Below are 72,089 nucleotides of genomic sequence, written 5' to 3'. Positions count from 1 at the left end.
ATTTTGTTCCATAAAGCTAATTTTGGCAAATACAAGAAGATAGAGATGCTATCTTGTATTCTATCTGATCATAATGGATTGAAATTAGAAATAAATGATACATAAAAAAACAGAAACTACCCCAAAACCTGGAGATTATATAATATGCTATTATATGATGAATGGATAACAGAATATATCAGGAGGAAAATAAAAAATTCTTAGAAGTAAACGAGCACAAAGACACATCATATCAAAATCTCTGAGACACTATGAAAGCAGTACTTAGAGGAAGATTTATTTCATAAAGCATTTTCAATAAAAGAAGAAAAAAATAACAAATCAATGATTTACCACTACAGCTTAAAGCCCTAGAAAAAGAAGAACAGACCAACACCAAAAGTAGTAGAACACAGGAAATAGATAAAATCAGAGCCGAAATCAATGAAATTGAAACAAAAGAAACAATAGAAAAAACTAACCAAAGAAATGGTTGGTTCTTTGAAAAAAGAAACAAAATTGATAAACACTTAACCACACTAACAAAGAGAAGGAGAGAGAAAACAAAAATTACTAAAATTTGGAAAAACAAGGGAATATCACAACAGACATGATTGAAATACAGAATATAATTAGAAGCTATTTTGAAAATCTATACTCCAAAAAATGAGAAAATCTTGAAGACATCAACAGGATTCTAGAGACATATGAATTACCTAAACTGAACCAGGAGGACATACACAACTTAAATAGTTCAATTTCAAGTATTGAAATAGAAGAAGTCATCAAAAGCCTACCAACAAAGAAAAGTCTGGGACCAGATGGGTTCTCAGCTGAGTTCTACAAAACCTTTAAAGAAGAACTCATTTCAATACTCCTCAAAGTATTCCATGAAACAGAAGAGGAGGGAACCCTTCCAAAGTCATTATATGAAGCCAATATCACCCTGATACCTAAACCAGAGAGAGACACATTGAAGAAAGAAAATTTCAGACCAATATCCTTAATGAACATGATGCGGAAATTCTCAACAAAATTTTAGCAAATCGTATACGAAAATATATTTAAAATATAGAGCACAATCAAGTGGGTTTTATCCCAGGGATGCAAGTTTGGTTCAACATTTGGAAATCAATATGCATAATTCATCATATCAACAGACTTAAAGTTAAGAATCACATGATTATTTCGATAGAAGCAGAAAAAGCATTTGATAAAATACAGCATCCCTTCATGCTCAAAACACTAGAAAAAATAGGGATAGTGGGAACATTCCTTACTGTTGTAAAGGCCATCTATACTAAGCCCATGGCTAATATCATCCTAAATGCTGAAAAATTGAAAGCATTCATTCTAAAAACTGGAACAAGGCAGGGATGCCCTCTTTCACCACTTCTATTCAACATTGTCCTTGAAACTCTAGCCAGAGCAATTAGACAGACCAAAGAAATTAAAGGGATATGAATAGAAAAAGAAGAACTCAAACTATCCCTTTTTGCTGATGACATAATTATATGTTTAGAGAAAACAGGAAATTCCACCAGAAAACTTTTAGAACTCATAAGTGAATTAAGTAAAGTAGCAGGATATAAGATCAATGCTCATAAATCCAATTCATTTTTAGACATAAGTGATGAATCTTCAGAAATAGAAGTCAGGAAAACTACCACATTCACAATAACCTTGAAAAAAATAAAATACTTTGGAATCATCTAACAAAAGAGATGAAAGACATCTACAATGAGAACTACAGAACACTAAAGAAAGAAATTATAGAAAATCTTAGAAGATGGAAAGATCTTCCATGTTCTTGGATAGGAAGAATAAATATTGTCAAAATGGCCATACTACCAAAAGTGCTATACAGATTCAATGCAATTCCAAGTAAAATCCCAATGATGTACCTTACAAAAATAGAGAAAGCAATCATGAAATTCATCTGGAAGAATAAGAAACCCAGAATAGCTAAAGCAATCCTTAGCAGGAAGAGTGAAGTGGAGGGTATAGCAATACCAGATCTTCAACTACACTACAAAGAAATAGTAACAAAAACAGAATGATATTGGTACCAAAATAGACAGGTAGATCAATGGTACAGAATAGAGGACATGGACACAAACCCAAATAAATACAATTTTCTCATTCTAGACAAAGGTGCCAAAATATGCAATGGAGAAAAGATAGCCTCTTCAACAAATGGTGCTGGGAAATCTGAAAATCCATATGCAGCTGAATAAAACTAAACCCCTATCTCTCACCCTGCACAAATATCAACTCAAAATGGATCAAGGACCTTGGAATCAGACCAGAGACACTTTGTCTTATAGAAGAGAAAGTAGGTCCAAATCTTCAACATGTCAGCCCAGGATTAGACTTTTTTATCAGAAATCAAATAGCACAAGAAATAAAATCAAGAATCAATAAGTGGGAAGGATTCAAACTAAAAAGCTTTCTCTCAGCAAAGAAAACTATCAGCAATGTGAAGAGAAAACCTACAGAGTGGGAGAAAATCTTTGCCACTCACACTTCAGATACAGCACTAATCTCCAGAATCTATAAAGATCTCAAAAAACCTCTACACCAAGAGACTAAGAATCCAATCAACAAATGGGCTAAAAAATGAACAGACACTTCACAGAAGATCTACAAGCAATCAAAAATGAAAAAATGTTCAGCTTCTCTAGTAATAAGAGAAATGCAAATCAAAACTACCCTAAGATTTCATCTCACTCCAATTAGAATGGTGATTATCAAGAATACAAGCAATACTAGGTGTTGGCAAGGATGTGGGGGAAAAGGTACACTCATATATTGCTGGTGGGGTTGCAAATTAGTGCAGCCAATCTTGAAAGCAGTGTGGAGATTCCTCAGAACGTTTGGAATGGAACCACAATTTGACCCAACTATCCCACTCCTTGGCCTATACCAAAAGGACTTAAAATCAGCATACTACATAGATGCAGCCACATCAATGTTCATAGCTGCTCAATTTACAATAGCCAGATTGTGGAACCAATCTAGATGCCCTTCAATTGATGAATGGATAAAGAAACTGTTGTATATTTATACAATGGAATAATTCTCAGCCATAAAGAATAATAAAATTATGGCATTTGCAAGCAAATGGATGAAATTGGAGAATATCATTATAAGTGAGATAAGCCAATCTCAAAAACCAAAGGAAGAATGATCTTGCTGAAAGTGGCTGATAACACATAATGGGGGGGAGGGTGAAAGAATGGAGGAAGGAGGGACTGTATAGAAGAAAAAGAGGGGTGGGGTGGGGGGGGAAGGGAAAAAAAAACAATGAATCGAACAATATTATCCTATGTAAATGTATGATTACACCAATGGTATGCCTTTACTCCATGTACAGACAGAGAAACAACATATATCCCATTTGTTTACAATAAAAATAAATTTAAAAAATAATAATCCAAATGTTATGGAGATTAAAAATCTCAGTATTACATTTTGCAATTTTGAAGGAAAAATAAAAAGTGTAAACTAGAGAAAATAATGTTGGAACCAGTCTTTAAGTTTCCAGAACCTATTACAGAATTTTTGCAAGGTTTATGCCAAATGTCATGCTGGTAGCATTCACATTGCATGATTTACCATTTTTCTTTCTTTTTCTTTGTTTTTTTTTTTTTTTTTTTGCTTGGTAGTGGACCCAGTGCTGCATGCATGCTAGGTAAACTACCGTAGGCTATACCTCAGCTCTTAATATTGACATTTAAAAGATTCTGTACATTTCAGCTAATGTTGTTTTATACATCACTGGTAGTTTCCAATTTCCTGTTTTAAATCTTTAAGTTATAGCACTTCAACAAAATGTGTGTTTACTTAGCATATGCACCAACAGTACAAATTATACAACTTTAACTCATGAAGCAAAAACAGAAGAAATGGAGATTACAATGGCAGATTTGAAGAATTTATTATTAAATCAGCTTTAGTATTAATTGTATATAATAAGATCATTTGCTTAATGCTCTAATTAAAATGTTAGACAAAGTGGTTTTGAGAGACATCTAGATTAACAGTATGCACACAGTGTTCTTGCTTTTTTCGACTTTCTTGAGCTTGTCGCTAGTTTAATTCTGGGGGTGAGTGAGCTGTCACTGAACACAACAGGGACCCCTTTATACCACTCAGCTCAGAACATGCCTCACATCTGAGGGCCTAGACTTGCTGGTAGGAAATGATGTTTTTTTCACTTCAGGTGTTTGTCAAACTCTGGTCCCTGGGGTCAGAATGCTGTGGCCCTGACTGTGATGTCACCTTTGCTGTGCACCCAAAGTTGGATTGCTGGGCCTCTCCAGGCCTTCTATTCTTCACCTGTACAACTGAGAACCATGCTTTGTTGGGATGGTCTAAAGGAGTCAAGGTGGGTTTGGGGGCCTGATCCCTCAGTGGCAAAACTGAGGTGCTTGGTACAGCTTGAGAACTGCCTGCTTTGCAAGGTCACTGTTTACAGCCTAGTTGGCAGTGTAGCCACTGCCCTGCTTCAACACACTGCAGATTTGCTGATAATTTGGTTCAAACCCACACCTTATCCCTCCCCACAGTCCTTACTACCTACATCAAGGTTGTTTTGGGGGGATAACATCTGGTATTTCTGGGGCAGCCAGGTCTCAGCATGTTCATCTTCCAGAGTTGCCAGTTGTCAGGAAGAAGCAAGGAACTGGTGCAGTTCTGGAATGACATCCACTACTGCGTGACTATGAGGAGGCTGATTTTGGAGGTGCTAACCAGCCTGCAGAGATTGCCCTGTAGGAAGAGATACTGAAGCCATGTGTCTCTACATGTTCCACCAGGGTGCTGGAGGGTTGGATTTACCACCAAGGGCCTCTGAGGTGCTGGTGGTGGGATAGAAGGTCACAGCCAGGACACCATCAGCAGTATGGCATCAGTGTTTCTTGCTGACTGTGAGGCAGGCCCCAGAACTGCCAGGAGGCATCAGGCCTGGTGTCAGAGGGAATGGTGTGAGCTGAGGCGTGGCCTGAGTGGCCCCCAGAGAGTGGGAGCTGGGCAGGAACACAAGACCACCAGGTTGCCTCTCACCCTCCAGACACAACACACACAACTCACACCACACACAGCATGAAAAATGCAAAACTCATACCATTCACACTACATGAATATGACATGCCACAGGCATACCACACAAATAATATAGCACATACCACATACAAGAAAATAGACATTGTACATACTACCCACACACAATACACCACACACCACATACATACCACACATACTCACATACTACACATGTAATATACCACATGCAACACAAATAATACAAACACACCCACCATGCACACTGCAACTATACAACACATCGTACACATACTACGTGTATATACATGCAATGCACCACAAACACACTATGCACATCACATATGACAAACAACACACAAGTCACACCACTCATACTACACATATGCAACATACTGTCTACCAAATATATAGAACACATGCTACACAAATGACATGCCACACACATGCCAAATATGACACAAAAACACACGACACACCATAAACACTACACATATGCGGCACACTACATGCAAACTGTGCACTACACACATACCACATGCATACAATACATGCCAAGCACACTACACATGTATATTACACCACATACGTACTACACATACAACACATATCACAGCACATTTGCATAATGCATACCATAAATAATCAAATTGTACATGCCATACACACACTAAACACATATCACCACGTACATACCACACATCACACACAACACATAGAATATACTATGTACACATCACGCCCATGCACACATAAGCACACAACACACATATCACAAAATGCACACAGCATACACATTTTTCACACACCACATTCATGCACATCACACACAGTACACAACACATTCATGTTCCTTGCACATACTCGGCACACACATACACACACATATACATGTGAAGCAACCACAGGCAGCTCTCTCAAGGTGGTGAGCTTTCATCAACACCATGCCTATTAAACTTCAGGGGCAGCTGCCTCTGTTCCTTTTCCTGTGTCTTCCTTCATGGGCCAGGAGATGAGCTCCATGCTAGAGTTCTGGCTGTAAGCCCTGCACACCATCGGGCTGTGACCCTGCAAACCAAACACAGAAGGAGCACTGGCAGGAGAAGCCGCACCCTGGGAAATGCACCAAAATACTGTGTAAGGTAGAACAGGGACAAACACATGGCAGGGAGAGCAGAGGAGGCTCAGAAAAGGAAGAGGTGAGGGAGAGCCAGGGGTAGGTGGTGGGGTCCATGGTGGACCAAGCAAAGAAGACTCCTGTTAGACACAGGTGGACTCAACTGTCTTGTCCCTACCTCACCACAGTGTCAGGATGTTCCCCACAGGAGACAGACACAAACCAGGAATCTCAGTGTAAAGGATTATGAACCATTGGAGGAATAACTGACTCACCTCCCAATATCCCACCACCATGGCAGACTTGACAGTAGGGATCTAAATACCTGAGGAAGTAATTAAGGTTCAGTGCAACCATGGGGGCAGGTCTCTGATGCAGCAGGGGCTAAGGGCATTTCTAGATTCTTCCAGATCTCAAGGACAGCATGAGGAGAGTGAATCAAGTCTTTAATAACTACGTGTACAGACCAGATGGGTAATGGCCAAGCTGAAGATGAGTGACTGGGTCAGGGGAGCTGTGTTTGGTATGTGGCACATAATTCAAAACTCCTGTAAAAACTGGATTGAGGAGAGGGAGAATGTAAGGAGACACTGTGTCTCATGGCCAGGTGTGGCCGTGAGATTGCAGTCTTTATAATTTGACCTCTGTCTCTCTTACTGCAGAGACTGGCAGGCCAGGTGAGCCTGCAGCATGTGCCAATGAGTAGAATCAGGAGAGCTCATGCTTACAGAGACAACCTGTGCCTTTCAGAAACCTGTGTTCAGTGGGATGGGGACATTCTGCTGCTGGTAAGAACTGAGAGCCATTGTGTACTTAAAATTTTCCATTCCCATAAAATCCACTCACACTAATCTATGAATATCACCAACATGTCCTTGCCCACGGTGCTGGGGTAGAAAGTGCCTACCCCTCTGGTCCAGCTGGGCTTTGGATCCAGGGCTTGGCTGCACAAGTCCTGCATGACAACAGCCTACAGCAGAATCATGGTCCCAGGGTCTGGCAGTTTCAAGTGGTCCTCGTGAACAACTAGCTCTTTCTCAACCTTAGGCAGAAAAGAAGACCAACTTGACACATGTCACTGTGCCTGAACAGGATGCCCAAGGAATCCTGGACTTCAGGTGGCTGCATTAATTGTAGAGAAGGGGACAGGGCCCCAGGCTGTAAAGGAACAGGGAAGCAAAAGGAGGCTGCCACCATTAACCCAGAAAGCCTGAAACCACTCTCTCCACTCCTCAGCATCCTTGTTCTGAGCCTCACTTTCTGTCCTCAGAGAAGACCTGTAGGTCCCACCCACAGTGATTTTCTTCTGTGTGCAATGATGAACAATATTGGCGTACATGACATTTGGACACCCTCTGATACCTAAAGCATATGCTTCTAAAGGAGACAGCATCTCAAGAGATAAGGGCTGTGGAGCCATGCTTTGTCCCGTGGAGACCATGTTTTCATAAACCTTCTGGATTCCTCCCAACTAAATAACTATTTTCTTTTTGTTTTGATTTCCAGGACTGTTTCACCAGGCTGCCCATGGTGATCTCTCCATGTCCATTGCTCTTCTCCTATCCAAGAAACTCAAAGGCATTCTCCAAGACCCAGTTGTTGCAGCCATAAAGACAAACAGACAAACAGAATGCAAACGTCACCGTGGGCACTCAATAAATCTTGACTGATCAGTGGGCGAGTGGGCAAATGTGTGGATGGATGAATAAGTTAATGGAAAAAAGTGGCTCTACTGCCATGGAGGAAACAGAAAAAAAGATGCCTCCTGTATACTAGGAAGGGAGTTCTCACCAGACACTAAACCTGCCCTTGCCTTGAACTTGGGCTTTCACCTCCAGAACTGTGAGAAATTAGTTTGTTGTTTATAAGCCACCAGTCTAGGCGTGTTGTGGTGGCATCCTGAAAGGAGCAAGATGTTTCTGCTTGGCCTCTTCCTTCCTCCTTGTTTTCCACTTCAAGCCCCCTAGGAATCCCCAGAAGGATCAGACTCCCTATATCAAGCATGTCCTCATGCATCAGTGGCTAAGGGACTCATCCTGGACACTAGAGCTGAACATGCTAGGGATCCAGTTGGACTACTTGGGAACTGGACTCTATTCATGTTCTGCCAAAGACTCCAGATCAGACACATCCATGGCCATGGACACCCACCAGCACCATCCTGAGAGGAGCAAAACTTGTAAGTGGACACCTGGACGTGCCCTGTACTGCACCAGGTACCCAGCCTGTCCCTGTGGCCTCCTTGGTACATCTAGGCTAAAAATGGTATGGGCTCATGCCCAAAGGTGAAATTTTGGAGCAATCAGCCTGTTTCTGAGCATTCTTGTCTTGTTTTTGCCATTCTGGGGATTGAACCCTGGGATGCTCTATCAATAAGCTAAATCCCCACCCCTTTTTATTTTTGACTTTGAGACAGGGTCTACCTAAGTTGTCCAGGCTAGATTGGAATCTAGGATCCTCCTGCTTCCATATCCTGAGTATTGGGGACTACAGGCATCCACCACTGCACCTGGGTTACTATGCACTGTTATGTAAGAAATAGAAAGTAGACATCAAAGTCATGTCCTGTGAGCTATGGTCATTTGCACAATTAACCACTGGCTTTCTGACTGCACCAGGGGCTAGGAACCAGCCTGGTCCTAGTGAAATGGATTTGGGATCAAGTCTAGAATAAATAGCCAGGAAAGGCATTCATTGGCCACACAGCTAGGGTACTGATGATTTTTCACTGACACTTCAGGATCTGCATGAAATTCAAATTCTCATTATAGTGCGGCACATAACACAACCAATATTTAAACCAAAACACACAGAGTGGGATGGTGGGGAGAAGTGATCATGTCATAGGGCCCTGCTAAAGGGAATAAAAAGATGGGCCTCAAAAGCTTTTTCTGTGAAAAGTTGAGAAGAATCCAGCCCTGCATGGCTTGCTGTAGCCAGTCCTTTCAATCAACACTGCCACCACAAGATATGTCTTCTGCCCACCACACAGTGTGTTGCTGTGCCAACATACATTCTGAGTCATCCAAGCAGATTTAATGTTATCACCATGAAGACTTTCTCTTTGCCTTTTCTTGTGAAATTGTTAAAAGGAAGATTCTGTTTCAGGAGAAATCCCAAGTCTTCCCTAGCAGCTGTGAATGTCCTGTGAGGGTAAGCACAGGACCCCTCTCTTCCCCTTTCTTCCCTGTTCTTCCTAATTGTCCTAATCCCCAAGAAAAGACACACACCACCACTGGTTCAAGTTACCAGCCCCGCCAGAGGTCCTACCTTCCACTTTGGTTCTCCTGGCGAATTCACATAAGGGATTGATCCCTCCGAATTTGGAACCAGGTCTCCCTCTGTGGAGATTTTTACCAGAGACACTGTGCAGGACACAAGGCTGTGACATAATGACTCACAGAATTTCTCCCGTGAAGCACCAAAATATTTTGGATCCTAAACACACTTCTCTGTATGTCTGAAGATAGGCTCCCTTTGTCTTCCCACTGGGCCCCTATCTTAGGTTTAGGGATACTCATTGCAGGTTGCCTCACAGTTATTCTCTTTGTTCTGGAGAGATTTGTTTATACTAATCCACAACTCAACACCACCCTTTCAGGGAACTCCACTCCATAACAATGAGAAACCTCCCCCCTATGCAGAGAGCTCCACAGCTCACTGCTTTAAAGGGGCTTCTCACACAGCATGGGCTTAAGGTGAAACCAAAAGATCTAAACTGTTTTGGGGATGAACCGGTAATCACCGCACCATGGATTAGCCCCAAGAACATTTGGAACCCCCAAATTTGGATGAGGGTTCTATACCTAGCTAGAAAAATAGAAGTTCATGAGGGCTACTTCCCACCAGCAACTTTCATTCTGATTCTCATCATGATTATTGCCAGCCTTCAGGGCTCCTCAGCAAAAGATATCATTAAAAATCACAATGATTCTCTAGATGACAAGAACATGACTTTGTAAACCTCTACTTCAAGCATTGTGACTTCTGAGGAGGAGGAGACAGACATGGATACTGACAAAGGCCACCCCCAGAGTAATAAAGTCCTCCTGCCATCTTCCCCTCCCCCTCTGTACCTTGGAGTGAATTGCCCTCTCCCACTCCCTCCGGAGTTCTCTCTGGAGTTCCCTCGTCCAAGCAGGAGACTTAAAAAGGATCTTCTTTTTCTCCCAAGAATCCATTTGCAGTGTACCCCATCAATTTGGGTCTGGATGGGGGTGAAAGGCCTTGAATCCCCACCCCACTTCCAGACCTTGCCCTTCTTAGGAAGGCATCTCAGGATTATGGTTCAGACTCCCCCTACTTTGAAGAAATACTTAATCAATGGTCAGCTAATCTTCAAACTCCTTTAGATTGGCTTACTGTCCTCAAAGCTTATTTAACTCACCCACAATTCTTGCAATGCAAAGCCTCCTATGAGGAGGAAGCAGAACAAACAGCACAGGATAATTTGGCTTATAATATCCCCTTAACTTTGGACATGCTTACTGAATATGGGAATTATATTGGTCCACAAGCCCAGTCGCAAATTGGTAACCATGTGTTTTTCGACAAAGGTAAAAGCTTGACCATAAAAGCCTTAAAAAACATTACACCACCAAAAGCAGAGGAACTATTTAGAAATTTAATGCAATCCCCTAATGAATGATTTCCTGACTTCTTGTCAAGGGTTACAGAGGCTGTAGTAAAGAGAGTTCCATCTGACCATGCTCAGGATTCCTTGATAAAACAATTGGCTTGGGAAGGGGCAAATACTAAAAAAAAAAAAAAAAAAATGCCCTAGTCCCTGTCAGAAATGAGTCAATCTCAAAATGGGTTTCAGCTACAAAGGAGGTTACTCCTAAAGCAGGCCCCATACTTGCACTAGTAGCTGTAATCAATAAATTGGCCCTTCAGCATGGAGAAAAATTCTTGCATGACGAGCTGGGGCCTATATGCTGGGATTGTAATAAAAAAGGACATGTAGTGAAAAATTGTCCACAAGATAATAAGCCTACAAAACCAAAACTCTTTGCCTAAAATATAAACAAGGATATCACTGGGTAAAGGATTGCAAAAGGAACAATTTAAACTTAAAAGGGGGCAACCCTCAGCCCCGCAAGTAAGAGGGACCACTGCACATTCCCAGGTGCGCTGGACATTGCCAATCCTGGACACAATACCTTGAATGACCATCCACTTAGACAGAGTTCCCATTAAGGATCTAGTGGATATGGGAACAGATATTACCATCATTGACTCTGCTATCGCCTCAAAAATGCAATGGAAAACAATAGCTGGTCCTAACATTCAAGGAGTGGGTGGTCTCCAACCCACTCATCAAGTGTCATCCTCTGTGATTTGTCAAGACCTCGTTGGCAAAAAGTGCACTTTTCACCCCCTGATCTCTGATGTTCCCAATGAGGTATATTAGGAATGATGGATTCTGTTTTGACAACAGATGATAAGGCCTTTTGTGATAAGATAATAGTACATGACAAAATAGGTCTTTTGGGTACACAACCCCCCCAATTCTAAAGGTCACTGTTCCACCCCTCCTAAAGCCTGAACCCATTCCCATACAGTGGGACACCCAAGATGACATATGGGTAGAACAGTGGCCCATTCTAGAGTCTAAACTTACCATCCTAAAAATGCTGGTGGAAGAACAGTTAAAACTCAGGCACATAGAGCCTTCCACTAGCCCCCACAATGCTCCTGTCTTTGTCATTCCAAAAAGAAATGGTAAACATAGACTCCTGCAAGACCTTAGGCCTATTAATAAACACATGAAAAAGATGGGATCCTTTCAGCCAGAACTCCCCCACCCTGCTAGTATTGCAAACAATGATCATATAATTGCCATTGACATAAAAGTTTGTTTTTTCTCAATTCCTATTGCACAAGAGGACAAACCATATTTCACTTTCATGGTTTGGGAACCTAATACTGGAATCCCAGCACAAAAGTAACAATGGACAGTGCTGCCCAAAGGAATGAAGAATAGCCCCCCTATGTTTCAACACTTTGTTTCACATGCAACCAGGCCTCTCATTAAACAATGTTTAATAATGCACAATATGGATGATATCTTACTTGCCCACAGAGATAATGCCACATTATTAACTTGCCTTAAGCAACATTTGGCCAACCTCACTACATTGGGGTTACATGTGGCAACTGACAAGGTTCAGTACCAAACACCCTTTGAGATTTTAGGATATAAAATTTCATCAAAAATTAGGCCACTCAAACCAACAATACCTATAAAATCTAAATATACCCTAAATGAATTACAACAGCTTTGTGAACATGTTAATTGGCTCAAACACTTTCTGCCTATCTCTCTAAAGGACTTGACCCCTTGTTCGACTTGGTTAGGCAAGACTCCTGCCCTTCAAAGAAAATTACCCTAACTCCACAAGCCCTGCTAACAGTTAATCACATCAATAACTGTCTTGCTGACCTCCAAACACAATGTTATGATGAAAGTCATCCCCTGCTAGGGATTGTCTTGTAGTCCCCAGGGGCACCCCTTGGTGTCATTTGGCAGCAGGATGGCCCTCTGTTCTGGGTACATCTTGCGAGGAGTCACTGCCATAAAATCACCAGCAGACTGGAGAGCATTATTCTTACAGTGCTTAAGATAAGATATTATTGTAATAAGGTCTTCAATGCTGAGCCAGATACTCTGTCACTTCCATTAACACAAATTGAAATCTTACATCTCATACAGAATAACACTCAATTCCAAACCTTAATCTCTGACTTTCCAGGACAATTACATAATTGCCTTCCTCCTAACAAGATGCTTCAGACGCTACAATCCCTAGATATTTCTCCTTCCTCACAAAAATGCCCTCCCTTCCTCACAACCCATACCCAATGCCCCATGTGCATTTACCAATGCCAATAAATAAATGTTGGGGTACTTATAAAAACAGTAAATGAACCAGACATCACACATCTAGAAAACCATACAGGGTCTGTTCAACTAGGTGAATTGAGGGCTGTAATTCAAGTATTTCTTCTATGCCCAGAAAGCCCCATTAATATATTTTCTGACAGCAAATACACTGTAGAAGTGGCAAAAACACTCCCCTTTTCTGTGTTCAGACTAACCAATAAACCAATTGATCAAGCCCTCCACACCTTAAAGGAACTTACTGAAAGCAGGCAGTTTTCATGGTATATTACCCATGTATGATCCAACACAAATCTACCAGGGATCATTGCTCAGGGTAATGATAAAATAGACAAACTTTTCTCATGTTGCTCCATTTCATTGAGTGCCTTAGAGCAAGCACTCATACTACATACTAAGTTTCACATGTTAACTAGCAATTTGAAGGTTTTGTTTCCTGAACTCTTTTTGGAACAAGGTAAACTATGGTGCAAGCTTGTAAATATTGTGCCCCTAGGGCACCACTTGGTCCCTTACAACCTCAAGGAGTTAATTCTAGAGGCCTATCCCCTAACAAGCTCTGGCAAGTGGATGTTACCCATATTCCTTCTTCGGCAAATTAAAATATGTACATGTCATTGTGGACACCTATTCCAAGCTCACTTTTGCTATTGCACAGTCTGGAGAAAAAAACCTCAAATGTAATAAAGGCTATAAAAATGGCTATGTTAATGATGGGAGTTCCTTGGGCCATAAAAACTGATAATGGGCCTTCCTACACCTCTTCCAGCTTCCGGCAGTTCTTAAAATCATGGGTTATCTACCACACAACTGGCATTCCATATAGCCCACAAGGATAAGGAATAATTGAAAGGACCAATCTCACATTAAAGGAAACATTGCAAAAACAAAATGATATTCATATATGCCTGGACCCTAACCTCGCACTCACACATGTTCTATTTACACTTAATTTTTGCACATTTGATAGCAATGGTGTGAGCCCCTCATATAAACATTGGAGCTCCTTTCCTTCACTGACCCCCTTACCCCTGGTATACTGGAAAGACCCACTCACAGGCACATGGCAAGGACCACACCCTCTTATCACCCAGGGATGAGGGTTTGCTTGTGTTTTTCCAGAGTCCACTCCTAACCCCATTTGGATACCAGCCAGAAATGTCAAGCCAGCCAACACTAGCCAAATTCCAAAGATTAAGCCTATTGGACAAGAAACAATACTGATGGCCCCCGCATCAGACAGCCCACAAGATAACATGGGGTGACATAAAGGCATTAGCCACCCAAGCCATGGAGATATCGCCATCTGGGGACCATAGCCCAGGCACTCTATTCTTAATCATGTGTGCTATTATAACTGCTAACTCTCAGGTATGTACCACACAGGTAAGTTCTCCCCCCCCCCACCTTTGGACACTTGTTCAGCAACCCCCTGTACTTCAGATTGTCCATAATCAGGTTCCTTCATTCCCTAGGTTTTCCACTGTGCCAAATGCCCCAACAAAGTCACCCATTAACATCAGCATTGATATAAAGAATTCTCTAAGTTTCTTGCTTATAAACACAACTTTTACAAATACATCACTTCATATTGATTATCACATCCAATTCAATTATCCAAGTAATGGAGTTGACTTTCTACAGTATTGCTGGACTAATAACATCCTTTATCTCCTGAATGATATAGAATCCCTAGAAAGATGCAAGGTGAGTGACTTAAGTCACCAAAAGGCCAACAAATCAGGCCTTGGTGGTCCTACATTGGCTAATCCCATTTACTTTCAGGGACCACTAGACAATATTGAGGAGACAGATCTCTATCCAGATGCCCACAAAGACACAATGAATCCCCCCAATCCCCAATGTACCCTTCCTGATTTCTCCAAACCTAACACATTTAATTACCCTCCGCCTCATGTTCTATGCCATGGACCCTACTTGACTGGAATTAAGGGAACACTGACTTATCATGATGCTGTCATTCCTGTGGTCTTCACTGATCTATCACTCAATGATTCTTCTGCAGCCACAGTATTTCACTTTGAGGCTGATAGTGCTAGTAACCTTTTTGGCAAAAAATCCTATGCAACAAGTACACTTGTGCAGCCTTTCTCCTCTGAAATTCCTGAATGCCACTGTAGATGGAGATAAAGGCCATTACCGCTGGCAAGATAAATTGTACATCCTCCACTTTCTGTTATTCAAGTTTCAAACTTCAATTTGACCACCCTCACAGGCAGCATGATTAAGTGTGCACAATTAAGCTGTGCTCTTGCTAACCATTTGGATATTAACATCCCACTTCATATCATGGTTCATACCCCCTCATTTTTGTATACCATGTTTACTGACATGGATCTAGTGTTTCCTATCACATTAACAGAATCACTCTCATCACAACCATCGACTGAATCCCCCAGACAGTGAGACTTCGGAATCTCTGCTGCCATAGCTGCCACCTTGATTGCCTCCACTGCTGCTACAGCTGCCTATGCTGCTGCCTTAATCCAGTCTGGATCCACTGCTACTGCCCTTCAACAAACTATATACACCTTCTCTGATTTGTTCTGTGGCCTTACATCATTAACCACACTTACCTTTGATGGCATACACAATTTACAAGCTCAAATAGACATACAACAACAGCAAATAGATTATTCAATGGCAACAAAAGATTTTCAGTGAGCCATTATTGCTCAGCCTTCATCTGTTTGTATAACAGATGTTACAGTTCATAACCTTACACATGCCAGAGATTTACTTGCGCAACAACTGAAGGCTGAATGGTCACAAAAATTTCTCAGTGTAACACATCTCATTGAACAGGAAATCACAAACATGAGAAAAATCAGGGTTAATCAATTTGATACAACTACAATACAACAAATATGGTCAAAGATAAAAAACATGCTAAATCCTACCAACCTGAAAATATTAGGACTAGTCTGCATACTCTTCCTTGTAATTCTTGCAGTTCTTAAATGTTTGTGTTCCATTTTCAACAAGAGACTCACGAGGGTTCAGGTCAATCAGGTCCTCCTGAAGGAATCCCTTGTCCAAATTAATAAAAATGGGGGAAATGTTGGGAGAAATCCTAAGTCTTGGCTAGCAGCTGTAAATGTCTCAAGTGTGTTAGGAAAACCTTCACACATTCACACCTTTCAGGAATACCTACGGAAAGGAGCATTCCACTCTAGTCACTTAGGAAAGTAAACAACTGTCCCCAAATTTACCTAGTGTTACCAAGGGAACCTGTATAGGGGCCTGGTGGTCTGATCCCCTGTGGCACATTGTGACTGGGTTAAATATCTATAAAATGTATGGTTTCTCCTGCAATAAACGAGTTTGCAGGTTGTTCACCATGAACCTGCATTTACCCAACTCCCGGGGTCTGGGTTATGACTCTGTTGGCTCTTACTTGTGCCTGAGCTAGCCTGGCACACACCTACAAATCTGACCTACCTAGGAAAATATTTTAATCAGTTAATTCCAGAAATAACTATGGGAATTCAGATGTTCCCACTCTGCTGTTTCTGGAGGTTGTGACAAATGTCTAACGAAGCCTCCAATTTGACCCAATCCACAGGGTGAAATTCTGTGACTGGCAGCCATTTCAAAACCCACATGGAAGGGCCCACATGCATAAGCATATTAAAAGCTCACAGAAACTAAGTTATGAAAATAAGAAGACCCCAAATTTGGGCCTCACTCCTCATATTCTATAGAGATAACCTATCCTCCTTCATTCAGCATCCTGCTCTGTGGCCATGACTCTTGGAGTTGGAGAAGAATGCCCCTGGGAAACACAGGCCAGTGTCCTGTGCACAGTGATACAGCAATAACCAGGTAGGCAAGCCCTGCTCAGAGACAAGGACCAGCTGGGGCATGAGCACATGGAAGAATGAGATGCCTCAACACTGACAACCTAGTCAGACAGCATGTGAGTGAAGCATTGGAAGAGCAGAGGAATATCCAAGTAAAGCTGGAACAAGTTTTAAGAATACCTGTGTGACCCTGTGCCAGCTTCCATGCACATTCCTTTATTCATTTGACTATGTTGCTTGGTAGGAATGCTGTCTTGATCTCTACAATAACCTCTTATGAGGTGAAGAAGTGATCTTAAGGGCAAGTAGGCTGAGATTCATGGGGGAAGTGTTGCCAACATCACTGAGCTAAGAAGAATCAAATTTAATCTTCCTCCCTGGCTGGGTGCCATCCTGTCAGCCACTCTATCCACTATCCCTGTTCTTTCTGGGGCCTCTTGAACTAAATATTTTCAATATTAAATGAAATTTGAAATTTCCCAAATACACTTTAAAGTTTGACTAAGCACATGTATATGCTTTCCATGAGCACATCTTTTTTTTTTTTATTGTAAACAAATGGGATACATGTTGTTTCTCTATTTGTACATGGAGTCAAGGCATACCATTTGTGTAATCATAAATTTACATAGGGTAATGTCGTTTGATTCATTCTGTTATTTTTTCCCTTCCCTCCACCCCTCTTTTCCCTCTATGAAGTCCTTCCTTCCTCCATTCTTACCACCCTCCTTATCCCTAACCCTAAACCTAACCCTAACCCTAATGCTAACCCCTCCCACCCCCCCATTATATGTCCTCATGCACTTATCAGCGAGATCATTCGTCCTTTAGTTTTTGAGATTGGCTTATCTCACTTAGCATGATATTCTCCAATTTCATCCATTTGCCTGCAAATGCCATAATTTTATCATTCTTTATGGCTGAGTAATATTCCATTGTATATATATGCCACAGTTTCTTTATCCATTCATCAACTGAAGGGCATCTAGGTTGGTTCCACAATCTGGCTATGGTTAATTGAGCAGCAATGAACATTGATGTGGCTGTATCTCTGTAGTATGCTGATTTTAAGTCCTTTGGGTATAGGCCAAGGAGTGGGATAGCTGGGTCAAATGGTGGTTCCATTCCAAGCTTTCTGAAAAATCTCCATACTGCTTTCCAGAGTGGCTGCACTAATTTGCAACCCCACCAGCAATGTATGAGTGTACCTTTTTCCCCACATCCTCGCCAACACCTATTGTTGCTTGTGTTCTTGATAATTGCCATTCTAATTGGGGTGAGATGGAATCTTAGGGTAGTTTTGATTTGCATTTCTCTTATTACTAGAGATGTTGAACATTTTTTTAATATATCTGTTGATCCATGAGCACATCTTTTATATACACTTTAATGCATGGAATTTATGTCATCAAGGTCCACTTGGACACAATGAAAACACTGGCCTGAGACCCACACACCTGTGTCTGCCTTACCTCTTAGCTGGATTCCAACAGCATGAAGGACAGGAAGGAAGAAGAATAGGCTCCAAGGACAATCCTGAGTACATTCTTTGGGCGCCCAGGGGTTGTTGAAGTCCTTGCCCAAACAATGAACTTATTGACTAATGGTAGTTTTTTTCCTGGGTCAGGGTCTCTCCACCCCAGCCCTATTAATGTCTGGGTCTGGTCTCTGTGTCTTGGGGTGCTCCTGAGCACCCTGGAGTGTGAAAGAGCACTCTTGGCCTCAACCCCTGATGGTCAGTCCATGCCCTGCCCAAGTTATGAAAACCAAAATGTCTGTAGATACTGCCACCTGACTCTTGAGGGACAAAGCAGCAGTTTGAGGTAGATGGCCTCACATTTTTAGTCACTTCCCACAGGTGGACACTTCTGCCTGTGGCTCTGGAATGCACTGCTGTGAAGGAAAATGCAGACAATGCCCAGAGAATGTAGACAGAGCCTGCTTCCTGAGTATGGATGGTGTATGCCCCAGGCACACTGAAAAGCACTTTGCAGGTACTGAGCCACAACCCGATGAAGCAAGACCATCTTCATCTGACTCCACAGCAAGGAAATTAAGATTTAGCAAAGTAAAACTTTCCCCTTCCCTCAGGACAGTAGGCAGTGGTGACTTTGGGCTGTACCTCTGACTGCCCTGACTGTGGAAGAGTCCCAAGACTTACAGAAGGTGGAACTCTACCAGACCCCTGAGCTGCTGTCTTCTGGAGACCAAAAAAGCCTCCAGGTACAGTGACAATAGCTCAATGCTCTGCCAGAAATAAATCCATGTGTCCAAGGGGTCTCATCCCTGGTTCCTGGGATGAGCACTCATGGGAGACCTCAAGGGATCTAGAGCTCTGGAACAGACAAGAACAGGTTCCTTGGTGTCCAAGGAGTTTTACATCCAGCAATCTCAGTGTCTCACTTTCCTTCTTCATTGAGAAATCCTAGGGTATGATCAAAGCAAGTAACTTATGCATGGATCTAGATGGAAAGCATTTGACACTAACTCCCAAGAACCAGCCACAATGGGGACATCTGATGCTTCACCCTATAAGGAGGGAATGGTGAGTGTGAAGACTTTCCCTCTCTTTAGGTCAGTGGTGGCTCCAGCAAGCTCCCAGGCAAACAAGGCAGCTTTCCTCCAAGCTCTGAGGTCCACCCACACCTGGGGTTCCAGAGGTCATCAGTGGCTGAGGTGATAATAGATTTCTTGCCACCTCTGGACACTGGTGTTTTTAAAGACCTGGCCACCAAAAGGATGAACCTACAATAGAAGAATTTCAGATCCTCTGGTCTCTGGAACCCCAGGAGGCCAGAGTTCTCCCCAGGCTTCTCCAACTGGATCTGCACCTGGCATGACTCCTTCCTCTGCCTCCATGTCCACATCTAGGGTATAAGTCCTGTTTTATCTTGGAGGATGAACCTTCTCCCTGCTGTTTCTTCTGCATCCCCTCACCAGCATCTCCAGTTTCTGACATTACTCCAGGGAAGAAAGTTGTGGTCAAATTCAAAGTAAAGCTTTGGAGTACAGAAAACCTGGAATCCATCACTAAGTCTTGGAGTCCCAGACATAATGGAAAAGGGAATTTCAAGAAGGATCAGGAATTACCTAGTCACTGGGGCATCCTAGGATAAAGCCTGCACCATGGAGATGGCAGACCTCAGAGATTTTTCAAAAGCCTGGGCAACAGAGACTGTGTGCCTTGGCCCCATGGGGAGATGGAAGCTACCCCTAAAGCAAAAGGCACAGGCTCCTGAAACCAGGTGATTTTCAGGATTTAGCATCTGTTGTGAGTTATCTGTGCCATTAACACAGAGGCACACGCTTGTGTCTTTCTGGGATGTCAGAACTTTGTGTGTAACAATAAATTCACAAGCTACACCATTCCCTTGGCTTTAATTCACTGAGTACTCAGGGTTCACAAGGGGTCATGATGCGACAATCACATGTTCTTTACTCTGTTCCAATCTTAATTACTAATAACACTCAAGGAACACACCACACATCATATAAAGATAGAGATATCACAAAATGGCTGAGGAAGGGTTAACAGTGGCCACAGAGTTTAAAGAGTTCACAGTGAGATCAAAGTTGGAGCAGTTACAAATGCAGGTTTCTCAGGGGCACAGAGCAAAGCAGCACATGGCACAGGGTCAAGGCCAGGGTCCTGATGGCAGGCAGCTTCACAAGGATGGGTTAAGCAGGAAGAGTCAATTAGCTAAAGTCCCAGGGTCCCTCAGTAGTTCACCTGTTGACCTCCTGAGTTCCTGGCCAGTTGACCCCTGATGCATCCACTGGGGAGTATGATAAGATGGTGGGTCAGTGTGCAACTCTCTGCCACTGTCTCAGGAGCCTCTCCTGGTGTTCAGGTGAGGGGGCTGCATGGTTAGATAGTCTGAAGTGTCTGGTAAGCTCAAGATCCTGGTTTCCCAGATGTGAGTCTGATACACCTATGTGTCCATGTGCATCTGAAAACTTAATAAATTAACAGGTGGTGATTTTTATGAACATGATTAATTTATCCATGGATTTGTGCCTTATGGTTGTGCTGCACAGCAGGGGTTATTCTTTTCTTTCTTATTTCTCAGTGTGTGGTACTCAGGTTGAACCCAGTAGCTGGGCACCTTTCCACTGAGCTTCACCTCAGATCTATATTTTCCATTTTGAGACAGGAGCTCACTAAGTTGCCCAGGCTGGCCTAGAACCTGTGATCCTTCCACCTCAGCCTCCCATGAGACTTGGGTACAGATATGCACCATTGTGCCCTGTTGGGGTCACTCCTCCTGGTCAGTTCTGCATGCCCAGTGTCTGGTGATCATCCACCTGTCCAGCCAAGGATTCTCAGCACTTGCACTCAGAAGGGGGTAGTTCAAGGCACACTGCCCCCACTATACAAAATGGGGTAGCTCAGGGCTGGGCATGCTGTTTTGCACAGCCTGGAGGGACTTGGCTGGTACAGTCTGCACTCTAAACTCTCCCATTGCCCTCTGATCCTCAGCCTGGGGTAAGCAACTGAATGGTCACCCGGGGCTACAGAGTTGTAAGATAGGAACCTATAATTCCTTGTGACAGGGGACCGCAGGAGCCACCAAAGTAGGGTGACACAGGTGACCTCTCTGAGTGGACGAGGACCCCCACCTACCCCCAGCACTGTGCATCTGCCTACTGCATGGCTGAACGCCTAGGCAGGGAGGGGTTGATCCTGAGTGGGATGGGCCTCAATACTGAACTTAATAAGTTCAGCATGTTTGTTCCCTCTCTGGCACAGAGAGCATGTGGACTGTGATTTATACCTGCTTCCTCCCCTCCTCACCTACATTCAGTGCTTGGGGAGTTTTCTGTTTTCACTTGAACTCTAGAAGCCTCAGAGCAATCATGGATCCATTTTCAAGGTCAGAACGTGTACTGAGTCATGAATTCCCAACTTCACCGTTCCCCTCCCTTATTTATCCCTTGTCTTGTGTTTTAGCATTGTATTTTATTATCCTAGCATTCACATTGCATGATTCATCATTTCACATGTTTTTGTGCTTGGGATGGGATGCAGGGCTGCAAGCATCTTAGGTAGAAAACCAATGAGCTGTACCTCAGCTCCTAATATTAGCTCTTAAAGGACTTTGTGCATTTCAGCTAATGTTGTTTTATGCATCACTGGTAGTTTCCAGTTTGTGTTTTAAGACTTTAAGTTATGACACTTCAAAAACTGTGTGTTTACTTAGCACATGCACCAACAGTGCAATTGAAACAACTTAGAAGCTCATCCACCAAACACAGAAGAAATGGAGATTACAAGGGCAGACTTGAAGAATTCATTCTTAAATCAGGTTTAGTATTAATTGCACATAATAAGATTATTTGCTTAATGCTCTAATGTTTAAAATGTTACACAAAGTGGTTTGAGAGACATCTAGATTGATAGTGTACACAACAGTGTTCTTGCTTCTTTCCACTTTATGGAGCTTGCTGTTAGTTTAATTCTGGGGGTGAGTGAGCTGTCACTGAACACAACACGGACCCCTTCATCCCACTTAGCTCTGAACGTGCCTCAAACATGAGGGCCTGGTCCTGCTGGGTGGGAGATGGTTGTCCTTCACTTAAGGTGTGGGTCAAACAAAGCCCCTGGGGTCAGAATTCTTTGGCCATGACTGTGGGTTCACCTTTGATGTGCAACCCATAATGGGTTGTTGGGCTTCTCCATGCTTATCTTCCTCACCTGTGCAGCCAAGAACCTTGCTCTGATGGGATGGTTGGAAGGTGTCCAGGTGGGTTGTTATGTCTGACCCTTTGGTTACTAAAGTGAAGCACTTGGTACAGCTTGAGAACTGCCTCCATGTCAGGCCCCTTCCTCAGAGCCCAGTGGGTACTGTAACTCACCTTGCATCAACAAACTGTGGATTTGTTGATCATTCAGTTCAAACCCAGACCCCTCCCTCCCCACAGTCATCACTGCCTTCCCCAAAGTTGGTTTTAGTGGGAGGCAACCTCTGTTGGCAAGATCAGCCAGGTCTCACGCACGTTCTGTTTCCCAAGTTTCTGAGTGCAAGTAAGAAGCAAGGAGCTGGTGCAGCTCTGAAATGACCTCCACTACTGCGTTGCTGCCAGGAGGCTTGGTGTGGCAACACTCACCAGCCTACAGAGCTTCTGCTGTAGAAAGAGGTAGTGCAAGCCTGTGTCTGTAGAGGTTCCACCAGGGTGCTGAGGGGTGGATATACCACAAGGGTCCTGGAGGGGCTGGTGGTAGGTGCAGGAGGACAAGCCAGGACACCATCCGCAGTATGGCATCAGAGTTTCTTGCTGACTGAGGCAGGCTCCAAACACACTCCCCCTGCCTCCTCAGTGCTGGATGACTGAGGCCATGCCAGCTGTAGGCACCATGACCATCTCTTCCCATGTGCCTCCTGAGTCTGTCAGGATGACAGAGCCCATGAATGGGGACAGTGGACATGAAGGGCAAGTGGGGGCTGCTGAGCCTGTGTCCTATGTCTAGGCCCCAAGGGGCTTCTCAAGGTCATAGAAATAAACATGTGGCAAGGGCTAGAATGAGTAGTGTGTTTGGGTTGGAAGAGTGCCTGGCACAGAAGCAGGTGCCAAATAATTGCAAAGGCATCTTGTCAATGTCATTTTCAGTAAATGAATTCTATTCTAATGAGCATTCACTACCTTCATGATCATTCACTAATGAGACAGAGAATAGTGCAGTCAGCTGCTGTGGATTCATATGAGAGATGTGCACAAGTTTCCAGCAACACTTACATCTTGAAGCCTTTTTTCTGTATCCCAGGGTCAATGCTTCTTGGGGGTGCACTGCATGTCACACTCCAAGGTTGCTGAGTCCCAGGGCTTCATGTTGCAGGAAGAAGAGATGGATGCTGTTTTGGATCAGAGAGATTTTCTTGTGTGATTCCCACCAGTTAATGGAAGCAGAAGACAGGTCCTCAGAAGTCCACATTTTATGGGCTCAGGTCTCAGATGCCAGTAGGTCCTTTTGATGCTCTCTGCCTGCCACGGCCTGGTTCAACAGTCAGAGAACTGAGCACCAGTTCCTGTGGACTTCTCTGTGTGTTTTGAGGTGTGATTTGCCTTCTGTCTCTGGTGTTGGGTGTTCATGTGTGTGGACAGCCCATCTTCCCTGGTGCTGGCCTTGGGCCATTGGGCAGTGGACAAGAACAGCTTCAAGGAAGGATCAGGACAGGGTGGGTTTTTGTTGTGGGATAAGGAGCTATTTAGAATGGTGTCTGGTGCAGACCTATCCAAGCCTTGGAAGAGTCCTGAACATGATGGAGCAACTGACCACATGAGCAAGTGCTGAGGCAGAAGGTCAAGGTCACAGACCATGGGTCGAGGGGTACTTGGTGCCCTGAAGCATATGGAAAACATCTGGAGGATCTGAGTGTGTGGCAACCCTGGACAAGGATAGAAACAGGCAGTGATTGGGTTTGCTTACCCTTCCATGCATCAGGGTACCCCAGGAGGATGAATGACAGTGGGGGATGTGGGTGGTGGACAGGAGAACCTGGGCTCTGTCCTCACTGTGCTGCTGTCCCTGAGGGTGGTGTAGAGGGGATGCATGGCAGCAGGTTGTGTCCCAGGACCCCAGTTGGCTGGAGAGAAATAATGTGATGACCAGACATGGAAGTTTTGCAAACTGGTTGATGTGAGATGCCAGGATACCATGCTGAATGTGTATACCCAGGAGCATGCTGCTTTTTTTTCCAGGGTTCATAGGGCTGCATGGCAGTCAAAATCCTGCAACGGTTATTGGAGTGTGCAAGCTGTGATCAGAGTCTGAATATGGATTCATCCACAGACAGGTGGCTCTTCTGTGTGACATATTTCCCTTAAAATAAATTCTGTTACACCAGAGAACCAACTGTCTGGATACCCCTCATCTAGCCTCAGCAGAGACAGCACTGTGCCCCTTGGTCATCTGGTGAGTTGTCATGAAATCCCTCGGGGTGCATAGAGGAGAGGCTGATTGATCACCTGGGTCCCTCCTGGGTCAGAGGATGGAGCTCTGAGGCTTTGAGGCCAAATAGGGAGAGATGCAGTAAGATGTGTGGAGAAGATTCCAGAAGCACACAGGGCAGAAACAGTAGGGTGGGCAACATTGGATTGACCAGAAGATGGGCATGGATGAGCTGGTTCCAGCAGGGATCAATCTTGCTTCAAAAGAAACAAGTCACCCAAGGCAGCAGTGGGAGGAAAGGGAAGGTGAGACAGGTTGCAGTGTTCACTTGCTCACAGGCCTGTCCCCATGGAGACAGTGGTCAGTAGTGAGTGAGGCTCAGGGAGGAAGGGTGGTGGGGACCATTCTGTCCCACATGGCTGGGCACGAGGAGGCGTCCTGGGTTTGAGGTGTGTGGTGGAACAGATGTGCCATCTCAGGGAAATGAGGAGCAGTCACCAGAGGTGAGGCATCTTGCTGGGAGGTGCTAAAGGGGCAGCAAGGGGAGGCATGGAAGAGAGAAGGCTTCTGCTTGGGAGGCGCCTGGGCAAGGGTGCACAAAGCACAACACAGAAAGTGTATGTGGGGTGGGGGTCAGTCTCTGAGGAGCCTGTACTGAGTGGCGCAGGAGGGGTGCCCTCAGAGGGGGTGTGTAGGCTGAGATGGCCCACAGAGCTTGGCCCAGGGGGCCTCCTCAGCCAGACTCCTTGCAGTGCAGTGTTTTCATTCCTGGTGGTGAGGCTGTCCACAGAAGTGGTGTCCCCTAGGAGGAGGCCAATGGATGGGGGTTCAGGCAGACAAGCATTGCCATCCTCAGAGGGCTGAGTCCTGAGCAGGGAGCATGTGGAGGGTCCTGTTCTGTGTCTACCCTCCTCATTATCCTCATGCCTTCTCCAGCCCTTCCCTCGTATGCCTATGTCCACTCCAAGCTGATAAAGTGACAACTTGTCTCTAAGAGAGAAGCAAATCTTGAGATATTCACAGACACATGTTACATGGAGAGACAGACAAATGGCAGGGTGAGGTATTCATAGGTTTCACCTCAGGGAGACCAAAGGTAATTGGAGAAAATGGAATCCTAGTTGGCTTGTGGCTGGGATCTTTGCACTTGCCAAAGATGGCCTGCGCATCTTCACAGAACTGGAAGGGAGCACAGCAGAGCCCAGCACAGGATGTGGCACTAGGTGGAGCAACATGGACGGCAAAGCTCAGATAAAAGTCAGCACAGACCACTTCATTTGTTCTCTAGAAGTCTGAGGAGGCTTCTGGGATCAATGTTGGCACAGATCCTTCCAGAGTTGGAGGCAGAGGCCAGGAGTGCTGAACCTGTTCAGGGGCCCCAGGATGGTGATCTGGATGCTTGTCTGCCTGATCTCTTCCTCCTGGAGAGGTAAACCCTGGAAGCCACTGTCTTGCATGCTCCTCTTTGTGCAGCATGAGGTCGGGCAGTAATGCTTTACAGCATTGCCGCCTCAGAATCTGCAGATAAGGGCCCCTCTTTATGGATTTCTGAAAATTTAACAGTCTCTCCAGCCTGCATCTTCAAAAAAAAAATCAGTATTTTTTCTTTCTTTTGTGGTTTTCTTTTTGTACTGGGGTTTGAGTATTAATTCCCAGGGGCACTATAGGTCTGATCTGCCCAGCCCATTTCATTTTTGATTTTCAGACAGGGTTCAGTGAGACTGGCATCAAACTTTCCATCCTCCTACCCAGCCTGTCATGCTACATAGATTACACATGTACATTAGTGTATCTGGCCTAAAATCTGCAGTTTTCCACCCAAACAAAAGAATATTCCAAGAACCAGAGTAGATGTGGGCATGCTGTCCTTTTATCCTGATTCTAGGTTCAGGGCTTACCCTTGCCTGTGATCAGACCAGGGCCCAGCAGCCTCTTCCTGTCTTTTATTTCCCAGAGAGATGTAGTGGTGTTTTTGAGCAGCATCATATCCGAGCTGTGCATTTTTGTTGTTGAGTTTTGTTTTCATTTTTTTCTGTTTTATTTGTGGTACCAGGGATTGAACTCCAGGGTACTCAACCACCGAGCCATATCCCCTGCCCTCTTTAAAATTTTCTTTAGGGACAGGGTCTCACTGATTGCTCAACACTTACTTTGGCTGAGGCTGTCCTTTAACTTTTGATTCTCCTTACTCAGCCTCCTGAGCCACTGTGATTACAGTCATGTGCCACCCTTCCCAGTCACATTCTGGTTTTGAAAAGGCTGATGAGCATCCTGATGAGAGGGTGAGAGGTTGTGGTTGATGGCATCTATGCTGTGGACTGTCAGAGATGGAGAGAAGATGACCAAGGCCTCCAGGCTAGGGAACAGGCTGGGGGACTGCAGAGACAGAGAGGGGTTAACAAATTGTGATGGGGTGGTCTGAGGTCCACTGGAGGGGAAGGTCTCACCAGCACTCATCCTATTCCAGTGGACATCTGACTTACCCACAGCAGGGGAGATGAAGACCAGGTCCCTAGGGTGGAGGGATCTCCCTAATCTTGGAGCTGAAGTTCAGGGGACACAAGGCAGGTGCTCAGTGAGGGCAGAAATGCAGAGGACACATGAGAAAGGGGTAGCAGAACTCACTTTACATGCTCTGCTGGTAGAAACACACAAGAGTTTAAATCCTAGGTCACAGAAATGCACTCAATATCATCTTCATGGTTTGCTCAACCTCATGGAGCAGTCTTGACCCTCTTGCTCCTCTGACTCCAGTGCCTCCTGCCATCCTGGCTGGGACCTGAGGACCTGGACTCCTTCAGTGCAGTGTGACTGGCACAGTGACGTGCAAGTGTTTGAATGGAGTATCCAACAGTTTTTCAGGGTAGCTTCTGTATCCTCCATGAAGCCACCACCCTGATGAAGGTCACAAATGTACCCTTTCCCACCTTCCCCACAATCCCCACCCTAGAACCATGTATCTGCTTGTCACTAGCTGTTTCTAGAATATGATGCACACCCAGTATGAACTCTGGTTTCATTTTGCATATTTACTCTGACTCCATTTACTCTTCAAAAACACTGCACCAGGAGTTCATTGGACTTGCTGAGCTGTGTTGTGTAATGTGGGTGGGTGGCCTTCTGTGGAGGACACTTGGGTTTTGTGGTTGGGCTGTTGTGGAAAAGGCTGATGGGAGCTTGCCTGCACATGCATGCTCTGTAGCTTCATTTCAGCTCCCCTGGTGCACAGGAGAATTGCAAATATCCAGGTCATGTGAGGTGTGGGTGGACCTACTGTACTCAGTGACTGTGCCTTCCCAGCACAGTCCTGCTTCCTGACTTGGTCCTTATGACATCCCTTTTCCCTTCACACTTCAGATGGGTACTTAAGACATCTACTATTTCACATTTGCACTCACTGGCTCTGTCCAGATGCACTTTAATCCTTCAACATGTGTGTAACACATACATTATTAATGAGTCTGAAATATAACCTCTGTTTTACTTTCTTGGGTTCAGGTTGACCCCAGCACCACCTAAGTGTATTCTCTGCCTGCTGGACAGTGCTGGTCGGGAGAGCTTGGTGTTCTCTTTTCTGGGTAGTATAGACAGATTGCTCCCTACTAGCCTCAAAGATTTCCTACCTGTGAATAAAAGCATGACCAGCCTCGTGCCTGGATGGGAGGACCTGGACAGCAGAGCTTAATGGCAGGGAGGACAGAGTCAAGGTGCATGCTAGTGGGGAGGAAGGGGAAAGGGTCTCAGGCCAAGACAGGCCCACTACACACTGTGCATGCCTCCCTGCAAGGTGGAGACTGTCAGGCCCTGAGAACTCTGAGCTGCCCAGAACACCTGCTGCCAATACCTACTTACTTCCTTCTCTGTGAGATCTTGAAGAACTGGAGGGTGGATGGTGACCTCCACTGGTCTGGACATGGGCACAGGCCAGTGGCTGGCTGGGAAGAAAGCTCCCTGTGGCTTCGGGTACTGCAATTCAGTCCTCCCTTTAGCACCACCCCATCCCTGGAGATGTAGAGGAAGTCCAGGAGGCCCTGGAACAACCCTGACCACAAGCCTGGCCATCAACTATGGGGAGCAGAGCACTGGGAAGCAGGGAAAGAGGGGGCACCAGCCTGACATGAGGGGCTAACTTCTCCTGCTATGGGTGGAGCTGTGTTTTGGCTCCAGTGTCACCCATCCCTAGAGATGTCAGAGGACTCCGTTCTGCTATGTCAAGAGACCTGAGCTGGCAGACACTAGTGCACTTCCATTTAATGAATCAGAGAAACAGACTCTGGAATAGAAGACTTATTCTTGCTCCCAGCCAAGAAGAGTTCATGACTCCTGTTAGAATGACTTCAGCCTGGCATGGCACACTGGCCTTCCTGGGATCATCTGGGAGAGGACCCTGAGGTGACACCCTGTTGAGAATGCGTGAGCCACATATGGCACCATTACCACTCAGCCTCACCCACAGTGGGAACCAGTGAGTGTGGATGCTACTTTCAGTCCCTCTGTTAAGGTAGGCAGAACATTTTTAATGGTGTACAATTCCCTGCATGCTGCTGGCCAATGTGATATGTCACCAGGAAAACACAACCCATTTGATTCTGTTCAGGACCTGAGACCAGTTTCCTTCCCTTCCTGACATGCTGAGAGCAGGGGGATACTCATGGCATCTTGGGACGAGGAGCATCAGTGGGGGATAGAGGGCATCAGTATCTGGACACATCTGTAGCATGGTGGTCAGGAACTCAGTGAGAAAAAAGAAGATTCCCTCATAAATTGAGAGGAAGAGCCTCAGATGAGGCCTGAACTTGGATGACCTTGCAAGCAGGAGAGGTGGACTAAGTCCAGCATTGCACCTGGAATGCTGGGCTCAATGGAGGTGAGATGAGCTGAGAAGCACTGGTCCACACCCTGGGGTAAACCCAATCCCTGACCACAGCTGTGCATGATTTCTGGTCCCACTGCCACACACACATGGCTCCCTGTACTTGTCACTCCCTCTGTTCCACCCTGCACCATGCTCAGCTTCCACCAGCCCTGTGGCAGTGTTCCTACATCTGCTGTGCGGCCTCATCTGTCTCACAACCCACCAGATGGCCTTCACTGCACTGCCTACCCAACCTGCTCTGCTATCCCTGGTCCCCAGCCCTGCATCAGCTCCATCCACATGCTCCCTTCCACAGCCCACGATGCTAGCACTTTGATGCTATAGGTGGGTTGGGGCCCCAAAGGGCCGGGAAAAGAACAGTCCCCCAGGGGCAGAAGATAGGCAATTCCAAAGGTCTGTACCAACCAATGTCTGCAGCCTTGCTCTGAGCTATGTGCCATGGCTGTTCCTATCTCCTGACTCTCCTCCTGCTGCCTTGTGATGGTAGCTACTGTTGCTCTGCCACAGTCTTGGATAGAAAGGACTTGGTGGGTGTCAGCTGCTCCTGCTCTTCTAGGATCCTGTCCTTCATTCTATTTTTCCTTAACTGTTCTTTTCATAGGTGACCCTGCTTATCCTACAACAACTGGGATGAAATGTTCACAGTGACCTGGTCTGCAGGTCCTTGCTTCCGATCCAGAGGGCCAACTGATACTATTCTGGGATGGAATGCTGAGGGAAGAGTGTTGAGTTTGAGAGGGAACTTGGGTGTGAATCCTGACCCAGAGCCCAGAACCAAGCTGGAAGTATCCATGGTCCTGGGCACCACAGGAAACAAAAATAACGGAGACTAACTGGCTCTGCAAGTAGGGCAAGAAGTTTATTCTAAGTGCCAAAGGGGGCACACAGCAATCAACACTAAAAGCAAGGACAACAAGAAGGCCATCTGCTGGTCTCTTTATCCCTGAAACAAGTGGGGCTTGATCATGGCCCATTGGTCAGGATGACTGCACAGTCTTGGGCATGAAAAGATACTGAGGAAGTGAAGGCTGAGGAAGTGCAGATGTAGAAGGGCAGCCATTATAAGAAAAGGACATCAGGAAATGAGGGGTTAACATGGAGATTCTCTGGCTTGACAGAAAAGACTGATAAGTTTGTCCTTTATCAATATTCATGTCTGGAGGATCGTGGATTGAGCGGTGGCAGAGGTCTGGTTTGCTCACAGAAATCACAGCTATCTTGAGTGGCCAAGGAAGCACCTGGGTGAGCCCTGACCTTCCAGACAAGGGCTCGAGTCCCTGAAGTTGAAGCTGAGTGGGTAGGAGGAGGGCAAAGACCAGGCATAGCTTGCTGCACTTGGCAGGACTAGGTACTGTCCCATGGCTGCCCACTCTTTCATGGTGCTGCAGGTCCTGGGTCTTCTCTTAGTACATCTCAATATAGTTGTCTTCCTCAGAAGCAGCAGATGACCTGGATGTCTGAGGAGAGAGTGGCTGAGTTACCAGTTAGGCAGAGATGGGATGAGCAGAGTGATCCCAGATGAAGGGGAGAGAAGGTTGCCCTGCCTGCCTCAGAAGCCCTCTTCTAATGAGCATGGGCTTCAGTCTAACCTCAGAGCACACTGTCCCCAATTTCGAGATGACAGGTCCTGTGAGTAGCCTAAGGTCCCGCCTGAAGGTACTGGGCCCTTCCATGGTTTGGATAATCCCATGTCACCATCTCTACCCACATCATCCATCCGGATAAGGTTCAGGGTTTCAGGATCTCTCTGCTCCCTGGATGTGGAAATGAGCCCAAGCCCATCCCTCCAGCACTCATCCTGAGGGAGGAGGCATGAGGTGTGAGCCACAGGGTCTCCACAGGTTCTCCTGTGATCCATGGAGAGCCCTCAACTTTGAAAGAGAGATTTCCACCCTCCTGTACTGACTGCCTGGTCTCTTCTCTAGGTTCTGTGTCTCAAAGCCTGCCCCACAGTGAGAGCTCCTCAGACAATAACTCAGATAATGAAGCAGGGCCCTGAGTTCCTACTGTCACTGACTCCATAACCCTGAGATAGCTGGGGTTCTGTGTGAATGTGAGAGGCAGTGCAGATGGAAGGACCCTGTGCCTTGATGGAGACACCAGCTAAAGTGGGGTGAAGTCTCTAAGGAAGTGTGTATAGGGACAGAGATCAAGGGCTGACTTCCCCAAAGCCCTGATCTCCCAGGCACCTTGTGGCTGGCACTTGGGTCACTCAGCTGGATGTCCCGGGCCACACAATCGGCACTGACAGGGCTCTTCTCAGGGACTGGGCTGCTGGTGCCACAGGGAGCAGAAGCTGCTGCCCCTGGATTCTGCTATCACAAGAAGGAAAAGGCAGTCAGTGAGCACAGTGGTACAGCACTGCCCATCCACAAGTCCCTCAGTGTGGCTTTGTAGCAGACTGTGATGCTTCTAGTATTGGTTAGAACATGGAGAGTCTGGTTCAGAGAGGTGCAGTGACCTACCCATGGTGACACAGCTGTGCAATCATGGCCCCGGGTCTGCTTCTCACCTGCTATTTTAAAGACAGGAAGACAGCAGGTTGATTCTGGGTGCTCAGTAGGGTTACTGTGGCATTTCTAAATCAGCTCATTGGACACTCCTACCTAGGGCCTAGAGTGGGTGGTCACACTGGAGCAGCCTGGACTCCTCCACGGACCCCCTGGACATATATCTAGTATTTTTCTGCAGTTCCATGCAATGACACAGGTGGAGCCTGTATTCTGTGACCAGGTGCTGGGTAGCTGTGCCCTGTAAGCCAGGATTTCAGGGAGGACCCCCATGCTCTGCCTGTGCTCACCACATATTGTGGACTGCACCCTGTGCCTCCCTGCTTCCAGCACCACTCTGTGGAGGCAGTGATCCTATTACTTGCACCACAGTCAGGAGTCTGAGACTTCCCTGGGAAGCATGCCTTCCCCACAGTTAATGATGGGGCCCTGTGCTCAGGAAGGACTTTCAGCCAGACTATACCCCAAGGCCTTAGGGATCTGGACAAAGGCAAGTGAGCAGAGTCACAAGGAGCAGGGAATGGGCCCTGGGGAGCTCACAGTAAAGACAAGCATTCCCTCACTGGGTCCCAGGTGCAGGTTGGTGGTGCTCTGTGTGGGGGTGCACAGATCCTGAGAGGAGCTGAAGACCTCAGTGCAGATGCTGTGGAAAGATGAGGAGGAGTCTCAGGTACATGCTCTGACCTCCAACTGGTCTGAGCTTCGTGCCATCCCCAAAGTAAGATCTGACTGGAATACAACTGTCCCCCTTCATGAACCAAGGTACCCAGCCTCAGGAGACCTATGAATCAACAGCAGCACTGGTTCATGTCCACCCCTCCTGACACTCAGGTCAAAAACAGTTGATTCATCTCACTTTCTCCCCAACCTTCAAAACAGATGCTCACATGGGCCTGGGTGACTGGGAAGATGGCTGGCCAAGGACACTGCCACATGAATTCAAGGTTCCTGGCTTTGCTGGAACAGGAGCAAGAACTCAGTGACCAGACAAGCAACAAAACACAAGTGCAGACACACAGTATGTTCATGGAGGAAATTCATGGCCACTCCAGCTTCACATGGGGAAACTGAGGCACAGTCTCACATTGTTCTTCATGTTCCCAAATCTATGTATTTCCTATGTTTATCTATGGTAATCACATGTCCAGCATCCAAAATGGTACAAATAGTCTAGCCATAGGTTTTTCTACCCAGGCTTATGATTTTATAATATACATCAAGAGGCTGTATCTGAAGTGGAGTTGGGTCACTGGTACCATTCCCCACTGATGCCGTGCAGGCTTGCAGGACACTGTGGAAGGGTGTGGCTACACAAGCCCTGCAGCTTGAGCTTCAAGCACTGGGACTGAATCCCTGTTAGCCAGCCCATTAGCCTGCTGGTGCTCTTGCTTCTGTTCCTCCCCTGCAGCCCTGTCACTGGGCCTTGGCCTACTGAGTCAGGCAGTGTAGACCTGGGCCTCAGATCCCTTCCTCTTGGTCTATGCAGGGACCAGAACTGACTGCAGTGAACACCTGCAGTGCCCAGTTCCTATCCTGGGGGCTCTCCTCCCATAACCTAGGGGGAGGTACTTCCCCTTTCACAAATAAGAAATAAGATTGAGCTTTAATGATTTACCCAATGACTTAACCCAAAGTCCAGGATCCATCTGATACCTGAGAAAGCAAACAGAGCCTAGATATTGTCCAGATGTGGGACAGGGAAAGAGCGTACTTACCTTTATAGCCTGGCTTGAGGCTACAGTCTACAGCAGGAGGCTGGATCTCACTTCCTCTGACAAGGTCTTCATGTGAAGCGCAGGTTGCAGGTGAGCTGCTAGGAGGGTCAAAGTGAGGGCTCCCTGGGCTCCTAGGGTTATTGTTATTCTGGGAATTCCTACCTACTCTCTCCATGCCCCGAAGGATGGAGGGAAGTATGCTCATGGGCATATATTCATCTCCAGAACCAGCTTCATCCACATGGCTAGGATCTGTTTCTTCTGCCTAAAGATAGGAGAATGAAGGAAACAGCCAACACCGACCAGAAGAAACAGGAATGGTGTGAAGATCAATATTCAAGTTAAGTTAGGTACCACTGTGTTGGGCACACTGTGACTGTGGAGCCTGCAGAGACGAAGCAGGAAGAAGTCTGAATGGAAAGAGAGGATGTATGTGAGCCTCATCCAGCTTTCTGGGGATCCACCATCATCTGGGGAAAGTCTTGTTTAAAACACTCCTGGTCTCTGAGTGGATTCACTCCAGAGGCCTGATGGGCAGGGACAGCCCTAACTGCAGACTGCCTGGGCTGGTTGTGCCTCCAGCCTCACCATGCCAGTTCACCCTATCAGAGCTGATCAGGGGAAGTATCATATGGGCAGTCCTGGGCTTGGAACATGGGCCTAGGGCTATGGTGCATGCTCAGAAGTTTTCAGCTTGGGTCACAAGCTGCAGTGGAGGTGAACACCTCAGCTGCCTGCTCAGCCCTGTGCCTACTGCTAGGCACACAGCTGAGATATTTCTCATCTGTATTTCATAGTCCTCAGACACCAATCTGATTGCTGACACCTTGACAGTTCCCAGAGCCTTCCACACAGTCTGGGCTCTTGCATTTGAGTGCCCATCCTTTTGTACATGATTCAGCACCTGCTGCACCATTCCTGTTCTAGGAGTCTCTGTGGGTGAGGTTACTGGAAGGAAGACCACCACCCAGCCTTTACTGCTCTTCCCACCATCTGATTCAAGGAGCCTGTGCCCAAGTCCAACTCACCACATTCCTTTCTTCCAGACTAGGGACTCTGCAGTGACACAAGTCCCTGAACTGAGGTAAGAGCCCAGGCCAAATCCTTCCAGGGAGCTGCCATCACTGGAGATGTGCTGATAGTTCATGGGGTGGTGCTGTGCACCTGTCCAAAGTGTCTGCAGAGCCACTCAAAACCCACTCACCTGGTGAAAGTTGTCTCCATGGGCCCTGGAGTCAGCAGAAGGTTCTGCACTCTTTGTGCCCCACAGGTAGTTCTTGCAGGCCTCAGGGAAGGAAGCTGTGACAAAGGATGTCAAACCTACATGGCCTAAGTTGGTCCTGCTTGGACATTCCTCATGCCCTCCACAGTCACTCTGGGTCTTACTTGTCCTCCAGAGGACACAAACCCTGGTCCTCCAGTACAGGGTTCCTTCTGACACATCTGCCTCTGCACTTAAAGATTAGAAATCCTCCCTAGGCACAGGCATTGCCCTAGGTGGCATCATGACTTCTACCATCTCTCATTCACCTCCCCTTTCACCCTACCCTCCTGCTCATCTAACCTGACCAGCACAGTGGACAATGCCACCTTCAAGCCTGTGCAGCCCCCACAAGCCACAATGAAAATATGGGCAATGGTTTTTATATGTGTGTTTTATCTTCCCAACTGGAAGTGAGTTCCAGAGGGGAAGAACATGTTTTCAAACAACTCTGCCTCAGTTCCAGGCCAGGGGATTAAGCACAGAACTCCAATACAGATGCCAGCACCCTGTGGCTGAGTCATTCCTGCCACTGAGGATGCTGAGTATGTCTCCTAACCTCGAGCATCACATGACAGGAAGATGCAGCTCCCTGTCCTGCCCAACTTCCTAAAGAGCAGGATGTATGAAAGAAGGTTGTGCAGGTTCTGGGGTGCAATGCCAATGCAGACTGTTCCTGCATCTAGCAGATGAGGTGCCCACAGAGCTGGAATATACTCAGGGAAAACCAGTGACAGCAGAAGGAAGGACTTCTAATGGATTTTCAGACTTCAACCACAGAGATGCAAGTGTAGCTTAGAAAGTACGGTTATGTTCTTATATTTTTAATAGTCTGTTAGCATCTCTAGTTTTGGCTGCAATTTGAACTGAGGTATATTTCATTTTAATCTTATTTTGATTTTTAACTAAATAATATGCTATGATTTGAGGCACAGTGAAGCTTGTAACATACTGTACTGTGGTTAACCAAAAGGTTGGTACTCCCTCAGTGAGCAGGGACTTCTCCAAGAACAAGCTGGGGTCGCAGAGGAGGCCTGCATCCCAAATGTCAGTGACCACAGGTGTTGAAAGTCTTTCTTGGGCATGGGTGATGAGGGCCATCAAACTGTGAGGACTCTGTGTTACCTCCCTCTCCCCTGGTCTGAACTGGGCTTGATACTGACCTTGGTGATGGTGGCTGCTATCCACTGCGTGGTAGACTCTGCGGCAGGGCATGGTGGCAGCAAAAGAGACTGATGTATCCTTCTTCCTGACCACAGGGTCCTGGGAAGTGCGGCTATGTTGAGGTATTTCTACCTGGCTTGGCTTTTGGGGATGAGATGGGGTGGACATGGCTTTGTTCCCTGTAGCAGCTACTGCCACAGTGCTGTGGTTTTTATCCATAATAGATGTTGTAGGGATCTGGAAGGCTGAGAGTGGTGTTTTTATGGATGCCATGAAGATGTATGGATCCGTCCTGCCTGTGGGGCTTCCTGTGGTGTGGCTCCTGGAGGCCACATGCTGTGGGAAGCTGCAGCTGCGATGTCCAAATCTCAGGCTGTGCCAGTGTGACTTGGATGGGATACAGAGGCCTTGGGCTTGACCATGGATCCCAGGGACACAGGGTCCACCACCCTGGGCAACATTCTGGGTGGCAATGTCACTCTTCACAAGGAATGATTTCCTAGAGGCTTGAGAGACATTGTCACTCCTGAAAGAGGAAGAAGAGAAGGCCAGGGCTGAGGCCAGGAAGGAAGCTGGGGTTGCAGAGCCCCATGAACTGCTGGGGTGGAAGAAGCTAACTGAGTCTTGACAGCTCTGAAGTCTACCTGGGACCTGCACTTCGCAGCTGTGACTTTCTCTCAACCAGGGATGCAACTGCAAACCTGTAATTAAAAACATGCTGGATGTAGGCTGGAGTGGTGGCTCAGTGGTACAGTGATCACCTAGCACATGTGAGGCAGAGTGATTCTCAGCACCACACAAAATAAATAAAATAAAGGTACTGCATTCATCTGTGACTAAAAAAATATTTTAAAAAAATGCTGGATGTTTCTCCTGAACTGGACTCTAGTGCATCTGCCAGGTGTATACTCATCCAGTGTTTGCCTCAGTCCCCACCAACCCATGTGCCTTTGCTCAGCTGGGTCAGTCATCTCCGCACCCCAGCAGGTGTCTGCATGCCTCCTACACTGCCTGTTTACTCACTGTGTGTCCACCTTCTCTACATCCCACCAATTTTCCCAACATCCCTCACACTGCCTGCTTGCTCAGGAGTGTCCATCTTCGTGCACCCTAGCTTTTTTGCCCAACCCCACTCACTGCCTGCTTCTCACTGTGAGTCTAGTCTTCCCTGCACCTCAGCAGGATTCGCCATGCCCCTCAAATGGCCTGCATGCTCTATGTGAGTCAGACTTCCCTGCACCCCTGCATGTTGCCCTATGCTCCAACATGCCTGCTTGCTCAGTGGGGTCAGAATTTCCTGCACCTTCACACTGTCTGCTTGCTTTCATTCCAAGGCCAAGAGGAAACACATTGGAAAGCAAATATGGTGAATTTGACAGCAGCCTGGCTGGTGTCAGAGAGAAGCCAGCAAGCCCTGCCATCTCTAAGTGTTCACAGGAGTTAGCTCATGGGCTAGGGTTCTGTATGCTAGGAGGAGAAATCTGAATCAAGTCACAGATCTATTTTTCTACCATGTGTTACACCCTATAAAGAGGCATTCAGAGCAGAAAATAACTCCATGTAAAATGGAAAAATCTATAGCAAGACTCCCATTTTGGAACAGTATTCACGATAAAAAGGTATTCATCATTATTTTTTAAAGTCAGTCACGTGATAAAAAAGAACCAAGAGGCAGGTCTGTGTCAGGTTCCTCTCCAGTGTCCTCTCCTGGACAGTACCACTGGGTCTCTATTGATAAGGTCCACCTGGCTCCCCAGTATGACATCTTATGCTTCACAAGGGATTCTGTTCTGTGTTGGCATTCTGGGAAACTCGAGGGTGAGGTTTGAAGATCCAGGTCTGATTTTTCATACTTTATGTTAGGATTCCTTATAGGATTGTATTGGGGAGAAAAGAGTCAATATTCACAGCAGCAACTCTCAGCTTCTGGAGGCCTCAGGGTCTTGATGCATTTGAGGAGATCTCAGATGCATAAAAGCAGACAGCTGTTACTAGAGTGCCATGAGGCTCAGGCCCACCCATAGGACATCTGCCTTGTGGAAGCTCCTCAGACCTCAGGAGCTCATATGAAGAAGCAGCCAGCAGCTTGCTAGAAGGAAGAAAGGCAGGTGTGCAGGCCAGGTCCATCTTCTGTCAACATGATCCTGATGGTTGGGTGCTCCATGTCCATCCCCAGGGTTCACTGACCTCCCTAGGCCTCTGCATTCCAACCATCCCAGGCACCAGATCAACAGATGTGGGTGGTTATGATGGTAAACTTTATGTCATGTCCTTCATAGATTATTTTTTATAAAGAAGTAAAAGGTATTCAGGAGAAGGAAGAAGAAGAATGAAAATAAACTGATGGCCTATCAGAATAGCCTGAGGTCAGGAGGCTACAGAGTGGCACCTTTACATGCTGAAAGAAAAATGTGGTTTTTAAATTTGAAACCACCAAAATCTCTGTGATTCCAAAGCTGGGCATGGTGGCCATACCTGTAATTCCAGTGATTCAGGAGGCTGAGACAGGGGGATTGCAAGTTCATGGCCAGCCCTGCAACTTAGAGACTCTATGTCAAAATTTTTAAAAAAGGGCTGTTCTATTTGCATACATGATTACATGATCAATGTAATTTTACATCATGTACAACCACAAGAATGAGACGTTCTACTCCACATATGTATAGTATGTTAAAATGCACTCTATTCTCATAAGAACAAATAATAATCACTAAAAGAAGAAGGGTTGGGGTGTAGCTCAGTGTTAGAGCACCCTTGCAACCAATCCCCAGTACTAAAGCAATGAAGGTGACATAAAAATACCTGAAATAAATGGGCAATATGTCATAGGGGCCTTCATTGGCAGGAGAAGGTGAAGCAGCCAAGGAGAAAGGAAACCAGGGGAAGACTCACTAGAAAATTTTTAACTTTTTCTTTTCATTCATGTTTTAATCCAGTAAAACATGGATTTTCAATCTTGTGAATATTTCAATGAAATTGATACAGGTGCATTACAGTCAGACTCTAGAAGTAGACACCTTTTATATGTAGTTTTTAGATAGATGAAAATATACATGGATATTTTCAAAAGCTCCAGTTCTCCTATTACTTTTATCAAAAGTAATCCAAAGACTGCAGCATTTATTTCAAAGTGACCATAAACAGTGTGTATGTTGCTCATTTTTACAGGTTTTCTATATGCAGAACAATGGGGCATATCTGTTGCATGACCTGGGGGAGCCAGGCACTCTCAATCTAGTGACATGCACACTTCTGGGGTCAACCATTTCTTCTGGTCCCCTGCTTCTGCCTGAAGAACACCCTAGACATGCTCTTAGGGAATATGCCTGGAAACTCTCCTCTTCTTTTTCAAGAGAATGTCTTTTTTTCACATTTATGAAGGGTCTTCACAAACAGATTTCAGAGGGTTTCTCCACCTCTGCAATAATTTCATGAGTGTTTTCCTTTCTGATGTGGAGTACTGTTATACAAGGCTTTAGAATCAGTATCTGATAAAGCCAGAGTGTGGGTTGTGTTCAGGTTGGCCTCTGTACCTTCCTTAAGACTCTGGTTCTCTGTATGTTGAGAAAGTCTGGATTGTCTCCTCAATGCGGTGGCTGGCATGGTGTGTGGACTCTGGGTTTTCACAATCTTTTGGAGAATGGACAGTTTTGTTTCTGCAAGGAAGTGTCCTGTTCATGTCTCCCCTGTGTCTAGCAGTTAATCTGTGTCAAAGACTTTCCTTTGTGGTTTGCTTACTGAACCTGGGGGCTCTCCAGCTCTCAGCTAAATCAGAGAAAAACAACCACATCAAGAACAAGACTGCATGCTCATGCATGAGTGTAAAGGAGGCAGCACCAGGGCACAGACCTCAGGGTAGCACAACAGGAGCATCTGTGATACAGGTAGAGCCCAGCCTACTGCTGTTCCTACACACACAGGAGGGCTATGGTCATCCTGCACTCTTCATGGGCTTCCCTGTGATGCACAGCTCATCACCCAAAGACTGCTCCTCAGGATGTGATGTTTTACTTATGAAGTAGAGGTGACTGCTGCACATGTGCCTGTTCCTCAACATATGGAATCTGCCCCTGCCATCAGGGAAGTTTCCTCACTGAGTTCTGGAGCAGGATGAACTGCTGCCCTGCCTCAGATAGTCTGGTTTTCATCATCTTGCTTTTTCTCACTCTGCCTTCTTTGTGTCTCCACTGAATATGTAGTTTTGAAATCTGAGCTACCTTCCCAACAACCCATATTTTCTTAATTTTACAGCCTTGCAGACTATCTTTTCATCTCCTAGTTTACTGGTGTATCCGTCAATGCTGTAAGACTGAGAACATGGACCTACAATGCTTTCCCAGCTGTAGGTAGCTCCGTGTCCTCTGCTACACTGTCTGTAGGGCATGGTCTGTCCACCTGTCTGTCATTAATCTATCATGTGTCCTGAGTCCTGTCTTCCCAGAGCAGTAACATTAACTTAAAAGCCATAATACCAGGCAGAAAATTTCTATTTCTCTGAGAGATCATAGAAACCAGTTACAGTGATGGTCAACATTATCTTCAGTTACTGAAGGGGATTGGGGAGGTGGATCTCACATTCAAGGCCAGCTTCAGCAACTTAGTGAGACCCCTTCTCCTACTAAAACAAAAAAGGCTTGGGTGTGATTCAGCAGTAGAGTGCTTGCATAGCATGCACAAGAACTTAGTTTTGATCAGTAGCTTCTCAAATCTAGCTAGGGTAATCCAGAGAGGAGGTGAATTCCACCTGGGAAGATGAACAGAGATTTATAGAGGAAAGAAACTAGTGAGTCCTGCAGGGTCACTGGCTCGTCCCTTCTATGACTCCTGTGACTAATAAGCAGAGTCCAACGAGTGAGGTGGTGCAGTGCCAACATTGTTTTGGGCATTCTATGCCAGGTGTGATCTGCAACAAGCTGACAAGTGGTATCTGCAGCTCCTAGGGAAGGTGGGATCTCAGGATACCCAGCTGCCTCTGTCAGAAGAAGCACCCCACAAGAGCATCAGGAGCATCATGTGCACATTAGTTTTGAGGCATAAATGTTGAGTATCTTTTAGAGAAATGTGATTTTAAAACCTGACATTCTCTAGTGTGAGAGGATACAGCCTGAAGAGAACAACAGGAAACAGGACTGATCTGTCCGGACCTATTGATGCTTATGACAAGCCTTGCATTAGCTGTTCCCATTCTGGAAATGAGTAGACAGGAAGTCAAGAAGTTAACAAAGTGAACGAGATGGCAGGCAGTGGCAGAACCTGAATCTGGACCCCAGTGTGACTGACCAGAAGACCTACTGACTCCCTGCAGAGAACCAGGGATTCGCCTTCAGTTCTGCAGCTGCCTAGCCCAGGGGCCCTGACGTTCTGGCCCTCTGTTCCTGGACGTTCCTGTCCCTGTGAGTGATAGAGGATGATGTGTGCACCCTCATGAGGAAAGTGCCCAGCTTTTCCAGGGAATCAGGCAGCCTTGAGAGAGAGTCTGAACCAGACTCAGTGGTATGTGCTTGTAATCCACTTACTAAAGAGGCTGAGACAGAGGACTGCAAAGCCCAGGTCAGCCTTGGCAACAGTGAGCCCCTGTCTTAAAAGAAATTTGTTAAATGAGACCAAATATGAGCTGCAGCCCTTGCTGTGAAAGCCAGCAACCCCAACCAGAGGCCAAGCTGCAGCAGAGCCTGTGCCGCCCTGGCCACTGCTGTCTGTAAAGTGAGACCAAGGCCCAGGGTTTGGTTGCCTAAAGTGAGATTGAGTATGAAAACATTCCTGTATACATTATGAAGAGAGCCACCTCTATTTTTCATACTCTTAGTAACATGATTAGGTATTTCTATCTTAACTAGTAAGGAGCCTGACATGTAATCTGCTGGCCCTAGGAATAAAGCGGAACCAGCCTGGGCAGAGCCAAGCAGCTTCAAGCTATTGACTGCCCAAACGATGGGAATAGAAGTCAATGTACATGTGTGCAGGCTACAGGCGCAGTCCTGTGAGGGGCAGGTGGGACTGGAAAACAGAAGCCTGCTCCAGGTTGAGTCCCTGCCCCAGAGGGTCTATAAAGATGGGACGAGCCTCATGTGGCACTGAGTGTTTCAAGTGTGGCTGAGGCTCTGGATTTTATTTTATTTTATGGTATATTACGTCATTTTATGTTATGGTATTTTATTTGTTAATACCATGGATTGCCCCCAGTGATGCATAATCACTGAGCTACACTTCCCAACCCTCTGTTTATGTTTTATTTTGAGACACTGTCTCACTACATTGCTTGAAGCCTTGTAAGTTGCTGAGGCTGACTTGCCATCCTCCTACTTCGGGCTCCTAATCCTTTGGGAAGTGAGATACATGCTGTTATGCCTGGAGAGACCCTGGATTTTAAATATCATTTGATTTTAACCAAGACCCATCTGAACACCATGTGGAGAGCTGTCAGTACAAGGAATGTTACAGCTCTGGAGCAGAAGCAAGGCAAGCCTGGTTCTACAGCACAGGGCCAGTCAGCAGGTCTGTGTTCAGTTCTGAACCTCCAGGCTTGGTGCCTGTTTGTGATTCTTGAAAATGGGAAGTTATTTTGGAACCTGATCATCACTTGCTACTGCCAAGGACTGTGAGGGTTACATTAGATCACCTTCCCTTGTGTGCTTACCTGAAGAGAGGTCCTCACTCCTATATTTACAACTAAAAAGGCAGGAGAACAGGAGCCCCTGGGCTGGTATGGCCACTGGAGCAAGCTTGTCTTAATTTACAGCTGTAAAGCAGGGTCACAGGAGCCCCTGGCTTGGTGTGGACTTGGAAAACTGCCTGTCCCCCACAGGAGCTTCTGTTCTGGTGTAGTCACAAGACCTTGTTTTTCTCAAAAGGTCTAGAACAGGGGCACAGGAGCCCTTAGCCTGGTGTGGTTACTGGACCAGGCTTGTGCCATCTTTCAACTCCAAGCAGGGGCACAGGAGCCCTGGCTGCTGTGGTCATGGGGTGATGATCATCCCTACCTCACACTCTCTGCTCCATGGCTCATACTCTGGTCCAAGTGAAGGTACGGATGGAGGTGCTGCTGCGGTGCTCTGGAAGACCAGGTGGGCTGTGCTTCTTCCCACTCAGGGGGGTAGCCTGTCAGCAGTGTAGGCTGACTGTGGTGTGGCAGGGTAGAGCATCTTCGTTCTTGGAGGTGCTGCTGCCATGAGAGTATCAGTTCAGCTAGGGAGGAGCAGGGCTCCTGATGGGCTGTGGAAATAGTTCTCAGGGAGCCTGTGGATAAAACATAAGGACAGGTGTGAAAGTGTCCTTATGACATCCTGAAGTGGGTCATCAGAGAAAGGCCAGATTAAGCATTGTTGTGAAACCCAGTGGCAGCTTCCCACCTTGCACATCCCTGCTGTCTTCCCTCCTACAACCAGTGGGTCTCTTGTCATCTATTTCTTACTGCTCTGGAGTATCCCAAGGACATGTGACTCTTGAGGTGTGAGATCAGGTCTTGGGCCAGGAGGACCCCAGTCCAGGCCAGATTTGCTGAATAGGCCTCGTCAGCCAGGCCATAGCATGGAGTAGGTGTCCTACTGTCTGTGTGACCTGGGTTCCTCCTCCCTGCACCAGAAATACTCCAGGGACAGCAAAGTACCCTCCAAAAGCAATCCCAGAAACAAATTCCATAAGTGATATTTCCTCTGGGAACTGCTTCCCCTTTGTTACATCACCCCTGGGTACTCTTAGGAAAGAGCTGTCTGTCAGGAAGTTATTTCATAAAGCCTGAAGTCAATATTCAAACTGTGTCCCTTCCAGTCTTCTACTGATCCTGAAGGTTTTATCCTGGGTATGTTTGTGTGGATTATGTGAGAAATTGGAAGGTGGCAAAGGAAATAAAAATCCAGAGTGGACAGAAGGGCTGAAAAGAGAGACAGCTGGGTGTGGAGGCACATCTTGTCTCAGCACTCAAGGGGCTGAGGTGGGAAGAGGGCTGGAGCCCAGATGCTCAGGCCAGCCTGGGTAAAACGTAGAGTCCATCTAAAAAGTAGAAAATACAAACTTTCTTTAAAGAAAAAAGACTGTCTGCCACAAAACAACTTTCAGTTGAAACAAAACACACATATTGTGATGGATCCCTGTGCATCCCTTAATAATTAAAGGTAAGAGGGCATGCCTGCTGGGAGCCCTGCAGGATGTGTCTCATGGGACTGAGAGAGGCAGTGTTCCTCCATACAATGAATCATCTTTCAGGAATACCAACTTCAGCTCTGCTAAGTCTCCATGCAGCACTGGGTGAAAGCAGGAAGAAATTCATCCAGTTTACAGAAGGAATCAGAATCACTGACAAAGACATGCATCACGTCATGTGGGAAGTGATGTGGATTTGGGAAGGTTCACCCCAGAACACTGAGCAACATGGGTCAGTGAGGAGTGAGCAAGTCTGGGGCAGGACCTAGTGGAAGAGGTCAGGGGGAGTGTCCAGTCCAAAGGGGCAGAGGCACCCAGGTCTGGCTGTAGCAATAGTCAGGGACAAAGAGGCCAGACATCACACAAAAATCAGACATGGTGAGACAGAATCCTGCTGTCATCCACCTGTGTGACCTGGAGTCAGTGTTGGCTAGCTCAGAGAGTTGATGTCACTTACTAGTTGGATTTATACTATGTCTCTGCTTTCAGGGCAGAAGCTCAAACAGAGCTGCTGTCACATCTTTCTGTGGCTGTGGAGGGCTGTTGTGAGTGCAGGCATCTCCTCTCCTGTGAAAGGGCTGGATCCTGAGCTAAGGTGTGGAAAGGCTCGGGACAGGCTTGGCAATAGAAAGGATTGCCTTGAAGGAGTTTTAGGCAATGAAAACTGAGTGCCTGTGCAAACACAGCCCAGGTCAACAGAGAGATCTTCAGTTCTGCAAAGTGTCAGTGTTAGGCAGGAAAGAAGTGCTGTTTCCTTACTAGAAAAACCAACAATTCACAGAGTCATTACTGCAACAGGCTCTTCCATGAAGAGTTGTCAGATGCTGATTCCTTGCTCCTTCACAGTTCCCAGCTCAAATGGGAACCCTGACTGATGACTGATCTCTGACTCTGTAAAATAATCTATTTTCTCAATTGTCAATGGACCATTATTTATTTTATTTTTCTTTATTTGCAGTGCTGAGGATTGAACCAGGGCCTCACACATGCCAGACAAGTGCTACACCACTGAACCACAACAATACCCATGTGCTCTGATCTCCTGTGGAGGGTTTTACAGCCACTAAGCACTTTGTATGAAAGCTGCTAACTTGAAACACACTAGATTCTTCTCTGAGAAGGAAGGCAAGCCTCTTTCTCTCTTCAGAAAGACCTCACAGTATTGAAACTCTCACATGCAACTAATGTCCTCCATCTAGAAACTGAACCTCCAAACATCTAAGAGAACATTCCTCATGAACAAGATGTCAAGGACCCAAGGGAACACATTCTTTAGAAGACAAAGAAACTGTCCAACTCCTTGACAGTTCCAGTAACAATCTTCCTTATCATTCAAAACCTCCCCTCACTTAGCCCTTGGTGCCCAAGTCAGCAACCCTGGACTGGTGACAAACTCCCAAAGACTGCTTGATTGACACATCTTCATACACCATGCTATCCCCACATCAATCGACCCTGGCATCAGTTGCTCAGATCTGCACCATCATCAGTTAAAACAGGGTGGAAGATAGGCATGGAGAACCAAGGAGCTTCCCACCAGAGAGAGCACACAAGGCAAGTTAAAACTCACTTTGAAAAGCTGAGTTACTCTTTCCAAAATGTGAGAGGAAATGGGCTCATTATCCTTCCCCCAGGAATACAAAAATCAGAGTGCCACAGCAGTACTTCACACAAGGTCCACCTGGCTACAAACATTCTAGTGCCTGGTCTAACATCAAAACACACTACCCTCTTTTAAAAAGTTACAGAACCTCAGGACCACAGCAGCAAGGGCTGGTGGGAACACAGCCCTTCTGTGCCAGTGGACAGCCCAGGGCAAAGCCTACACAGCTGGTCCCATGTCCAGGAGACCTGAACCTGGTTGGTCACCCATCACCTGAGGAACTTCTTTTTTAAAAAAAAAAATTGATAATTCACATGCCATAAATGCCACCATTTCAAAATATAAATTTCTGTTGGTTTTGGTACATTCACACAGCTATACAAATGTCATCACTAAGGCCAGATTGGCTGACTACACCAAAAAGGAAACTGTCATCAAAATCCAAAAGTAGGGTAAGAGATATAGGTTTAACTTCATTTTGAGAAAAATAAGAAACCCAGAATAGCCAAAGCAATACTTAGCAAGAAAAGTGAAGCAGAAGGCACCACAATACAAGACCTCAAACTTTTCTACAGAGCTATCATAATACAAACAGCATGGTATTTACACCAAAACAGACATGTAGACCAGTGGTACAGAAGACAAGACACAGAGACAAACCCACATAAATGCACTAGACAAAGGCACCAAAAACATTCACTGAAGAAATGATAGCCTATTCAACAATGCTTCTGGGAAAAATGGAAAGCCACATGTAACAATGAAATTAATCCTTTATCTCTCACCCTGCACCAAAAGACACTCAAACTGAATCACAGACTTGGGCATTAGAACAGAGACTCTGTAGCTAATAGAAGAAAAAGTAGGCCTAAATCTTTATCATGTGGGCTTAGGACCTGACTTCCTTAACAAGACCCCTAAAGCACAAGAAGTTAAATCGAGGATCAACAAATGGAATGGATACACACTAGAAGCTTCTTCTCAGCAAAAGAAACAATACTGTGAAGAGAGAACATACAGATTGGAAGAAAATCTTTACCACATGCACCTCAGATAAAACATTCATCTCTGGAATATATAAAGAACTCAAAAAACTTAACACTAAAAGAAAAACCAAGAACAACAACAACAAAAACCCTAATTAATAAATGAACTAAGAACTGAACAATTTTTTGTGTGTTTATTTGTGACTTTATTTGAAACATTCACTTATAATTATTTCTATATCATTATTTACTTTCAGCATGTCTCACTAGCCCTTTTCAGTCATTACACTTACTCTCAAGTCTTTAATTCTTATACATGTCTTAGTATTCCACTGACCATCTCTATCAGAATATCTGGGTAATAATGTGCTTTATACCAAACACTTTCCAAATCTTACCTTATTTACTTATTAGAAACACTCTAGGTGTAAACTACCGTTGTTTCCATTTTACAAAGGTAGAAATCAAGGTTTTCCAGAGGCTGTATAACTTATCTAAAGCTCCTCAGCTGATAAGTGATGAAGCTAGAATTCAGATCTTCCTCAGTTATCACTTCTTCTCCTCCTTGATTTTACTCCTTTGTCCCCTCTCCCCTTAATTCTGTCATTCATCTAAAAATTATTCTTGTGTTATAACAGTAAGCTTATTTACATAGAGGACAGTGACTTAAAGGGATAATTCTCTAATGGAACTTTAAAGATGGTAGCAGAGATTGGTAGAGGAGATGGTGGATGGCAACAGAAGTTTTGAAGGACCCCTAAAGATACCAATAGCAGTTTACCAATAACTTCAGAAAGCAGTCTTTAGTTTTTTTTGTTTTTGTTTTTGTTTTTTTGGACTTGGTATATTTATTTATTTATTTTTTATTATTTATTTATTTTAATTAAAAATCATAAATTTACATAGGGCAATACTGTTTGATTCATTCTGTTATTTTTTCCCTTCCCCCCATCACTCCCACCCCTCTTTTCCCTCTATACAGTCCTTCCTTCCTCCATTCTTACCACCCTCCTTATCCCTAACCCTAAACCTACCCCTAACCCTAATGCTAACCCCTCCTACCCCCCTTATATGTCCTCATCTGCTTATCAGTGAGATCATTCGTCCTTTAGTTTTTTGAGATTGGCTTATCTCACTTAGCATGATATCCCCCAATTTCATCCATTTGCCTGCAAATGCCATAGTTTTATCATTCTTCATGGCGGAGTTATATTCCATTGTATATATATGCCACAGTAAGAAACTGAACAATTTGCAGAACAATAAGTATGAATGGTCAACAAATATATGAAAAAAAGTTCAACATCTGTAGTGTTTAGAGAACTACAAAACAAAACTTCTCTAAGATTTCACCTCACTACAATCAGAATGGCAATTATCAAGAATACAAGCAACAATATATGTTGGCAAGGATGTGGGAAAAAAGGTACACTCATCCATTGCTGGTGGGAATGCAAAATGGTACAACCATTATGGAAGCCAGTATGGAGAGTCCTCAGAAAACTTGGAATGCAATGACCACTTGACACAATTTTCCATGCCTCAGTTTATACCCAAAGTACTTAAAATCAGCATACTACAATGATGCAGCCACATCAGCATTTATAGCAGTTTAACTCACAATAATTAAACTATGGAAGCAATCTAGGTGCCCTTAAACAGATGAATGGATAAAGAAAATGTGATACACACACACACACACACACACACACACACACTCACACACATACATACATACAAACAGTGCAGTATTACTCAGCTTTAAAGAAGAATGAAATTACGGCATTTGCCAGAACATGGATGGAGTTGGAGAAAATAATGCTAGGCAAACTAAGTCAAATGCAAAATCAAAACTTGAATGATTCTCTGATATGCAGATGCTAATTCACAATAAGGCAGTGGGGTACTAGGGAAGAACAGAGTTACTTTACATTAGGTAGAGAGGATTGAAGAGGGGAAAAGCTATGGTGTAGGAAGGATAGTAGAGTGAGCATTATTACTTCATGTACATATATGACTGTATGATCAATGTGATCCTATAATATGTACAACCAGAAAAATGAGATTAAACTTATGTATGATTTAATAAAATGTATGAATGCATTCTGCTGTCATGTACAACTAATTAGAACAAATAAAAGTAGTAATAAAAAAACCAAAGTCAATTAGCATCCCCCCTGATCTTTCTTCTCCCAGGTGAGTGTGGAAGAGCCCTGGATTGTTCCTCAACATGATCATAGAGGACTGAGTGCCAAGCCTAACTGCAGAGGCTAGATGGAGGAGGACCCAGGATGTCTCCCCTTGGGATGGCAGACAGTCACAATGTGTGAGTTGAGGGAGGGACAAAGGGGCACACTGGTAGATGGGGTTGGGTTGAGGGGGCCTGAGGACAGGTCACAGAGCACATTTTGCTTCATCATGACTCTCATTTTCTTGGTTTCCCATTTGAGCAAAGGGAGGGCCAGGGGTCCTTGTGACATTTGGCTATGGCTGGCACCTGCTTTACCTACAAAAGGGACTTGAGGTCATATCAGCCTCCAGAGAATGCCGGTGTCTATGTACCTGTGCTCTCCACCTTCTGCTGGAAGCCGCAGATCTGGCAGATGCTCTGCACCCACTTATACATGTCCTGCTTTGTCTCCGCCACCAGGTAAAAAGTGCGCTTGTTGGTCTTGATGTTGAACACGAAGTCACATGGCAGCCCCTTCTTGTGAAAAGTCACGTTTGCTTGCACCTGCTCACAGAGATCCAGGCTGATGATCCGCAAGGGCTTTTTGGACTGGTAGTGCTTGTAATATTCCAGGACACCTGGGTCACCACTGCACTGGCTGCTCCGCAGGATGAACCAGCGTTTCCTCCAGGTCTGAATCCCACCAAGAAAAAATAGAAAAGGTAAGAAATTAACTTGTTATCTCAAAGGTATTTGTCCTAAAATTGATTTTCAGACAGGGTTTCCTGAAGTTGCACAGGCTGGGCTGGAGTTTGTGTTCCTTCAGTCTTGGCCTTCTGAATTGCTGGGACGACAGGTGTGTCTACATTGCCAGGTGTTTCAAAGTTTCTCACAGGTCACGAGATAATACAAGGGAGTGTGGAACCTGCAGGCTGTTCATGGCATCAAACCCCTCCTATCATAGAAAAAACAACAGCTTGACTTGATGTAGGGGTCCTCTCCAGCTATGGACCAGTTTTTCTACTCCACTTCACAGCAAAACCTCAGAGTTTTCCACACTACCTGTCATTTGATGGCCATTGAGGTTTTCAACACAAACATGAAGGTCAGAGGAAAGTGAAACAAATATTTCAGGTTGAAAAAGACGAGAGTTCTCAAAGTCTTCCATCCAATGAAAACACACCCTTCATAATGAAGAGGTAAGAGAAACCTCCAGTGAGGACAAACAGAGGATTTGCCACCGCAACAGAGAGGAACTCACTGTCCAGATGGAATGATGAGAGAAGGGGCCAAGGGACAGGAAGAACGCACCCAGTAAACACAAGTGTTTGTTCATACGAAAGGCTCTCTTCTCCTTGAGTCTCTTTACTCATTTGATGAACAAGGCAAAAGCTACAGCACCATCTGATGTAGGAAAAACTTAGGAGCAGGAAACTCAGAACAAGGAAATGCTTGTCAATATCACTTCAAGACTTTCTTAGACACAGACAAGTTCACTGTCAATCTTTATTGAAAGGCAGAGGAACAGCAATAGCTGAAATAGTTTGAAACCAAGAATGAGCTGGAGGAGCTCATCCACCAGACTTCCAGACTCATTGCATGACCACAATCAGAAAGACCAATGGTGAGGATGGACAGAGGGAGAGACACAGGGTCAGAAGACTGGAACAGAGCCCCAGGAGGAGACCAGAGAAATGGGACAGCTGACTTTGCACAAAGACAAGGGAGCAAATCAGTGAAAGATGGGCAACTTGGTCCACAATGGTGCAGGGACAGCAGGTAACATCCACTGGAAAAAGTAAATGCGCTATACCTCAACCTTATACAAAAATTAAAGTGGGCCATGGACCTGGAGGAGAAAGCACAGCCTTACAAGATGTGCAGTGTGTTGGTCAGCCCCTCCCCACTTTGACCACCACACCTGACAAGGACCTCTGAGCAGCCAGGGTTTATTGGACTCATGGTGTCACAGTGTGGTCAGCCAACTCTGCTGCAGAAACCTCATAAAGAATGGGCAGGAAAGAGGAAAGGTGCTCAACTTTAGCAACCAGAAAGCAAGGATGGACAGACAGACAGACAGTGAGGGGTCTTACAGTCCCCCAGGCCACACCCTGGGACCCAATTCCCCTAGCCAAACCCAACTTGCTTCTCATTTCCAACACCTCCCATAAGTCAGCTCAAGTCATTAATTTAATTTATGGTTTTTGTTCATACTTGGGATGGAATCTTAAGACCTCACTTATGCTGTGCAGATGTTCTACCACTGAGCTGTAACTCAGCCTGCTCCCTTCAAATTATTAACCCATTAGTTGGTTTAACCCACTGATGAGATTAGAGCCCCTGTAATCTAGTCTTTTCACCTATGAACACTGTGGCACAGACACCTGAGGTTTTGGGGATACTGTAGCTCCAAACCATATCATTGAAAACAAAACTAAACAAAATGTGGAAATCCTAGGAACCGAGGGTTAAGCAAAGCATTCCCAGTTTTGTCAGTAAAGTGAAATCTAGAAAAAAAAAGATTACTAAATTGATAAGTTGCTGCTCAGCGAAAGTCCTGGTCCAGTGGAGAAAATAAAAGTAACAGACTGAATGTAAATGCAAGCTGAGTGTGGTGGCCATGCCTGTAAACACAAACTTTTGGGAGGCTGAGACAGGATGATTATCTCAGCCTCAATTTGAGGCCAGTTTCAGCAACACAGTGAAACCTCACCTTAAAAATAAAAATTAAAATAAATAAAAAGGACTGGTGATGGTGGTCATTTTTAAAGCATCAATCTAGAATACTCACCACCAAAAAAAAAAATAAGAAAAGAAATATAAACCACACTTTGAACAAAGTTCTGTTATCTTAGTGTGTAAAGTATTCTTATATCTCAACATAAAACAACAACAACAAAAAAACGTTCCTTATAGAAAATAGCAAAATACTTGAGGGCACTATGCAACAATAGCAAAGGTGTTCAATGTTCTTACCCTTAAGGATTCCTAAAATAAGGTGAGTGGGAAAATGGTCAAGCCAGCAGTGGTGTCCAAATGGACACAACTTAACAAAGAGAATATGAACTGTTGACACACAACAGCTGGGATGAGTACCCAGAGACTCATGCTGAAACCATCCAAAAGTTAACACACCACCTGTGTCCACTGAAGCAACACTGTTGAGATGACCAGCTCACAGACACAGAGGACAACTCAAGACTGTCAGGGGTGAAAGATATTCAGGGCTGGGGAGGGGCAGAGGTGAAGAGAAAGGGAGACAGGAGGCCTGACCATTTACCCACTCATCTTAGCACTGGAGGCCTTCTGCATTCGGACTGTGTTGCTGTCAGCACCTGATGAGGACACAACACAGGGTTTCAAGATGAGGTCACCTGGGAAGATTGGGTAAAGGGCACAGGTTCTCACTTCACCATTTCTGTCTCAGTGAGCACCTGCAATTACCTCTGTATAAAACGTTTACTTCATTTAAAGAGTTCAGGCTTCAGGACAAAACAAGATGACCCTGCTCACAGTGTGAAAAATATTGAATGAATAAGAGGTGAATGGTCCAAGCACAGAGCCTGGCACAGAGGTGAACTCCCAGGTGGCTGTGAGAGATGAGCAATGATCAACCTCAAGGTGGGAGGGCCATGCATAGCAAGGGTGTTTAGGTCCCTGTGGGTCAGACACGGGATACTGGGTGAGGGCAGCTCAAGGATGGTTCCCATGTTTCTCAGCAAGCAGCTTGCTGGTGGCACCATTTGCTTAACACGCGTGGGGTGCAGGGCAGAGGGATGAAGAAGGGCTTATTTCTGGATGTGGTGAGTGTGTGCGCACTGGGAGCCACTAGAGGCATCACATCTCAGCTGGATATCCAGGTTGGAGGCCAGAAATCAACCCTCAGAGAGAAACTTAAAGGAACTTCAGCCTCATGGTTGGGGCACAGGCATCATTCTAATCCGGAGGTTCAGAGGAGAAAAAGAGCAGCATGCAAGGTGCCTTTCTCAAGAAAAGAAGGAGACGTGGCAAGAAAGAGCTGGTGGACAAGAGCGGAAAGGTGGTGCTCATCTTCCTTTCACTGCAGCTTTAAATCTGTAGAATCTCAGTGTTGCTAGCCAACAGCAGCGACGCCCAGGGTGGGGAGGGAGATGTGTTCTCTGCTTGATCCTCAGCATGAATTTAGGAGGCAACAATGGCCCCCTGCCCTGGAAATGCACTCTTTTCCTCCCAAATCCTCAATATAATCTTTGAAATGGGTTGACATGGGAGGGGATTGTCTGGGGAGAGTCTGTGTAGAAGGCGTCCCTCCCTCACCAATCACCACCCTGTCCGGTTCCCAACTACCACCCACCCACCCCCTGAATTCCTCAGCACCTGCCCACACTCACACAGAGTCGCAACTTCTTCTCTGGGGGTGACTTCCTCAGCCAGCCAGCGTGCACCACAGAAGTACTGTCCATGAGGTCGGCCTCGGTTGCCTCTGGTGTGGAGTTGCGGGAGTTGCGGAATTGCTCACAAAGCCTGGGGGCGGAAGCATGCACAACCCGCGTGCGCACAAACTCGGAGACAAGGCTCCCACTGTGACACCCAGGCCTGCGCACACTAGCTAATAACCTGACACTCCAGGCGGCTGCAGAAATGAACCCACCACTGAGGAGGAGGTAGGGAGGTGCTAAAGCCCCCCTGCAACACTAGGGGTGGGGAGGAGTGAATGGAGGAGACACGCCCCTTTACGGCAGATGGAAATTTCAAAGAAAGTAGGTAGGGGTCGGAGGACTGCTTGGCTTCAGGGTCATTCCAGAATTTTAACTACCACTAGGTCAAGGCCCCAAGCCAATCAAGGGAGGTTCACCCTTTCAGTTTGTAAAACTGAATCCCCATCCTGTGCCTGGCTCAACCAGGCATTTCAGGAGGATTCCAGCTCTGCTCCCTTGGATTACTTTCTTATATATCAAGTTTGTGGCTGGAGACAACACAATGCCAGAGCTCTGAGGGTGCAGCCTGGACCAGAGATCTCCTGTTTTGCAGAGGCACATCATTACAGAAATTTAAAAAGTGCTGCCTTGGATGGGTCCAGGTGCTCCATAGATATAAAAACCCATGTATGCTTTAGTCATTCCCTAGGAAATGGCATAATATTTGCATATAATGCATGCACCCCCCTTTCATATTATAAGCTATCTGGACATTGTGTGGAATAACAAATAGAACCTAAACACTATAACAAGTTAGAAAGTAATAACAAAGTAAAATGTTCCTGTTTATTTAGAACAGATGGAATTGTTTCTAAATGTTTTGCAGCTAAGATTGATTGCTTGAATACGAGGATGAGGATCCTGCATATATGAATGACCCCCTACCCCCTAAACCCCTGAGAGACATAAATATCTAAACAATTACTCAGCAAAATCAGGAGGGTTATCCCAGCCTAAGGAAAGCAGAGCTGACTTCTCTCACATTCCATGGCTGTAGCTGAGCCCCATGGTTGCAGCACTTGAGAAATATCCTCAGTTTGGCTGCAGCTTTGGTGTTTGATGAAGTCAGGTGATCCCAGCCTATCTTTCGTGAGGATGGTCTTCTGTGGCCATTTTTGCAAGTTGAGAAGACTGGCAATTAGATGGGGGTAGTCATCCTCAGCCAGAACTTTCTTAGGGTCCTAGCCCCTTAAGCAAAATGCCTGGGTTGTTGTTCACCATTCCATGTGGAAACAGAAAGTTAGTGTGACTCCATGTCTTCAGGGTATACTCCTCTTTCTCTGGCTGTCCCTCTCCCAATGCTACTGTGAAAATAACATCCATTTGCAATCTATTTTAGTATTGAAAGTCTAGCTAAGACAATTCTGTTGTAACTGAGAGTCCCAGTCAATCACAGCAGGGAGGTCTCAACTGACCAAATGAGACAAACAAAATTTGCAACCTGCAAGCTGACTTTGTAACCAGTTGAGCTCTTGAATCTCTTCTCTAAGTGTTGCCTGATCCTGTGCCCCTACTCTTCTGCTTTGTGCTCCTGTATTATGAATTGTTCTTTTTTAAAAACTTGTTCAACTTGTTCAAGCTTTGTTTAACTTGTGGAAGTTTCTTCATTTAACAGTGACTTTGGGATCCAAGTTAAAAGTTTATTAATTTAAATATAATTATAGTTCAGTGATATAGCTTTGATGTTTATAGCCTCTTTGCATGCTTAAGAAATTATTGAAATTGAAATTAAATTGCTGCTTATCAGAGTGTTTGAGGACAACAAAATGGTATTGAAGATTTTACCTTTTCAAAATGGGCAATATTAAATTTGAACAAAGAATAGAATAATCTAACATACAAATCTTATAAAAATAATCCAAATCTTATGAAGATTAGAAATCTCACCCTTACTTCTTACAAATTTTGAAGAAAAAATAAACTTGAATGTGTAAACTAGATAAAATAATGTTTTTTTTAATTGTAAACAAATGGGATACATGTTGTTTCTCTGTTTGTACATGGCGTAAAGGCATACCATTTGTGTAATCATAAATTTACATACAGTAATGTTGTTTGATTCATTCTGTTATTTTTTCCCTTCCCCCACCCCTCCCACCCCTCTTTACCCTCTATACAGTACTTTCTTCCTCCATACTTGCCCCCCTCCCTAACCCTAATTCTAACCCTAACATTAACCCTTCCCTCCCCCCCCTTATGTGTCATCCTCCACTTATTAGCGATATCATTCGTCCTTTTGCTTTTTGAGATTGGCTTATCTCACTTAGCATGATATTCTCCAATTTCATCCATTTGCCTGCAAATGCCATAATTTTGTCATTCTTTATGGCTGAGTAATATTCCATTGTGTATATATACCACAGTTTCTTTATCCACTCATCAATTGAAGAGCATCTAGGTTGGTTCCATAGTCTGGCTATTGTGAATTGAGCAACTATGAACATTGATGTGGCTGTATCTCTGTAGTATGCTGATTTTAAGTCCTTTGGGTATAGGCCAAGGAGTGGGATAGCTGGGTCAAATGGAGGGTCCATTCCAAGTTTTCTAAGGAATCTCCACACTGCTTTCCAGAGTGGCTGCACTAATTTGCAGCCCCACCAGCAATGTATGAGTGTACCTTTCTCCCCACATCCTCGCCAACACCTGTTGCTTGTATTTTTGATAATCGCCATTCTAATTGGGGTGAGATGGAATCTTAGGGTAGTTTTGATTTGCATTTCTCTTATTACTAGAGATGTTGAACATTTTTTCATATGTTTATTGATTGCTTGTACATCTTCTGTGAAGTGTCTGTTCATTTCCTTAGCCCATTTGTCGATTGGATTATTTGTATTGTTGGTGTAGAGTTTTTTGAGTTCTTTATAGATTCTGGAGATTAGTGCTCTATCTGAAGTATGATTGGCAAAGATATTCTCCCACTCTGTAGGCTCTTTCTTCACATTACTGATAGTTTCCTTTGCTGAGAGAAAGCTTTTTAGTTTGAATCTATCCCAGTTATTGATTCTTGCTTTTATTTCTTGTGCTATGGGAGTCCTGTTGAGGAAGTCTGGTCCTAGCCCGACATGTTGAAGATAAAATAATGTTGAAACTCATCTTTGGCTTTCAAGAACCAATTACTGAATTTCAGCAATGTTTATACCCAATGTCATTCATATGGCATGATTTATCATTAGACATGTTTTTTCTGCTTGGGAGTGGACTCAGGGCTGCATGCATCCTAGGTAAACTACCAGTGAGCTATACCTCAGTTCCTAATGTTAACTTTTATAAGATTCTGTGCATATCAGCTAATATTGTTTTATACACCACTGGTCATTTCCAGTTTCTTATGTTTTAATAACTCTGGGCTCTGGGCTCTGGGCTCTGGCTCTGTGCTCTGTGCTCTGTGCTCAAGACTCTGGCTCTGTGCTTTGTGTTCTGTTCTCTGCCTCTGTTCTCTATGCTCTGCATTCTGTGCTCTGTACTCTGACTCTGGCTCTGAGCTCTGGGCACTGTTCTCTGTGCTCTGTGCTCTGTGCACTGAGCTCACAGAAGGAGCCCAGAGTCAGAACCCAAATCACAGAGTGAAGAACACAGAGCCATGGCCCAGAACACAGAGCACAGAGCACACAGCACAGACCACAGAGCCATAGCCCAGAGCACAGAGTGCAGAGCACAGAGCGCAGAGCACAGAGCACAGAGCACAGAGCCAGAGTACAGAGCACAAAGCACAGAGCCAAGACCCAAAGTAGGGAGACAGATCCCAGAGCCCAGAGCACAGAGAACAGGGTGTACAGCACACATCAGAGAGCACAGAGCACATTGTACTGAGCACAGAACACAGAGCCCACAGCCCAGAGCTCTGAGCAAGGAACCCCCAGCACAGAGCACAGAGAAGAGAGCCAGAGCCCAGAGCACAGAGTGCAGAGCACAGAGCAAAGAGACCAGAGTACAGAGCCCAAAGCCAAGAGCACAGAGCACAGAGTCAGAGAGCCCAGGGCCAAGAGTACTGACCACAGAGACCTGAGCACAAAGCACAGAGCGAGTGCTCAGAGCCAGAGCCCAGCACACAGAGCACAGAGAACAGAGGAGGATCCCAGAATCAGAGCCCAAACACAGAGTACAGAGCACAGAGCACAGACCCAGAGCACAGAACACAGAGCACAGAGCCAGAGCCCAGAGCACAGAGCACCAGAGCACAGAGCCCCAAGGCTCAGAGCCAGAGCTCAAAGACCAGAGCAGAGAGAACAAAGTACAGAACCAAGAGCCAGAGTAGAGAGACAGAGCCAAGAGTCAAATCCCAGAACACAGAGAACACAGAACAGGGCATAGAGCACAGAGCCAGACCAGAGAGCACAGAGCATTGTGCCAGAGCATAGAGTACAGAGCATAGAGCACAGAGCCAGAGCACAAAACATAGAGCACAGAGCCAGAGCCCTGAGCACAAAACAGAGAGAACAGAGTAGGAACCCAGAGACAGAGCCTGGAGGACAGAGTGCAAAGCATAGAGCACAGAGCACAGAGAACAGAGCACAGAGCATGGAATGCAGAGCACAGAGACCAGAGTACAGAGCACAGAGACCAGAGGTGAGAGCACAAAGCCCAGTGCCCAGAGCCCATAGCAGAGAGCACACAGCACAGAGCCAGAGCACAGAGCACAGAGCCCAGAAAACAGAGTCCAGAGCACACAGTACAGAGCACAGAGCACAGAGCCCAGAGCCCAGATCTCAGTGCACAGATACAAAGACCAGTTTGTAGAGCCCAGAGGACAAAGAATAGAGCATAGATCCCAGAACACAGAGACAGAGCACCGAGCACCGAGCAGAGAGTAGAGATCCAGAGTACAGAGAAGGAACACAGATCCCAGACCACAGAGCACAGTGACCAGAGTCCAGAGCACTGAGCAGAGAGCACAGAGCCACAGCCCAGAGCTCCAGATCTGGGCTCTTGGCTCTGTTCTCTGTGCTCCAATTTGTGCTCTGTGCTCTTTACTCTATTCTCTGTGCTATGTACTCTCGGCTCTGGGCTCTGGTGGTGTACAATGCTGTCTTTGCTCTGGGGTCCATGCTTTGGGCTCTGACTCTGGACACTTTCTCTGACTTTGGCTCTTTTGTATGCAATCTGGACTTAGGATCTGGGCTCTGTGCTCCATGCTCTGTGCTCTGTGCTCTGTCCTCTGTACTCTTGGCTCAGTGCTGTGGTCTCTAGTCTCAGAGATCTGTGCTCTGTCTCTGAGCTCTGGTCTCTGTGGTCTGGGCTGTGTGTTCTGGGATCTGCGTTGTGGTCTCTGTGCTCTGAGCTCTGGGCTCTGCTCTGAGCTCTGGTCTCTGTGCTCTTCACTGTGTGCTCTGTTCTCTGTGCTCTGCATTCTGTGGTCTGGGATCTGGTTCTGTGCTCTGTGCTCTGAGATCTGGGCTCTGTGATCTGTGCTCTGGTCCCTGACTCTGTACTCTGCACTCTGTGCTCTGGGTTCTGGCTCTGGGCTCCTTCTCTGAGCCCAGTGCACCGAGTACAGAGCACAGAGACTATAGAACAGAGCCCAGAGCACAGAGAAAAGTGCCCAGAGCTCAGAGCCAGAGCCAGAGTACAGAGCGCAGAATGCAGACCACAGAGCACACAGCCAGAGCTCTGAGCACAGAGCACAGAGCACAAAGCCAGAGCCTAGTGCTCAAAGTGCAGACCAGAAAGCACATAGCTCAGAGCATAGATCCAGAGCAAAGAGATAGAACAGAAAGCCTACATCCCAGAGCTCACAGCAGAGAGCACAGAGAACTGAGATAGAGCCCAGGTCAGAGCACAGAGCACAGAGCACAGAGCCAGAGACTGGAGCTCAGAGTGCAGAGCCTAGATCACAGAGCCCACAGCACTGAGCCCAGAGCACAGGGCAAAGAGCACAGAGTGCAGAGTGCAGAGCAGAGAGCACATAGCTCAGAGCATAGACCCAGAGTACAGAGACAGAACACAAATCCCATATCCCAGAGCTCACAGCACAGAGCACAAAGAACAGAGATAGAGCCCAGAGTCAGAGCCCAGAGCAAAGAGTGCAGAGCATAGAGCACAGAGCCAGAGCACAGTGCAGAGAGCACAGAGCCAGAGCACAGTGCAGAGAGCACAGAGCCAGAGGCCAGAGTTCAGAGTGCAGAGCACAGAGCCCACAGCACTGAGTCCAGAGCACAGAGCAAAGAGCACAGAGCCAGACCCAGAGCACAGAGTACAGAGAAGAGAGCTCAGATAACAGAGCTAGAACACTGATCCAGAGTCTAGAGTGAAGAGTACAGTATAAAGAGCCAGAAGAAATAGCCAGAGCCCAAAGCCAGAGACTAGATCGCAGATTGCAGAGCCAGAGCACACAGCTCATAGCCCAGACTAAGTTTAGAAAAACAGAACAAAGACCAGAGCCCAGAGGTCAGAGCACAGATCACAGAGACCACAGCGCAGAGCCGAGACCAATAGTACAGAGACAGAACACAGAGTTCAGAGCCCAGAGCTCCCAGCGTAGAGCACAGAGAACAGCGATAGAGTCCAGAGTCAGAGCCCAGAGAGTAGAGTGAGGAGCACAGAGCAAAGATCCAGAGCCCAGAGCACAGAGTGCAAAGAACAGAGCACTGAGTCAGAGCACAGAACACAGAGCACAGAGCCCAGAGAACAGGGCATACTGCACAGATCAGAGAGTACAAGGCCAGAGCACAGAATTCAGAAAACAGAGCATAGAACATAGATCCCAGAGCCCTGACCCAGAGTACAGAGACAGAACACAGTCCACAACACAGAGCACAGAACACAGAGCACAGAGACCACAAAACAGATCCCAGAACACACAGCCTAGACCCCAGAGACCAGAGCTCAGAGACAGAGCACAGATCTCTGAGACCAGAGACCACAGCACTGAGCCAAGAGTACAGAGTACAGAGTGCAGAGCACAGAGCACAGAGCATGGAGCACAGAGCCCAGTTCCTAAGTCCAGATTGCATACAAAAGAGCCAAAGTCAGAGACAGTGCCCAGAGCCAGAGCCCAGAGAATAGACCCTACAGCAAAGACAGAGAACAGTGCCCAGAGCTCAGAGCAAAGAGCCCATAGCACAGAACACAGAGAACAGAGCCAGAGAACAAAGCCTGAGCCCAGAGCACACAGTGCAGAGCACAGTGCACAGAGACCAGAGTACAGAGCGCAGAGCACAGATCACTGAGGCAGGGCTCACAGACAAGAGCACTGTGACAGAGACTTGAGCACAGGGCGCAGAGCACAGAGCCCAGATCAGAACGCACAGAGAACAGAGAAGGAGCCCAGCACCACAGCACAGAGCAGAGAGTGCAGAGCACAGAACAGAGAGCTAAAGCACAGAGCACAGAGCAGAGAGAACAGAGCACCAAGCCAGAGGACAGAACACAGAGCACAGAACCTAGAGCCAAATCCCAGAGACCAGAGCACAGAGGCAGAGCAGAGAGCCAAGAGCTCTGAGCAAAGAGACATGAGCACAGGGTGCAGAGCACAGAGCCAGTGCTTAGAGCCAGAGCAGAGAGCACAGAGAACAGAGGAGGAGCCCAGAGTGCATGGGGCACAAAGCAGTGAGCCAAGAACCAGAGTTAGAAAAAGTGCCCAGAGCCAGATTCCTGATCACCCACCCCAGAACAGAGAGAACAGAGCACAGAGCACAAAGTGCTGAGCCAGAGCACAGAGCCAGGACCTAGAAAACAGACAGAGTTCAGAGCCAAAACCCAGAGTATTGAATCAGAGACTGAAGCCAGAGCCAAGAGCACACAGCCCAGAGCAGAGAGCACAGAACACGGAGCCAGAACATAGAGGGCAGAGCCAGAGCAAAGAGCATGGAATGCAAAGCACAGATACCAGAGCACAGAGCACAGAGACAGAAGCACAGAGCACAGAGCACAGAGCACAGACACAGAATACAGAGACAGAATACAGAGCACAGAGCACAGTAACCAGAGATTAGAACACAGAGCACAGAACCAGAGGGAGAGGGCAGAGACCAGAGCACAGAGAAGAGAGCCCAGAACACAGAGTCCAGAGCACAGAGCACAGAGCACAGAACACAGAGCAGTGGGTACAGAGGCCAGAGAACACAGCACAGATCACAGAGCCAAGTGCACAAACCAATGAGTTGAGATCCCAGAGCACAGAGCCCACAGCACAGAGCAAAGAGCACAGAGCCAGAGCCCAGAGCACAGAGTGCAAAGAAGAGAGTGCAGAGAACAGAGCCAGAGCACTGATCCAATGTCCAGAGTGAAGAGTGCAATACACAGTGCCAGAAGAAATAGCCAGAACCCAAAGCCAGATCACAGAGCACAGAGTGCAGAGCTAGAGCACAGAGCCAGAGCACAGAGCTCAGAGCTCAGACCAAGTATAGAGAAACAGAACAAAGACCAGAGCCCAGAGGTTAGACCACAGATCACAAGAGACCACAGCACAGAGCTGAGAACCAGAGTACAGAGACAGAACAAAGAGCCCAGAGCCCAGAATTCGTAGCACAGAGCACAGAGAACAGAGTACAGAAAGAGAACACAGAGGCCACATCCCAGGGCTCACAGTACAGAACATAGAAAACAGAGATAGAGCCCAGAGACCAGAGCACAGAGCACAAGGCACAGAGTAAGACCAAGAGTAGAGAGACAGAGTCCAGAGCCAGAGCCCAGAGCCCAGAGCCCAGAGAACAGGGTGTGAAACACACATCACAGAGCACAGAGCCTGAGCTCAGAGCACAGAGTACAGAGCACAGAGCAAAGAGCACAGATCCCAGAGCTCACACTAAGAATACAGAGACAGAACACAGCCCACAGCCCAGAGCTCAGAGCAAAGAGCCCACAGCACAAGCACAGAAAACAGAGTCAGAACCCAGAGCCAGAGCCCAGAGTGCAGAGTGTAGAGCACAGAGCACAGAGACCAGAGTACAGAGCCCAGAATCCAAGCACAGAACTCAGATGCAGAGCTCAGGGCCAAGAACACTGAGCACAGAGACCTGAGCCCAGGTTGCAGAACACAGAACACAGAGTTAGTGCTCAGAGCCAAAGACCAGAGGAGAGCATGGAGAACACAAAAGGAGCCCATGGCAGAGCAGAGTGCAGAGACCAGAGCACAGAGCACAGACACAAGCCCAGACACAGAGTACAGAGCCAGAGTACAGAGACAGAACACAGCACAAAGCACAGTGACCACAGACCAGAGCACAGAGCACAGTGCCAAAGCTAGTGGCACAGAGCACAGAGCCAAGAGTCAGAGTCAGAGAGAGTTCCCAGAGCCAGAGTCTGGAGCACAGAGCCCAGAGCAGAAAGCACAGTGCACAGGGCACAGAGTGCAGAGCCAGAGCACAATTCACAGAGCCCTGAGCACAGAGCAGAAAGCAAAGAGCATAGAGAACAGAGTAGGAACGTAGAGACAGAGACCAGAGGACAAAGTGCAGAGCACAGAGCACAGAGCTGAGAACCCAGACACAGAGTACAGAGAGAGAACACAGCACAGAGCACAGTGACCAGGGACCAGAGCACAGTGCACAGTGCCTGGAGCCTAGAGCACAGAGCCCAGAGCACAAAGCCAGAGGCCAGAGTGCAGAGACCAGAGCACAGAGCACAGAGAACAGAGCCCAGAACACAGAGTCCAGAGCACAGAGCACAGAGCCCAGTACACAAATCAATGTTTGAGATCCCAGAGCACAGAGAGCAGATCACAGAACACAGACCAAAAGCCCAGAGTATACAGCCAGAGCACAGAGACCAGAGATGAGAGCACAGAGCCCAGTGCCCAGAGCACATAGCAGAGAGCACAGAGCACAGAGCCAGAGCCCAGAGTACAGAGTGCAGAGCACAAAGCCCAGAGAACACAGCCCAGAGCATACAGTACAGAGCACAGAGCCCAGTGCACAAATCAATGAGCCCAGAGCCCAGTGCACAGAGCCAGAGGCCAGAGTGCACAGACCAGAACACAGAGCACAGAGCATAGAGCCCACAACATAGAGTCCAGAGCACAGAGCTCCGAGCAAAGAGCTGAGACCCAGAGTACAGGGACAGAACACAGAGCCCAAAGCCCAGAGAACAGAGTCAGAGCCAGAGTAGAGAGATAGAGCACAGAGCTCAGAGCACAGTGACCAGAGTCCAGAGCACAGAGCAGAGAGCACAGAGCAACAGCCCAGAGCTCTGGGCCTGGGCTCTTGGCTCTGTGCTTTGGTCTCTGTGCTCTTTACTCTGTTCTCTGTGCTATGTACTCTCGGCTCTGGTCTCTGGCTATGCGCTCTGTGCTCTGTACTCTGGGCTTAGAGTCTGGGCACTCTCTAACTCTGGGTCTGGGCTGAGTGCTCTGTGCTCTGCTTTCTGCAATCTGGGCTCTGGCTCTGGGTTCTGGCTCTGGGCTCTGTGCTCTGAGCTCTGGGCTCTGGGCTTTGGGCTCTGTGCTCAGGGCTTTGTGCTCTGTGCTCTGTGCTATGGTCTCTGTACTCTGTACTCTGGGCTATGTCCTTTAGGCTCTGGCTCTTCTGATCTCTGCATCTTCATCTGGGTTCTGGATACTGTGTCATGTGCTCTGTGCTCTGTGCTCTGCACTCTGCACTCTGCACTCTGCACTCTGGGCTCTGGCTGTGGGTACTCTCTCTGTTCTCTATGCTCTGTGCTGTGAGCTCTGGTATGTAGGCTCTGTGTTCTGTCTTAGTACTCTGGATCTATGCTCTCAGCTATGTGCTCTCTGCTGTGGTTTCTGGTATCTGTGCTCTGGGTTCTGGGCTCTGGGCTCTGGGCACTCTTCTTTGTGTTTTGACCCTCTACACTTGGTCTGGTCACTGGGCTCTGTCCTCTGTGCTCTGATCTCAATGCTTTGTTCTCTGTGATCTGCATTCTGTACTCTGTGCTCTGCATTGTGGGCTCTGTGCTCTCTGCCCCATGCTCTGAGCTCTGTGCTCTGGTTCTGTGCTCTGTGTTCTGTGCTCTGTACTCAGTACTGTGCACTCTGGGCTCTGGCTCTGGGCACCTGCTCTCTTTTATGTGCTCTGTGGTTTGTGGTCTGTGCTCTGTGCTCTAGGTTCTGGCTGTGGGCTCCTGCTCTGAGCCCAGTGCACAAAGCACAGATCACAGAGACAACAGCATAGAGACCAGAGCACAGAGAACAGTGCCCAGAGCTCGGAGATAGGCCCAGAGTACAGAGAGAGGGCATAGAACCAGAGCCCAGAGTGCAGAGCACAGAGCACAGAACCAGAGCACTGATCCAGAGCCCAGAGTGCAAAGCACAGACCACAGAGCACAGAGTACACTGCCAGGTCCCAGAGAACAGAGAGAGAGTTCACAGCCCAGACTTAGAGGATTGAGACAGAGCCTAGAACCAGAGACAAGAGCACACAGCACAGAGGACAGAGCACAAGCACAGAGTACAGAGCCAGCGTACAGAGACAGAGCACAGATCACAGAGCACACTGCAAGGAGCCAGAGAACAGAGAGATCACAGCCCAGACATAGAGGATTGAGACAGAGCCTAGAACCAGAGACAAGAGCACAGAGCACAGAGAACAGAGCCCAGACACAGAGTACAGAGCCAGAGTACAGAGAAAGAGCACAGAGCATAGGGACCAGAGCATAGTTAACAGAGACCATAACACAAAGCACAGTGCTTAGATCCTAGAACACAGAGCCCAGAGCAGAGAGCAGAGAGCCCAGAGCACACAGCCAGAGCCCAGAGCCCGGGGTGCAGAGCACAGAACTCAGAGCACAGAGCACAGTGAGCAGAAACCCAAGCATAGAGCCCAGTTCCCAGAGCCCAGAGAACAGAGCACAGAGCACAGAGCCAGAGCCTAGAGCACAGAATGCAGAGCCCAGAGCCCAGAGCACACAGTCAGAACCCAGAGCCCAACCAGAGACAAGAGCACACAACACACAACACAAAGCACAAGCACAGAGCCAGAACACAGAGGGCAGAGCACAGAGCACAGAGACCAGAGCACAGGGACCACAAACCAGAGCAGAGAGCACAGAGCACAGAGCCCAGACCCAGAGTACAGAGCAAGAGTATAGAGACAGAGCAAAGAGCTCAGAGCACAGAGACCAGAGACCATCACACAAAGCACAGTGCTTAGATCCTAGAGCACAGAGCCTAGAGCAGAGAGCACAGAGCCCAGAGCACACAGCCAGTGCCCAGAGCCCAGGGTGCTGAGTACAGAACACAGAGCACAGAGCACAGAGCACAGAGCACAGAACACAGAGCACAGTGACCAGAAACCCAAGCACAGAGCTGAGTGCCCAGAGCCCAGAGAACAGAGCACAGAGCACAGAGCCAGAGCCTAGAGCACAGAATGCAGAACAAAGAGCCCAGAGCACATTGGGCAGAGCACACAGCCTAGAGCACACTGAGAACTGAGAGCCCAGAGTGCGAGCACAGATCACAGAGCACAGAACACAGAGACCAAAGCATAGATCCCAGAGCACAGAGTGCATAGAAGAGAGCATATATCCCGAATACAGAGACAGAACATTGAGCCCACATTCCAATGCTTACAGCAAAGAGCACAGAGAACATAGATAGAGCCCAGAGTCACAGCCCAGAGCACAGAGGCAGAGCACAGAGCACAGAGCCAGAGCACAAAGCTCAAAGTGTACAGCATAGAGTACAGAGCCAGAGCAGAGAACACAGAGCACAGAACCAGAGCCCTGAGCACAGAGCACAGAGCACAGAGCCAGATCCCAGAGTGCAGAGTGCAGAGCACAGAGCATATTGCTCAGAGCATAGATAGAGAGTACAGAGACAGAACACAGAGCCCATATCCCAGAGCTCATATCTCAGAGCACAGACAACAAAGATAGAGCCCAGAGTGCAGTGTGCAGAGTCCAGAGCATAGAGCCAGAGCACAGAGCACAGAACCAGAGCAAAGAACACAGAGCACAGAGCCAGAGCGCTGAGCACAGAGCCCAGAGAGCAGGGTGTACTGCACCAAACACAGGGCACAAGCCAGAGCACAGAGCACAGTGTACAGAGAACACAGAGCCCCAAGCACAAAGCACAGATCATAGAGATCAGAGCACAGAACACAGATTCCAGAGCCCAGACTCAGAGTACAGAGACAGAACACAGCCCACAGCGCAGAGCTCACAGGAAAGAGCCCACAACACAGAGCACAGGGTACAGAGCCAGAGCCCAGAGCCAGAGCCCAGAGCACAAAGTGCATACTACACAGCACAGAGACCAGAGTCCAGAGCCCAGAGTCCAGAGCCCAGCGCACAGAGCACAGAGACAGAGCCCAGAGTCAAGAGCACTGAGCACAGAGACATGAGCACATGGCACAGAGCTCAGAGCACACTGCACAGAGCCATTGCTCAGAGCCAGGGCCCAGAGCACAGAGCCCAGAGCCCAGAGCCAGTGCTCAGAGCCAGAACCCTGAGCTAAGAGCACAAGGCCCAGAGCCAGAGTGCAGATACCAGAGAACATAGCACAAAGCACAGAGCTAAGACCCAGAGTAGAGAAATAGAGCCAAGAGCTAGAGCCCAGAGCCCAGAGAAATTAGAATAGGGTGTACAGCACAGATCACAGAGTGCAGAGCCAGAACATAGAGCACAGAGCACAGAATCAGAGCCCAGAGGGCAGAGTTCAGAGTATAGAGCACAGAGCCAGAGCACAGAGCACAGAGCACAGAGCACAGAGCCCATATCCCAGAGCTCACAGCACAGAGCACAGAAAACAGAGATAGAACCAAGATTCAGAGCCCAGAGCACATATTACAGAACAGAGAGCACAGAGCTCAGAGTCAGAGTCCTGAGCACAGAGCACAGAGCCCACAGTAAGAGCCCCGAGCACAGAGCACAGAGCTCACAGCCAGTGCCCAGAGACCAGAGACCAGAGCACACAGCACATAGCCAAGACCCAGGGTAGAGAGACAGACCTGAGAACCAGAGCACAGAGTCCAGAGAACAGGGCGTACAGCACAGATCACAGAGCACAGAGTACAGAGCACAGAACACAGAGCACAGAGCCCACAGCCAGAGCCCAGAGACCAGAGCATAGAACACAATGCTCAGTAGACAGAGCTGAGAGCCAGAGCACAGAGTCCAGAGAACAGGGTGTACAGCACAGAACACAGAGCACAGAGCCAGAGCACAGAGCACAGAACACCTAGCCCAGAACCCAGACACAGAGTACAGAGACAGAACACAGCCCACAAACAAGAGCTCAGAGCAAAGAGCCCTCAGCACATAACACAGAGCATGGAGCCAGAGCACAGAACCAGAGCCGAGATCGCAGAGCTGAGATCACAGAGGGCAGGGCACAGAGCACAGATGCAGAATACAGAGCACAGAGAAGAGAGCAGAGAGCACCGAGCCAGACCCCAAAGCACAGAGTGCAGAGCAGAAAACACAGAGCCAGAGCACAGAACCCAGAGGACAGAGCCCAGAGCCCTGAGCACAGAACTCAGAGCCCAAGCCAGGGCCCAGAGTCCAGAGCACAGAGCACAAAGCACAGAGCCAAGACCCAGAGTAGAGAGACAGAGCACAGACAACAGAGTAGGAACCAAGAGACTGAGCCTGGAGGAGAGAGTGCAGAGCAGAGAGCACAGAGCATAAAACCAGGACCCAGAGAACAGACAGAGTTCAGAGCCCTGACCCAGAGTATTGAGACAGAGCCTGAAGCCAGAGCCCAGAGCACACAGCCCAGACACAGCATGGTGCCAGAGCACAGAGCACAGAGTCCAGAACACAGAACACAGAGTCAGAGGCCAAAGTGCAGAGACCACAGCAAAGAGCACAGAGAACAGAGCCCAGAACACAGAGCGCAGAGCTAGAGCACAGGGCCCAGAGCATAGAGCTAGAGTGCAGAGAGAGAACACAGAGCCCACAGCCAAGAGTACAGAGCAGTGACCAGAGTCTAGAGCACAGAGTGCAAAGTACAGACCCAGAGCCCAGAATCAGAACCCAGAGAGATGGGTCTATGTTTTTGTCTCTGTGATCTGTACTCTGTATTCTGTGCTCTGGTCTCTGTGCTCTTTACTCTGTGCTCTGTGCTCTGTACTCTCTGCTCTGAGTTCTGGCTCTGGTCTCCTGCTCTGTGCTTTTTGCACTGTGCTCTGTGCTCTGGCTATTTGCTCTGGACTCTTGTTCTGGGCTCTGCTCTGGGCTCTGGGTTCTGACTCTGGGCTCTCACTCTGGGTTCTTTGCTCTGGTCTCTCACTCTGGGCTCTTTGCTCTGGTCTCTCACTCTGTGCTCTGTGCTCTGTGCTCAGGGCTCTGGGCTCTGGGCTTGGTTCACAGTGCTCTGTGCTCTGTCTCTGTATTCTTGCTCTTTATTCTGGGTCTGTGCTTATGGCTCTGTGCTCTGTGCTCTGGTCTCTGTGCTCTGTGCTCTGGTCTCTGTGCTCTGTGCTCTGGTCTCTGTGCTCTGTGCTCTGGGCACTGTGCTCTGCGCTCTGATTCTGGTCACTGTGCTCTGTGTTCTCAGCTCTGTGCTCTGGGCCCTGTGCTTTGTGCATTGTGCTCTGCACTCTGTACTCTGTGCTCTCTGCCCTAACTCTCTGCTGTGGACTTTGGTCTCTGGGCTCTGGGCACTGTGTTCTGTGCTCTGTGCTCTGTCTCTGTACACTAGCTCTGCATTGTAGTACTGGGCTCACAGCTCTGTGCTCTGTGCTCTGGTGTCTGTGCTCTGTCCTCTCTGCTCTGTCCTCTCTGCTCTGCACTGTGTTCTCTGGGTTCTGTCTTCTGTGCTCTGTCATCTGCACTCTGCACTTTCTGCTCTGTGCTCCTTGCACTGTGCTCTGGGCACTGCGACCTGTGCTCTGGCCTCTGGGTTCTTTGCTATGTGCTCTTGGCTCTTGGCTCTGGCTCTGTGCTCTGTACTCTGTGCTCTGCACACTGTGCTCTGGGCTCTGACTCTGTGCTCTGTGCATGCTCTCTGACCCTGGGCTTTGTGCTCTTGGCTCTTGGCTCTGGGTCTGTGCTCTGTGATATGGTCTCTGGTCTCTGATCTCTGTGCTCTGTGCTCTGTCTCTGAGCTCTGGTGTCTGGGCTTTTTGTTCTGGGCTCTGTGCTGTGGTCTCTGCACTCTGTGCTCTGTCTCTGAGCTCTGGTGTCTGGGCTTTTTGTTCTGGGCTCTGTGCTGTGGTCTCTGCACTCTGTGCTCTGTCTCTGAGCTCTGGTGTCTGGGCTTTTTGTTCTGGGCTCTGTGCTGTGGTCTCTGCACTCTGTGCTCTGTGCTCTGGCCTCTGTGCTCTGGGCTCTGGGTTCTGGGCACTGTGCTATGGTCTCTGGTCTCTGGTCACTGCACTGTGCTCTGTGCTCTGACTCTGTACTCTAACTCTATATTCTGGGTCTGGTCTCACGGCTGTATGCTTTGTGCTCTGCTGTCTGGTCTCTGTGCTCTGTGCTCTGCACTCTGTGCTCTGTACTCTGTGCTCTATTCTCTGGGATCTGGGCTCTGTGCTATGCATTCTGTGTTCTGGCTCTGTGCTCTGTGCTCCTTGCACTGGACTCAGGGCACTGTGCCCTGTGTTCTGTGCTCTGTGCTCTGCATTCTGTTTTCTTGGCTCTGGGCTCTGGCTCGGTTCTCTGTGCTCTGTGCTCTGCACTCTGCACTGTGAGCTGTGTCTCTGGACTCCTGCTCTGTGCTCTGTGCTTTGTGCTCTGTGCTCTGTACTCTGTGCTCTGCACACTGCGCTCTGGGCTCTGACTCTCTGCTCTGTGTACTGATCTCTGACTCTGGTCTCAGTGCTCTGTAATCTGGCTCTGGCTCTGTGCTCTGTGCTATGGTCTGTGGTCTTTGAGCTCTGGTCCCTAGGCTCCAGGCTCTGGGCTCTGGCCTCTGTGTTGTGGTCTCTGTGCTCTGTGCTATGTGCTCAGAGTCTGTGCTCTGGGCTCTAGCTCTGTACTTGAGACTCTGTGCTCTGGCCTTTAGGCACTGTGCTCTGTGCTCTGGTCTCTGGTCACTGGTCACTGTGCTCTGTGCTATGTGTTCTCTCTCTGTACTCAGGCTCTGTACTCTGGTTTGGGGATCAAAGCTCTGTACTCTGCTCTGGTCTCTGTACTCTAGCTCATTCTCTGTGCTCTGTGCTCTGCATTCTGTGCTCTGTGCTTTGTTCTCTGTGCTCTGCACACTGTGTTCTGTGCTCAGTGCTCTATGCTCTTTGCTGGTGCTCTGTGCTCTGTGCTCTGTGCTATGTGCTCTGGGTTCTGGATCTAGGCTCTGCCTCAATATCTTGGACTGGGCTCTGAACTTTGTCTCTGTTCTCTGAGATCTGACTCTGTGCTTCAAACTCTGTGTTCTGCACTCCATGCTCTGGGCTCTGGCTGTGAGCTCTGTCTGTTTTCTCTGTGCTCTGGGATGTGGGCTCTGTTTTCTTTCTCTGTAATCTGGATCTATTCTCTGGGCTCTGTGCACTGGGCTGTGTGCTCTGGGCTCTGTGCTGTGGTCTCTATGCTCTGTGCTCTGGACTCAAAGCAGGATCCCAGAGCCAGAAACCAGAGCACAGAGTTCAGAGCAAAGAGCCAGAGCACAGAGCATAGAGCACAGACCACAAAGCACAGAGCACAGAGCACAGAGCACAGAGCACAGAAAACAGAGCATGAGCCCAGAGCCTGAGACAGAGCACAGAGTGCAGAGCACAGAGCATAGAGAACAGAGCCAGGACCCAGAGAACAGAGACAGACATCAGAGGCCAGACCCAGAGTTTTGAGAGAGAGCCTAGTGCCAGAGAGCAGAGCACAAGCCCAGAGCACAGAGCCAGAGCACAGAGCACAGAGTGAAGAGCACAGAGACCAGAGCACAGAGCACAGAGACTGAGCCAGAGTACAGAGACAGAGCACAGAGCACAGAGCACAGAACACAGAGCCAGAGCCCAGAGCCTGATCCCAGAGCACAGAGTGCAGAGCACAGAGGCCAGAGCACAGAGTCCAGTGCAGTGCACAGAGCAGAGTACAGAGGACAGAGCACAGAGTAAAGAGCCCAGAGCACAGAGCTGAGAGCCCATACCCAGAGTACAGAGCCAGACTACAAAGCCAGAGCACAGACAAAGAGCACAATGACCAGAAACCAGAGCAAAGAGCACAGAACCCAGAGCCCAGAGACAAGAGCAAGTGCACAGAACACAGAGCACAGAAACCAGAGTCCAGAGCTCTGAGCCAGAGCCAAAGTACAGAGACTGAGCATAGAGCACAGAGTGCAGAGCACAGAGCCAGAGCCCAGGACCAGAGCCCAAATCTCTGGGTCAGTGCTCTTGGCTCTGTGCTCTGTTCGCAGATTGTGCTGTGTGCTCTGGTATCTGTGCTCTTTTCTCTGTGCTCTGTGCTCTGTACTCAGAACTCTGGGCACTTGCTCTGTACTCTGTGCTCTGTGCTCTGGGCTCTGTGCTGTGGTCTCTGTGCTCTGCACTCTGTGTTCTGTGCTCTGGCTCTGGGCTCTCTCTCTCTTCTCTGTGCTCTGTGCTGTGAGTTCTGGGATGTGGGCTCTGTGTTTTGTCTCTGTACTGTGGATCTATGCTCTGAACTATG

General features: G+C 47.0%; 1 protein-coding gene across 1 annotated transcript; it reads right to left on the bottom strand.

Moving 5' to 3' along the window:
• Nucleotides 1–31,648: 31,648 nt before the first annotated feature.
• On the bottom strand, nt 31,649–54,665 carry LOC306647160 (GRB2-associated-binding protein 2-like; the record flags this gene model as incomplete). Its single annotated transcript, XM_079116173.1, has 10 exons — nt 31,649–31,967; nt 32,703–32,805; nt 33,050–33,119; nt 33,878–34,142; nt 35,082–35,268; nt 36,091–36,828; nt 43,283–43,538; nt 49,593–49,893; nt 53,571–53,703; nt 54,640–54,665. 10 exons carry the CDS (start codon nt 54,663–54,665, stop codon nt 31,662–31,664), a joined length of 2,385 nt encoding a protein of 794 aa, XP_078972299.1. The 3' UTR covers nt 31,649–31,661.
• Between the last annotated feature and the right edge of the window lie 17,424 nt (nt 54,666–72,089).

The sequence above is a fragment of the Sciurus vulgaris genome (genome assembly GCF_902686455.1).
Source record: "Sciurus vulgaris genome assembly, chromosome: 16".
Classification (NCBI taxonomy): domain Eukaryota; kingdom Metazoa; phylum Chordata; class Mammalia; order Rodentia; family Sciuridae; genus Sciurus; species Sciurus vulgaris.
The sequence above is the reverse complement of the archived record's forward strand: the minus strand, read 5'-3'. Positions and strand labels throughout refer to the sequence as shown.